Raw genomic sequence first — 72089 nt, 5'->3', positions numbered from 1 at the left:
CGATTGATGCAAAACAAGAGAAATTTCCCATTTGTTTTTCATTGCGAGCAACGAGAATTGGATCGAAAACAAATAATGACCATTACTATCCGCTAGATGCGTGCGTCCACCACCCTGGAACCCCCGTATTCCACGACGCCTACAAGGGTTGGTCCTGCTGCAACAAAAAGTGCACAGACTTCACCGAATTCCTGAACATCAGAGGATGCACGAAATCCTTCCATTCGAATGATAAACCCCCCGAGCCTGAGAAGCAGAAAGTCGACAAGTCGAAGGCCGACGAGGTCATTGAGTACCGTCCACCAGTGAATAATCATCCCACGTTGGAGAGGCCGGCCTTCGACGCACCCCAAGTGACATTGACGCCGACAGTCTCGCCGACTCTCCTCGATCAGATAAAAGGGCTCACTGCCAATGAATCTTCGTCGCAGGAGCATAAGAGGGTGCAGGTGGGGGAGAGCTGCAAGAATAAGGCGTGCAAGGCTAGTTACAGGGGCCCTGAGTCTGACGACGAAGCTTGTGTTCATCATCCTGGGGTCGCGATCTTCCATGAGGGACTGAAGTTCTGGTCTTGTTGCCAGAAGAGGACGACCGATTTCTCGGTGTTTCTGGCACAACCTGGGTGCACTCAGGGGAGTCATGTCTGGATTGCTAAGGTGTGTATTAGAGGGAAAGGGGGAATTTCATGAATGGATAAAACGAAATTTGAGCATTGTTTTTGGGAGAAATCTTCTTCGGAGTTTATAGAATAGACCGAGAGTATTTTTTAAGCGCAATATATAATATATTTAGTTTTCCAACATTTTTTAGAGAAAACCATTTAAAAAATGAAATTCAACACAGTGCGTCCATATGAGGTATCAAACATAAATGAAATAGATTGTCGAAATATTTATTAAATCAGAAATTGTATTTTAAAGGAATTCTATTTTCGATTTTGAAGTAGAATAAAAATGATTAACGGGATTTTTTCGAAATTGGACTTTATTTTATCTGAAATACATGAAGAAATTGGATTCAAGTCTCGTGTGGAAGTAGTTAATTTAGTTTTTTTAATATTCGCAAAACGATTAAGAATAGGAATCTTTATTGTTAAAAACAAAATTTCTCTACTTTCTATTCATTAAAATAAATAAATTGTTCAAGAGATAAATTCATAGTTAACAATGTTATTTTTTAGTGCTTTTATATCTTAGAATTCATTTTGAAAAACGTTTGAAAATTTCATTTAATTTGAAACGTGATATTTCAGTTGTTTTTTTTTCTTATGAAACAATTCTTTCACATTTATTCCTATCAACTTAGAAAATATTTACTATTTTGAAAGTTTATTCTACTTCATTCATTTCTACCTTCAAATTCATCTTGATTTTTTGGTTATACTTCCAGAACGAGGGTAAACAAATTGAATGTCGAATGGACTGGCACCAGACAGGATCCCACGTCGTAGTATCAATTTTCGCCAAGAAGTACAATCCAAATAAGTCGTCAGTTAAGCTGAATCCAATTCGACTAACTGCTAGTTTATTTTTCCCTGAAGAAAATTCGGATTATAATCTTGATGTGGAGCTTAGAGGGGTAAGAAATTCCTAATTATTAATTAATTAATTTGTTGTCCACCATTTAAATTATGATATGTTGTTTTCATCAACTTAACAACCAATTTATTTTATTTAAAGTGAGCCCGCACTGAAATTTAGAAATCACAGGTGCCGTCATCTATCGTGACGAGTTTATTAGTTCAGTTTTGATGTGAAAAAACTATTTAAAAATTAGGTTTTTTTTTTTATTGATCAGAAAAAGATTTTAGAGGATTAGAATCTTCAAGTGTCCTTATGACGCAATTCTCAACTGATTGATTCATATTTTGGTTCACACATGCACAATATGTACACAAACATAACTAAATGAGCACTTTTGAAAATTTGTATTTTTTGAGTTTTTTAAATGTTTTTCTCAAAATTGGCTAAGATGATAAATTCGAAAAATTAGTAATATTTAACTACACCATAAATCATTAAAGTAGAAATTTGTTCAGATTTTTCGAATCGAAAACCTAAAAGGACATTGACGATTCCATACATTAAAAAAAAAATCAAAACTATTTTCTTCTCATTTTTTTACATTGAAACTGAAGTATTAAACTCATTAACATGATAAATAAAAGCTACTACAATTTTGAAATTTCAGTGCGATCTCCCCTTAATTAATTAATTAATTAATCAATTTAAATTTTCCATTTTTTCTTCTGAACAGGTTGTCGATGTTGCAAACAGCTCTGTCAGCATGCTGCCCACTAAAGTAGAAATAAAAATGAAGAAAGCAGAGCCTGGCTCCTGGGCAAAACTCGATTTTCCCCGAGAAGTGACGAAAAAATTAGAAAAACCCCCTGAAAATGACGAGAGCATTGCAGAGCGAGTTGATGCAGTCGATCTCAGCGACCTTTGAGCTTAACTAAGTGAATAGCATCCTCATGCTGCACAGTGATATATTTCTAAAGACATTGGTGATTTTTTTTTATGAAAGAAAAAAACTTTGGGACTAGATAGATGATAGATGAATGCATTGAGTTACAATTTATCCATCATCTTCACGAAAAGAATGGAATCAATGGGAATTGAATACCACTCTTTTTATGAGGGTAGGCAATAAGGAACAGCAAATTGTTGGAAGAGCTTATTGAATCGAGAATAAAACTTTTCTGTGACCATGACCAATTTCGTGGAATTTTTTTCTTACATTTAGGGAGAATTCTACCTCGAATGATTCCAGTTGATCCTATCCGTCCTATGCACTTCATCCCAAGAGTTAGTATTATGTCAACTACTAAGTAAATATCACAATTCTTGCATGAAAGGAGTAGTCAAAATGTTGATCAAGGCAATTACGGGGTTCGTAAATTTTGCATCTTGTGAATTTTATCAAACGTTTTCCATTTTGTTACTGTAAACAATGTTCGATGTCTTGTAATCTACAATTAGTCAATTGTCGATAATTTAAATCATTTAAAATGTTGAAAGTAAAATGATCAATGCCTGAGAATGTTTCAAGAGTTTCAAAAACGAAAGAAAAAAATTGATTTATAATGAGGAAAAATACTTTAAATGTTTAAACTTTTCAACAAAGAGTTATTCCTTTGTGATTGACTGACCAAATTATGTGCACAGGTAATTTATTTAAAACAACTTAACCATTAAACAAATAAAAATTACGACTTCTTTTTCTTCTTTTTGAGTCCTTTCTGCACTTTTTCCTTAACTTCCTCAATGTTAACATCGTTTTTCCTCTTCTTTCCTTTGCTCTCCACTTTGGTCTCCTCCTCAGGCGGCACAAATGCCTCAGCCCTCTTCTCCTGCCTCTTCTTCTCGGCCTCCTCGTGTCTCGCATCCAGCTCCTTCTTCTGCTTCATCCTCTTCTGCTCCTTGCTCAGGAAATATTCACCACTAGCCAGTTGTTTATCCAGTTTACTCTCTTGCTGTGGCGGTGGGAACGGTGTGTACGGTTTCTTCTCCTTCTTGACCTTGGGCTGCTTTCTCTTGGAGATGTTCTTCGTGGCGAACTTGGGGAGGAATCTGTCCCAGTTCTGGTTCTTCAGTTTTGGATCTTTCGCTAATTCTCGTTTTATCATTAATGCTTTGATGTTGTAAATTGGGTGGATGTTCTTCATGGTGTCCTCTGCGATCCTTCTGACTTGTTGGAGACCCTTGTATGGACCTAGGGCAGCCACTGTCTGACCCTGGACCATAACGTAACATCCTGGGGAATAAAAAAATGAAAAAAGATGAATTTGTAGAATTTAGGGATATCCATGTACTTTTGGCTTTTATTCTCCAGTGAAATACTTTTGAATACTTTTAAATTTGAAATACTTTGCTACTTTTGTATTCGAACATCAGAGCTTTCATTTGAGCCCCATTTAAGGGGAAACGGAACTCCTGCGTTTATATGAATCTGTACAATTGTGTTTTCTCCTGCAATTATCATTTTTTATTCATTAAACTACTTCATTGACTCAGCAATGCGATAATCGAGTCGATGAAGTAATTTCATAGATAGAAATTAATAATTGTAGGAGAAAACAATTCTAAGATTGGATGTAGACAAAGAGGTTCCATCTCCCCTTAACCCTAATTTACGGGATATTTTAGAATGATTTTATTATTTAAACTTTGCAGGTTTGAATTTGAATGTCGATATTGAACTGTTGAAACGCATTTTAAAAATCTAAAAAAAATTAAAAATTTTACTTTTGGAGAAAGTCTGATGAAATAATTAAAAAATTGACAATTGTTGAAAATTACGAGTATTTTTGATAATTTTAAGGATCAGAGTAAGGATCACAAGGATCAGATTAAGGGTTACAAGGGTCAGAGTAAGGGTCCAAATAAGGGTCATGGGGGTTAAAACCCAAGGGTCAAAAACTAAGCGTCACCAAGGTCAAAATAAGGATCACGAGGGTTATGAGGGTCAGATTAAAGATCCAAATAAGGGTCACAAGGGTTAGATTAAAAATCAGAAACATCAGATTGAGGGTCCAAATAAGGATCTCTATATATCTTTTCTATATTATAATTATATATATTATAAAAATTCAAATTGATTTCTGATGATGAAAAATCGGTAGGGGAGGTTGGTGTAAAATGGACACTTTTGACGTTTTTTAAAATGTTAACGACGGGTTGAAATGTTGATAAAATTTCATAATTTTTCTTTCATAAGGGTCAGAAATGGAGGGTTAAAATAAAGAGTATAATGAGGGTCACGAGGGTCAGATTAAGGGTCACAAGTGTCAAAATAATCAGGATTATGGGGGTGTAGCCCCTAGTTCTAGAATAAAGCCAAACCTGTGAGTAGTTCAATGGACTTCAGTGTGCACCCATTGGGTCCAATCAACCTCTGTCTCCTCTTGATGAACTTCTCCTTGTTCCTGACGAAGGACGAGATCTTGATTATGTCAGCACTGACATCGTCCTTGAGCACACGAACAGCCTGTTCGAAGGGGACCTTTCGAGACATCAACTTGATCATGTCTCTGGCCTTTATGATTATGTAGGGGTCCCAGGTCTTCCTCGTCGTCCTCACTGTCATGCTCCCCTCGATCAGGTCGAGCTCAGCCTTTATTCCATGCTCTTGCAGGGCCTTCTGGACCAGGGGCCAGCACTCGTTCAGGTACTTCTCCTGGTACTTGGGGAAGAGCGTCGCGAACGAACTCTCCTCCAAGAGACGATTCGGATTGTCCTCTGGTCTGAATGGTGGGATTTTCAGGGACCAGGCGTCCTCCACAGGACCTGATGTACCAGGTGTTGCGTCTGAATCCGCGTCGCCCATTTTTCAAACTTCACTGACTTTTCTATCCAATTTATCGAACTTTCTAGAGGTTTCAATGCATATGGAGTCCATTTGAGGTTATAAACAATGGTTTTCCCATTGTTTTTTTACCGATAACAAAATGATGACGTTTTTTATAGACAGGAGCTGTGCTGGAGGTGATGCGAAGGTTCAAAGGATTTTGCTAAATTTTTATGAATTAGTTTTTTGAGGATTTCGAGGGGAGAGAAGCGACGATATTTGTATTATTGGAGTGTGAGGTTATGCTGTGCTATACGCAAATGTGGGGGGAGTAAGGTGATGTTGGCGATGCGGTGGGGAGGGGATACGACGGGTTACGAAGGTGGCCGAAGTGTTGCGGAACGATTTTTGAATTGAAAGTACACTGGAAGAAAAACAAGCAGTTGACCGCTCCTATATTGCAGAAGGCATGTGACTGTTATTTTATGTGTTATTTGTATTTTAATTTTTTATTTCTAACAACAAGATCTATGCGCGCGCTCTCGCGCGCGCTGATCTATTCATTTGTTGAAATAAAGAAATGGAATTCATTAAATTTCATTATCTCATGAATACCTTATAAATATTGATAATGAATCAAAGAGAATTCGACTAATGATTGAAGTAAATAGCGAAGTAGAGTAAAAGAATCTATAAAGAACTTTTCATTTTCAATTAATTATCTTCAATTTTTTAAAATAATCAGTCTCCATAAAGGGACAGAATTTATTAATTTCACCGATGATATATATACATGTGAAATATATATATTATATATATATGACGTGAAAATAGTACATTAGAGTACAAGGGCACAAATTTCGTTTTCAACGAATGTGTAGTTTACAGGTCGAGCCGAAGGCGAGGTCTGTACACACATTCGTTGAAAACGAAATTTATTACCGAGTGCTCTATAATATTTTATGTCAAGTCGTGCAGAAGTCGAGATTTGAGCAAGCTGCGCGAAGCGCAGCGTGCGATAAACTCGACTTATTGCACGGCGCGACATAAAACAATTTAGCACTGAAGAATTTGAAATTATGTCACTGAAAAATTTGAAAATGCCGCGTGTTTTTTTTTGTGAATAACTTTGTGTCACATATTGACCAATCAGAATTAAGGATTAGCGGTCAGGCAGTTTCGAGATATTTCGATATAAAACAACTTCACGTTTCTTTCATGTTTAGTATGAGGGATTCCATTGGTAGGAAGCTTTCGAATGGATCCATAGCAATTCCCTTTTTCAATTTACCTCCAACACTTTGTATAAACAAGTATTGGTCGGGAGCAAAATACGTATGGGAGCATTGAATAACGAAGAAGGTGTGCTAGAATAGTATATTACGTGCTAAGGCGGAGAAGTGCTGAAAATTTTTCGGCCGCCTTCGGCGGCCTCGTCTCCGACTCACGTGCCTCGTGCGCCTGTACTCCACCAGCGTTGAATTCAGTACTCGACGCCGAAGCGCGTATACTATTTTTTATTGCGAAAAGCCCGTCGGGGTTGGGGGTGGGGGCGTGGAGCGGGGTCCAGGGGGCGCAGCCCCCGGCGGGGGGGGTTGGGGGGGGCGGAGCCCCCCCCACTGAAGAAAAAACAAATTGCAAAAGAAAAAAAAAATCAAATGCATTTAAATTTCCCCGCCACAGCCGGGGAACAACAACTCCAAGAGAAGCCAACAAATCACCATCATCTCTCTGTAATCGTATTCCCCAACCTGTGATCAACGACATCTCACCAATTCCACTTCATGATGTCTCACCAGATCCTGCTCCAAATCTACAGTTGAATCAACTTCTACGTTCCCATCCAAATATCAATCTCAATTTTTACAATTGCTCAAATTTTAAAGTATTTGATAAAGAAAATAAGGAAAATAAGTGAATCTCGAGATCTTAGTTGAGATAGATGGGCATAACTGATTGTTTTGTTAGATTTTATTATTTAAACTATGAGTATTATTCTTGCGTTTACGTTGTAGTTTATTTCAGAGTTTCAATAAAAAATTTTCTATGAAATGATATTTCTAATATTATTATTATCAAAATTAAGATTTTTTAATAATTTATTTTTCATTTTAATTTTCAGGTGTATTTTCAAATTTAAAATTTAACAATTTTGAAGATAATGAAGGGGATTCACTGGCTGAATTTATCAGTTTTTATATGTAGTTTTATATTTTGGTACATTAACGCTGGGGTGGCGCCACACGTTTTTCAGTCCTAAGGAGTGCAATTCTCACTTTTTCACTCCTAAGTAGTGCATTTCTCACTTTTATACTGCTCAACGGTAAAAAGACCTACTTCTCATGCTTAACTACCGTCGGTAAAAGAGCCCTTTTTGGGCTTGAGCAATGAAATAGTATATTCCCTACCTAGGGATGGAAAAAAAAGAAGTCGTATCTACGTGCAGAATTACCACCCGAGCCGAAGGCGAGGGAATAGTATATTTCGTAACGAGTGCAAAAAAAATTTTTTCACGAGTTACGAACAATATTTTTCATCACATTGTGCCGGAAAGTGGACTTTTAGGCACGCGGAGCGTGTCGAAAAGTTCACTTTTTGTCACAGCGTGATGAAAATTACAATTTTTGCTTGCACAGCGGATAAAATTTTGTTGAAAAGATTAACTCTATTTTTGCAATAACAATTTTCAATCTCGACGCACGCTTCGCACAAAAAATCCTTTTTTGATCATTTTTGACAAACGATTTATTTGGCCCAAGCCTTGTTTGAAAACTTTACTGTTTTTCTCTCTGTGTACCAAGAGATTTCTGTTGCACCTTTTGAGTTGGCGCTGGTAAGTGCTGCCCTCGGTATTTTGTCATTCAACTGGGGTCTCTGCACGTGTGAGATCTGGAAAAGAAAAATTGTATGACAACCTCGTCATCTCCATCTGCGTTTCCAGAAATTCCGAAAGATGTAAACATGTGTATTGGCATATTTAACAAAAAAAAACGAAGAACAGTTATTCGCAAAATTCACTCAATCGTAATCATTCAAAAAATGAAATTTCATTGAAAAAGTACTATAGACACACTATTAAAATGTTCAATAGAAAAGTCAGTAGAATTCGATTTTTCTGTATAACTTTTTCTGTTGAGATATTTTGTGTAGAATTTCCTCGGCTCAAATTTTCTAAGTCTTTTCGTTCGATTTTCTTGATGGAAAGAAAATGAAAATTTGAGCCGAGGAAATTCTATAGAAAATATCTGAAGAAAATAACTTATATAGAAAAATTGAATTCTATTGCCTTTTTCTATTGAACATTTCAGTAGAATCGGCCAAAACCGAATAGAAAGTTCAATAGAAATCCAATAGAATTAAGGAATTCGCTAGGTGTTTCTATTGAATTTTTTTCGTGCGCGATGAGGCGAAATGTGTCATCATATAATTTTTTAGCTGAAAATTTCCTGGATTTCGAGTGGAGATATATTAATACAATGTTACTAGATTCTAGAACTCGATGAAAAATCATGACTGATGGGATAGTTAACGATTATTTAATGAATCATAAGAAATTACTGATGAATGCATTCTATCGAGTTTTGCATAATTATAAACTGAGAAAAAAGCCCCTGAACTTTGGATTAGTTATTAATTCACAGACTTTGCATGAACCTCTGCATCAACGTACAAAATGACGTGTTAATTTTTTAGCTGACGGAAAAGTGAATGTCGAAGTGAATCTCGGCGGCGCGAGTGCACGTGCACCAGGCAACGCGGTACACACTTTGTCCCGGTGCATCTGCGGAGCGATTAGCGATGACACAGCGTCCTACCCAACGATCGTAAAATTAATGACTCCTGGAAGCGAGGGGGGTTGTACAGCATGCCACGGCAATTCTTTTGTCCCCATGAATTAACGAAAACAAGTTTAACGGCAATTGTCCTCAATTCATCAATTGACTAAGCGAGAAACTTGCGAAAAAAATGCGAGGGCTGATGAAGGGACAGTGACCTCTCCCCCTCTTCACTCCTCTTTCTCCAGTGACCATCATCTCCTCTAGGGAAACTCGGTCAGGAGAGAACGATGGAGTGAAAGATGGATGATCCTGAATAATTACCCAAGCATCTCGCTAATGAGGGATTTTAGGGGAAAACAGAAAACGAAATTGTTTGATGATCACTGTGGGAAAACAAAATAGAAATGTCATGGGCAGTTGACTATAAAGGTACACGAGAAAAAAATGTAGTTGAATTGAGTATAAAATATACTCGATTCAAGTACATTGCAGTAGCGAAGTGGCAAAACGGTACAAGTCAATTTTAATTACTGACCAGTTTTCAATGAATATCTCGCAATCTAAGGGAAATGGCAAAATTTTTGTTATAACCTTTTTTGTAGAGCCGATTGAGAGCTACAACAAATGTAATTACGAAAATTTCGCTATCTCTCTTAGATTCGGAAATATTCTGCGAAAACTTGGATCAGCCCTCCTTCAGCCCCAAAATGATAAGCTCGTTTTAGGCTTAGTCCATAAGGCTTGAACAATGCTTGGCGCCAAAGTTTGCTCTAAGCCTTGAATTACAAAATTTTAAAGGCTCAATTGCACTTCTTCTAAAAAAATAATATTAATTTTTATGGATATGTGTTCAAATAATTTCTTATTGCTTCATAACCCCTTTTATGAATACAGAGCAACTTATGAAAAAGACTGACGGGACTATGTACAGTTCCTCGTGTAAAAAAATATTTTTATTTTTGCATTTCTGGGGTAAGTGAGGGTCTCAGTGGCATTAGGCGGGCCAGAAAATACAGAATCAGCGTTCACCCGGCGGAAAAATTCGATTTTGGCGAAAGTCGACTTTCCCCCCGAAAAAAGCCTAAATACGACACTTTTCTGGGGGTGAAAAAAATTTTTTTTTATTTCTGCGTTTTTGGGCCAAGTGAGGGTCTCAGTGGCATTAGGCGGGCCAGAAAATACAGAATCAGCGTTCACCCGGCGGAAAAATTCGATTTTGGCGAAAGTCGACTTTCCCCCCGAAAAAAGCCTAAATATGGCACTTTGGCTGCGGGTGAAAAAACAAATTTTTTATTTCTGCATTTCTGGGGCAAGTGAGAGGCGCAGTGGCATTAGGTAGTGGCATTAGTCGTTTGTTCGTCCTGAAAACACTACCATTACCTTGAATAATTACAATCTACCACTATTAACGAATCGTTAAATATAAAAATTACACAAAAAAACATTACTTATGATCAGCAGAAAAAGTAGGGGAGGATGGGGCAAAACGGCCCCCCTTCAATCGTCAATATTTTCCGATTTAATAATCCGATTGGGATGAGTTAGAGCTCGTTTTGAAGAATGAAAAATTATCTTCAAAATGAAGTTGAAACTGGGAATTTTCACAATGTCATTCACAAGTTATTGACAATTGAATGGGGGCCGTTTTGCCCCACCCTCCCCTACTTATACCCAGTACCAAGGGGTTTCTGGCGAAAAGCACATTTTTGTACTTCCTCGAAGTTACAAAACAACCTGATGCAAGTATCATGCGTCAAGTACCTGTGTACTGGTGAGAAGTACCTCAGTACTTGTCACAAGCATTTTGTTACTTGGAACAAGTAAAAAAAATTACTTATACTGGGTGCCTGGCTGGCTCTTTTCAAAAGTACCAAATAAACTCAATATAAGTTGAGTATAAGAACTCAAAAATGTTTTTCTACCTCTTCTAAAAACCGAATTTCGTCAAAAATTCAAACATCCAAACAATTCCCGTTTTGTGAGTAATAAAATTGAAAAGAAATTGAAAATAATTTTTCAAAGCCTTTTAAATGTCGATAACAACATAAAACATAAAAATCGCAACAAAATTGAAATTTTGTAGATTGGAAAGCATACTAATAATTCTCAAAAGCATCCATAAAAATCGCAATCTATTGATTTCTCCTACAAAATATCTTCTGCTGAACATTTCTATTTACAAAAATGCGTAAGAAAGCCCATTCTATCCGGTAATAATATTCCCTTTTTTCAATAAAGTAATCAATTGGAAGTACTGAAATTAAGTCCTAAAAGTACTTGAGATTAGTTGAAAAATTACTTTTCACTAGTACCTTTGGTACTTGTGATGCTCCTTCCTCCCAGTACGATTTCTACTCGATTGGCAGATGTGATACTTCACCCAAGGACGCAAAATATACTTGGGACAAGTATTTTTAGAACTTTTCAAGAGTGAACTTCCCCCAAGTACCGGTTTGTACTGGTGAGAAGTTTTTTTTTTGTGTAAGAAAAGTAATCGAAAGTAGCTTTCATTTTTGAAGCCTTGCAGAGGCTCGAATAAGCCTTGTCGTACTGACCCGTAATACTCAAAGCCTGGACTAGGCCTGAGTCACTGAGCCTCGCCAAACCTAGACTCGTACAGGCTTGTTCCCATCTTCAGCCGATATAATTCCTATCCGGGTAGTAGTCTCCCCTTAATGCGATGATAACACGATAAATGACACGCGCTACCAAAAGAAAAAACACGTTTGTCATTTCCTGTACTGACTTGAGAAATTGATATCGCAAGATAACAACAAAAAGTCCGCATAGTAATCATATTTTCCGGTGCCTGCATAATCCAGTGGCATACACTTACCTCCCCTCCACTGGATATCCGCGATTTTCTCGGTCACGACAATATTGTATCGACATCATTATCTTGGAATTACAGATACAATTCACGTCAGCGAAAAAAAATCACCAGCTCAAGCGGCAGATAAACATTGCAACATTGTAACTTTGATCAAAACACTTGAGAAGGATTCAAATGAGACATGGAAAACAAATCAGGGGATCAAGATATTTTTGTCAATTGAGTGATAAGATTAATGGGATTTGAGCACAAGGAAAGATCAAGGGGCGATAAATTTATTTCATTTTTCTCTTTCGAAAAAGAATTTCATACTTGCATAGACGATAGATTCGAAAAAATAATGGATACTCTAGATAATTTTCTACTTTAAGGTGATTGATCTAGTGATAATTCCAATATTCATTATTCAATATTCAAATCAATACTCCAATATTCAAACAAAGATGACATTTCGTGCGTGTACAGAGAATACCATTTTTTTCGAACTACTAAATCTACTTTTGGGACAAACATTTTTCATTCCGGCGCACTCTCTGCATGTTTGGCACAAAAAAATCCTGTTTTGATAATTTTCAAAAAACCATTTTCTTGGCGCAAGTAAGACTTGTTTGAGAACTTTGTCGTGTTCGCTTAGTGTACGTTGGAAATTTATAAGGTAGAATATTTCGCGAATACAAACATACTAGGCAAAAATAGATCAACGACAGAAAATGTTTCACCAAGTTTTTTTTATAGAGGAGCTTCATTGATAGTTTTCAGAGTAATGTCGCGGATTTTTGGGAATTTTGAACCAAACTTCAGTGATAAAAGTCCTTAATAATTCGGCGCAGTCAAGTTAATACCCCTTATCAAGAATAATTGGTGATAGGATTTTCTAAAAATCAATTACATGTTCCAGAAAATCAAAACTTCTTTTTCTCTGTGAAGACTCGCGTATTGACGGTTCTGGCACACGAATTATCGGACTTCCGGTTCGTGGGCCAGACCGGATGTGATGAGAGAACTTGTGAGTGCAGAAGGTTGCACTGGAGATGTAGATAGCAGTGGAATAAAGCATTTTCCAAATTACGTAGGAAGGAATTGTCGATGTTTGTTGCCATAATTTTCTTCCTTTGTTTGGTTTCCTCGTTGTCAATATTTTCTGTTTGCTCCACGTCATCCCGTTGCGATAAGGCAGCCTCCGTTTGATAAAATAAACGCGGAATTGTTCTTTGTTCTGTGAAACAGAAGTGAGAAGATAAACTTTGGTTCATTTTTTGGAATAATTTCAAAGACTGTTCTCATCAATTTTTTTTCTTCAATTTTCTGGAGGAATTACTGAGGATCAAGAGATCGTCCTCAATTTTTCAGCTGAAATCTCCTGGGTTGGGGCCACTAATAATTACCTGGGGTCACCTCAGACCCCAAAGAATCAAAGCTGCTTAAACGTGAAGAAGATAATTCCAAAATGATACCACACAATAATAAAATTATTGGGTTGTCCGTAACTTATGGCAATCGAAAGAATAAATGAAAATTGTCTAGATTGACAGTCAGGGAAGTTTCTTGGAAAACTTAACGTGCATTAGGAAGCAAAACGAGATTTTCAAAACAAAATCTTAAAACACTTGAAACATTGCGTATCCAGTGAACTACAATAATTAAAAAAATCATTGAACATTTTTTATTACTTTACCAATTACGAACGCGTCTAGATTGATACCCAGGGAAATTTCCGTTGAAAAACCCCAGTAACTTTGGAATAATTCCAAAGACAATTTCTCTTATCAGATTTTCTTGTTTAAACTGCTGATAGAAAAACTCAGTATAAAGCCGTCGTCATGCTGAGCTTCTCCGCCGAAATTTCCTTGGCTACCGACTGGGGTCACTCCTCACCCCAGTCGACAGACAATCAAATAATCCCAAATTGCGTAATCCACAAGAATTCAACATCTGACCTTTTTCTTCCCTGTCAAAGTTTGTTACGATAATATTTTTTGCGGTGGCGAAAGACCTTTCGTGGTATCGATTATCGAGTTAAAGCAGACTTAGAGCTACACAATAAAAGAAAAATAGAATGGAAATGTAAGAAAATAACGCAAGAATAGCCCAGCAAAACTCCCTGGGATTTCTCCCATTATGTTCCCCGCTGCATTTCTAAGGATAAAGGAAATATTTTCCCCACTTTTTGCTCATATTTTTATGGCACTCAAACCCGTTTCCAGTTCCTGGAACTCCATGATTCGGGCGAATAAAAACCACAAGCTGAATTCAATAAAGTTCACGAAAAGTCAATTAAAATGATCCCTCTCTTCTTCCCGTTTCGTGCAAGCGTTCATTAAAAATAAATAAATTTTGGAACCTATTTCATTTGATAGCCAGGAAAATTTCCAGCTCCAAACCCTACAATCTAACCCCTTTTGCCCCAGTACTTTTAGTACAACCGAGTACGCAAAATTTGGCTTCAATTGTCGAGTCTCTTATTAAAAGTTAGAGTAAAAAGAGTCTCTTATTACTCTGAAACTAATTCAATAGCGAAGCAGTAAAACGGTTTAAGTCGATTTTGACTATTGGTCAGTTTTCAATGAATATCTCGGAATCTAAGGCAGATAGCAAAATTTTTGTCATAAACTTTTTTATAGAGCGAATTGAGCGCTAGGGAGAAAGTCATTACAAAAATTTCGCTATCTCCCTTAGATTCGGAGATATTCCTGAAAAACTCAGCTAAGAGGTAAATCGACTGAACCGTTTTACTGCTTCGATACTGAATTGGGTAAGAAGAGTAGTCTATTGACTTTTTCTGCTTGAATTTCCTGAGCTATTGAGTCAACCCATCCCCACCCCACCCCCTTCGTTATTAATATTTTCTGAAACTCAAAAATTGGATGTTTCCTTGTAAAAATGAGATGCAAACCAGAAGTTGTCTAAAACTAGATGAAATCCAAGAGCCCTCGATTTTCCATTTTGGTCTTCTTATTGATTTTTTTTTGGCTGTAATTGCTCTAGCTATTGAATGCACCCTCCAGCCCACCTCCATTTTCAATATGTACAGAAACTCACAATTTGCATTTTTTTAAGATATGCAAACCGGAAGTTATTAGGGCGCATGAAATCCTAGAGCCATTTACGTTAAATTTTTTTCCTTATACTGATTTTTTTGGCTATAAGTTTCCCAGCTATTAATGAATCCACCCCCACCATCATTTCCAATACTAAAAAAACTCACAATTTGAATTTTGGTTTTTATGAGATGGAAACCGGAAATTAATTGGGATTATGAAATTCTAGAGCCCTGGACCTTTATTGTCATTTTTCATATTGGCTTTTTCGGCCAAAATTTGACCGCCTAGTGAATGAACCACTTCCCCACCTCCATTATCAATATTTACGAAAAATGGTAATTTTTATTTTTTGTTAGTTGCAAACCGGGAGTCATTTAGGATTATAAAATCCTACAGAGGCCTCGACTTTTCATTTTCATTTTTCATAATGATTTTTTCAGCCGAAATTTCATCACCTATTGAATGAACCCCCCTCCCCCCTGCCATTATCAATATTTCCAAGAACCCACTATTTGGATTTTTTATAAGACGAAAACCGGAAGTTATTTAAACCTCAGAGATTTCAAAGCCCTCGAGCTATCATTTTCATTTTTCATATTGACTTTTTCGGCCAAAATTTTCCCACCCATTAAAAATGAACCACCTCCCCGCCTCCATTATCAATATTTTTAAAAAATCAAAATTTTGATTTATCTTCCTTGAGCTGCAAATCGGAAGTTTAGAACTATGAAATCCTAGGCCCCTCGAACGTCTATTTTTTTCTCATATTGACTTTTTCGGCTACAATTTCTCACCTATTAAATAAACCCCCTCCCCCCCTTCATTACCAATGTTTTTAAAAAATGTAAAATTTCGATTGATCTTCTTTGAGTTCCAAACCCGATGGTATTTAGGCCTAAGAAATCCTGGGGCCCTCACAGTAAAAAAACCGGTGTGGATTTCTTGCGACACTGATTGGTGTTGAATTAACACCAGATTTTACATGCGATGTCAGGTGCGGTGTAATTTTAACACCAAATTTTTTACAGTGCTCGATTTTCGAATTTTTCTCATATTGCCTTTTTCGACCAAAATTTTTCTACCTATTGAATGAACCCCCCTCCCCCCTGCCATTATCAATATTTCCAAGAACCCACTATTTGGATTTTGTCAGAGATTTCAAAGCCCTCGACCTTTCATTTTCATTTTTCATATTGTCTTTTTCGACTAAAATTTCCCCACCTATTAAATAACCCCCCTCCGCACCCCATTACGCACATTAACGAAAGCTCAAAAAATAGAATTTTTGTTTCTGTCAAAAATTTGTTTTGTAAAAACTGGAAGGTATGTAGGACTATGAAATTCTAGAGTTCGCTCGACCTTCCATCGTTTTTTTTCTTAACATTGGGTGAGGCATAACGCCGTACCCCCTCGTCATCTCTCTCATCCCACTTCTCTCTCCTCCCCACTGTCTCCCCGAGTACAAGTGCACTTGCACTCGCAGAGTCCGAGAGTATCGACCCAGCGCATGCGGCAATGTACCCAACCTGCTTTCACATCGTTCCCTCCTTGTTTCATTTTATTCTAATGACGTTCTCACAGGGTCGCGCTGTCTCTATTCCACAGACCAAATGTTCGTAATCCCCTTCGCTGTTTCTTTCTTCTGCCTCAACACTGTATCTACTTGATACATTGAGACGATATTCGCTCGCACGTACACGCGATTTTGAGTCGAAAGGAGGAAGAAGGCTTTGTAGCATGCGCAGAGGCAGGGGCGTAGTGGGATTCCCCGGGTTCCCTAGAATGTTACGGATTTTCTGGGAAATTGAGAATAGGATTTTTCCACTTTTGAGAGGGATAATTCTCCCCATCCAAATTTCAGCCAACAGAATTCCACTATTCAATTGTTATTTTATATAGTCAACACGGCATTCAACTGATTAGTCTTCCCAATCGGATTTCGACTAATCAGAGCGCAGTATTTGATGCTACCCGACAGTTTTATTTTGGATATTTCCTCCTAGCTTTTGAATATTTCGCAGTAATTTTTCATTTTTTTTACCTGAATATTTCGCAGTAGTTTTTCATTTTTTTTACCTGAATATTTTGCAGTAGCTCTTCATTTTTTTGGCTCATTTCAGATAGAATCTTATATTTGACAGTCTATGAAAATCGGGTTATTCTATTAACATAATTTGTTCAAATCTTCCCCAATTCACTTCCTGATGTTGTCCACTGCATTCTGCTTGGCCAAAATCCGATTGGGAAAAATAATCCGACAAGTACCCCTTGAGATTCAAAATGAATCGGGTATTTCCCTCAATAGACGCTCAGTACATACCAAAATGAAATCCTGTATTTTGAGAATCGTCCGAAAAACAATCGTCGGAATTTCCTACACAAAATCTCACTATAAATTGCAGTCTGAAACCAATTCAATCGGCAGAATGAATTTTCCACCACGGCGGGCGCAAAGGCAGATTTGCCTCCTGCGAAGCGGGAAAATAACGTCCTGACTGCAGGAGGTAAATTAAAGGACCCTTACCCACGAGTTTACCGTCCTCGCCTTGGGCTCGGGTGATAATTCTTTACGTGGGAACGACTCCTTTATTTTCTTTCCCTAGGTAGGAAATATACTATTTTTTCTTCTCAGTGTAGTTGCACTAGATTTACTGAGATAAAATGGGTGAACAATTTTTTTCGTATACACAGAGTCTTATACGAGAGTTCCTATTCTAAAAAGATCATTTACTTAAAGTCGATGACTATCGATATGTCGGAAGTCTGTCACGCTTATTCCCCATCGGTTCCAGTCGTCTGAGGCGGCAAATTTAATTCATGATTAATTTAATTTTGAGATTTTCAATTATGATTGTTACAATTACAGCGCGCTGTACCGCGCGTTCGGTCTCATATTTTTAAATTGATAATTCACGTAATGGAAGAAACGGGAATTTTCGGGAAAAATTAATTTGTTTTTTCATCCATTTGGAGTTAATAATTTGACTTGGGACATTTCGAAAACAACATTTTCGAGATGAATTCCCTGGATCCTCTATTTTTTGGATTCTATAAAAAAAAATCTCAAGTTTTTGGAAAACGGCAAATGTTTTTTTTCTAAAGTGAACGCTGGTTTGAAGTTTTTTCGGAATTGCTTTGTTAGTAGAAAGAGCGGAAGATTTCTATAGAAAATGCTCCAGTTTTGATGGAAGCTACACGGACAATGGCAGGAATTGAGTGGTAATAAACACACTTGCTTGGTTGCCTTTCTCGTGCAATTTGCGCGGTAAAACCTTCGCAAATGCGTTCTGAGTTCTAGTTTCAGAATTTTTTTCGTCAATCCACTGGTATTTTTTCCCAGTGCCATTCTTTATGAGGATATCCACGTAGTAATTTTAATATAATTAATTCAGCAGCGAAGCGATAAAGCGGTTTAAGTCGACTTATCTCTCAGTTAAGTTTTTGAGGAATATTTCCGAATCTAAGGGAGATACCGAAATTTTCGTAATTACATTTGTTGTAGCTCTCAATCGACTCTACAAAAAAGGTTATAAAAAAATTTTTGCTATCTCCCTTAGATTCCGAGATATTCATTGAAAACTGGTCAATAGTCAAAGTTGACTTGTACCGTTTTACCACTTCGCTACTGAATTGGATTCGGCTGAAGGTATTCGGGCGATGGCCAGTTGCAAGGCCCTTGGAACTTGCAACAAATTCCGTTAAAAATAAAATAAACGAATAATTGGACAAAATTCTATTCACATTCGTATGTGCATGCGCAATCACACGCTCGACACGCGCGAAAAAATTTAATAGAAAAACCTATCGAATTCGTTAGAAAATTCTATTAAATTTCTATTAAACTTCCTATTAGTTTTTGGCCGATTCTATTTAAATGTTCAATAGAAATTATTCAGTAGAAAAAGTCAATAGAATTTAATTTTTCTATATAACTTATTCTATTGAGATATTTTCTATAGAATCGGCTCAAATTTTCTAAGTCTTTTCGTTTGATTTTCTTGATGAGAAGAAAAGAAAAATAGAATGAAAAAAACTTGGAAAATTAGAGTCGAGCAAATTCTATAGAAAATATATGAAAAGAATAAGTTACAAAGTAAAATCGAATTCTGTTAACTTGTTCTACTGAATTTTTTCTATTGAACATCTCAATAGAATCAGCAAAAAACTAATAGAAAGTTTAACAGAAATTCAGTAGAATTTTCTAACGAATTCGATAGGTTTTTCTATTAAATTTTTTCGGCCGTGCACACACCCACACAAATAAACGTCTTCAAAAACGTCAGAATCATTCCAGGGGTCCTGAAACGTCGACAAATCATGAAAATTCCACATTCGATTTCCGGGCGAATAAAAATAAATTCCTTTGAATCGGGACATTGATGACCAGAAAAATAGAAAACCAATAGCAACTCAGATTAAATGCGTCATTTGTCCGGACGTGCGGAATTTTCCACCAGCAGCCCACTCACACGGAGAGAAATTTTTGATAAAAATTATCCTATCGTTCTATAAAAGTGTATCATGAGTCATCCTTTCCTCACTTCTATCCCGAAATTTATTAAAAATTAATATATGATGATCAAATTTTATTCTACGTTAGAGAAATTTTATTCTGATAAAAATAAAAATTGCCGTGACGGCAGCGTAAAAATTACTGTATCGGTAGGTTACAACTTACCAACCGTTCTAGAATATTCGTTGTTATCTACATAAAAATTATTGGACTGGAAGGGTAAAATTTATTATGCGTCAGGATAAAATTTCTCAAACGTAGAATAAAATTTGATCATCATATATTAATTTTTACTAAATGTCGGGATAGAAATGAGGAAACGATGACTCATGATACACTTTTATAGAACGGTAGGGTAATTTTAATCAAAAATTTCTCTCCGTGCAGGCTTCCTACCAAAACCCCTGAATGGTTCATTACAATGTTCTCCCCGTAATTCCCAAACGATATTTGACATTCAAAAAATAGACTACCCCCTTCCAACGGCTTCCGTCCGAATGTTGACGAACGATGACGCATGAATGTTGTCTTCGGGTGAACGTACGTCCTTCCAATGAAGCCCCAGCATTTCCCCCGTGTCTCTACACTCCTGCGTTGGCCGACACGAGGCCAGCCGAGTGGTACCGCCACAGCCAGCTGATTTTGACGCTGGTGCCTCCTCGCCAGTAGCATAACGTGTGCGTCCACGACCCGCACGCAGGACTCACCCCGCGACTCCCCGTGATTACTCACCCCGAGTAAAAGTCACACGTCCGCACTGAGTGTTTCTTACCCCACAAAATCTCAACTAGACTTAACGAATTCGATCGAAAAACACTAGATACGTTGGGAATAGATGAAACAACTTGTGAATGAAAGTGCAGCTGCACTTGTGTCAAATCGACTGGCCTCCCCCACTCTCTGGTGTGGCTGGACAAAAGGCAGCAACTACTAAAATCCTTTGTGTCTAGTTCACTGATATATTGGACGATGCACACGGCCGCGAGTCACTCAACTGCCAGTTGATCGATGCGAGTAGTGACAGTAAGGCAGGATCAGACGAGGCCTGAAGTGATTGTTATCCTTTTATTTGTGAAGTTGGGGGTGTGGGGTTATGGTACGGCTCAACGGGCTACCCACCAACGTGCTGTGAGTTTGGTTTTTTTTTTTTCATTGTTGAAAGGCATTTTAAGGGCAGATTATCGATTTTTAATTTTTTTTAATCGAGAAAATTTGAGGTTCGGTTTTTTCAGTTTGTGTGGTTTCTGCGGTTTACGGGCGATTTTTTGAGGGGCTTGAGGGTTAGATCGGGGGGTGATGACGGGGAAGGGGAAGTGTGCAGTATTGATTAGTGTTGTTTGATAATAATTGAAGAATCATGAGTTTTTAGGGAATAATGGGGATATTCGGAGGCTTCGGTTTTTAGGGGGTTGTGGACAGCTGGGGGCGGCTGACAACAATTGTGGGGGTGAAGTCCATAGCGACATGTTGTAATTAATTATCTAGAGGATAAAAAATGAGGAAAAACCACATTTTCATTTTTTTCTATTTTTTGGAGTTTAATTTTTTCGTCGTAATAAAAATTTGGAAGATATTATTTTCGAGGTTTCCAGTGGTGGCATTTATTCCCTTCATTTTTTTCGGCAATTGTAGTTATGATAATCCAATATCAATGAATAATCATTGTCAATTAATTTTTTAATGAAGCAAAAATTTCGGTGAATTCAATTTTTAATTTTTAGAAAATTTTATTTGTTTGTCGGCTTTGTGTTATTTAAACAAACTTCATAATTATTATTAATAATAATATTATTGGGGTTGTAATTCGTGACGAAGGATACTATTTTTTCCCTTGCTATAAGTGAAGAAAATTAAATGATTGAATCAATTAAAGTAACAATTTGTGTTTTTTTTTGCGAATGTGCGATTTTACTCTTTTTGTTGTCCCCGTCGTGAATCCTGGGTAACGCCAAGTGCTGGTAGGGCTCGAATGTCAACGATATTTAATTTAATTAAAGCGAAATCGAGAGTGACAAGTTATAATTAATTTTTTGGAGAATAGAAAACGTCGTAAAAACTGAAATTTCGACATCTTTTTTGTATTTTCTCATGATTTAAACATTTTAAGCGCAACAAAAATTGCAAAAATGTTTTCGAGTTTTTCATTTAGTGATTTGCATTCCCTCAACATTTTGATGAATTGCAGTCGAGAAACTTCAATATTAATGAATAATTATTCATCATTAATTTTTTAACGTAACAAAAATTTCGATAGATTCATTTCTAATCATTTTTAAGAAAATTTATTAATTTCCCGTAATTTCGTGTTGTTTAAACAAAATTCATAATTATTGATCGTAATATAAATATTGCGGTTTCAATTTACAGTGAATAATATAATTTTTTTTTTGTTCCAAAAGTAGAAACTTCAATTATCAGATAAAATGAGAAAATCGTGCCGTTTTGAGGTGAATGTACGTTTTTACTCTTTTTGTTGTCAATTGGTGGATGTGGGTTGCCATGCGAGCATCGACACGACACCCCTTTTTATCACCACCAACTCCAATGCACCAAGTACACCAGAAAGAAAGTATTCCAGAACTTTAAACTGCATTTGCAAATGGTTTCGTTAACATTCACTCTTCGTCCTTGATCCATAAAAAAGTCACGTTGTTGATACTGTCTAATGGTGACTCCGGAATGATGATTCTCCCACATGGCGACTTTACACTTTGCCCTGTCCCATCATCGATTCCTGCGTGACGAATTCTCTTGGAAATGATTATTATCTTTTCTCTCGGTGATGTGAGTAATTGAGAGCATGCGGTGATCAATTAATTTTTAATTTTTATCGGGCATTCTACTGCCTCCAAGTGACACGCAATCGTCACGGATTTCGGGCATGGAGGAATTGTGAAAATTAAAATGGGTTAGTACAGTCTGAGGAGGCGGTCGGCTGATTGGCTTGTGATTTAAGGATATCCAAGTATCTTTCACAGTGTGGTAAAGACTACCGGGGATCCCCATCAATATTAAATTTCTGTAATATTCCAAGAATTTAACCCTTACATTAATGAAGGTTTAAGGGGAGACTACTGTGAGTTTTAAAAGTCGTGGGTTATTGGAGTAAGACTTTTCATACGTTGAAGATCGATTATATAGATCTGAAAACGAGTAATTAGTGCAAAAAAAAAATTTTTTGTTGTTCGTTTGCCCGAAAATGCTTAAAATGCTCAAAACAGTCCAGGACCTCCAATTTTCGAGCTACAAAAGATTTTTTTTTTCAAAATTTTCGGAAAAATGTGTGGAACAACAATTATGAGTCACTTTTTTGGAATTCGACTCTTACACAGCTGATTTCGGTTTTTTTATTTACAAAAAATTCACTATTTATGTAAAAAAATTCAAAAAAGCAAATTTAGCCACGTAAGAGGTGAATTTAAAAAAATAGCTCGTAATTGTTATTCCACATATTTTTCCGAAAATTTTGAAAAAAAAAATCATTTGTAGCTCAAAAATTGGAGGCCCTGGACTGTTTTTGGCAATTTAAGCGTTTTCGGGCAAACGAACAATAAAAAAAATTTTTTTTGCACTAATTATTCCTTTTCAGATCTATCTAAAGTCTCACTCCAATAACCCACGACTTTTAAAACTCATAGTAGTCTCCCCTTAAGTTGGTTTCTACTTGATAATTTTTATCAATTGATTTCAACATATAAAACATCCAGTTCACACCTGGGCAGCTAAGTATCGGAATAAATAAAAATAATCTACCAAACAATTTTGATCGAAAATTCGTCCAAAATATTTCACCAAAAATGTGGTGTATCGATGTATCATCACTATTTGCCAATGATACCGCTAAATATGACGTATTTGGTCGACATTAACGACCGAATGGCTGAATGAAAGCACTCTGAGACGAATTCCTAAAATTGTCTAGCTGTGGGAATAACTCTTGAAATTTCCAGTGAAAAATCTTGAAATTTTTGACAACGAATAATTTCCACGGAATTTCCATTGATCTTGTTATGAATAAATCAGGCAATTTTTTTTAATATTCAATGAAATTTGATTTCTCAGGTTCATGCGACAATGAAAATTACTGAAGATCGTGAAAATTCAGGCAACTTTTCTTCAGAATTTTCAATCTGTTGAAAATTCAACTGAATGTATCGCTTAATTTTCACGATAGGTTTGAAAATCCAAATTGTCCTTGAAAATTCAATGATCATGAAGAAATTAATTTGATTGCATTTCCAAGATGAATCAAGAATTCTATTAGCAATTTAGTTTGAAATTGAATTCAAGTTCAGAATATTGAGAATTCAACTGCATCTGTTACTTAAATTTCAAAGAATTTCTAACAGTGCTGTCAAATTTATTCTGACGATTTATTTGATTAACGATGTACTACACCCATTCGGCCAAAATTCACGTTTTTTTCATTTTTCTGGCAAATTATTGATCGGATTGACGTGAAAAAATATACCGTTTTTGCGTTTTATCATTGTTGACTGACTCACAAAGTTTCATAGTAGACAATCATTTTCTTGCATTTTTTCTAAAGTTTTGTGAATTTCCGACAAGTTTTAGAAAAAACGCAGGAAAGTGATTGCACGTTCATGAAATTTCGTGAGTCATTAAGTAATGATAAAGCGCAAAATGGTATATTTTTTCAATTTACCAGAAAAATTTAAAAAACGTGAATTTTGGCGAACAGGGTGTAATATGTACATCCTTAACAGGGCTTGGAACAACCGGTCCTCAACCTACTAGTTTCCAAGATATTCGCAGAATAATCTGAACGCGATGTGCACTTCATAGTGGACTTTAACATCTTTATTAACTTTTTTCTACTTGATAATTTTTATCAATTGATTTCAAGTGACAGAACACCGAATTCACACCTGGGCATCTCCAGATAACATTCTTAAGATCATGGCCTGGTCTTAATTAATTGCCCGTAGGAAAGATGAGAAAAGTTCTTCAAGCGTAATTTTTACACTCATTCATGATAATTTTTCCTTTCTTCTGGATATTTATTATCCTTTTTTCACGTGTGAATCATGCGACACAACAGCTGCGGAACGATTCGTAATTCTTACGTACGGCGCGATATTGAATTTCTTTAATCGAAGCTAAATGCTGGCCGTTGCACCTCGGTGTAACTAAATGCCATTGGTTATCATGTAAGACGGATTCCATATCGATTTAAATTATTGCGGTGGGAGTGGGTACTCCTGGGGGATATTTAATACTCTATTTTGTAATCGAATACTCTTCATTATTTACTCCATGGGAAATGATTGAGAATGAAAAAAAGATGTTCATTATTTTTTTATTTCAAGGATGATTTTACGAACTATTCTTGAAAAATTCGATATGAGGACATCTTTATCTCCAGTAGTTTTGGAGGAATCCCACAGACAATCAATTTTTTCGAATGTTATCATTTCTTTTTTTAAGGGGATGTGCGCGGGGATGCCCTGGCGTTGCGCGCTCGGGATTTTAATCTGCAAAACTGATCCCTCTCGTTGCTATGCAACAAAACATTCGGGAAATATCCGATAATTTTGAAGGTCTTGGGGTATTATGACTGAAATTTTTTAACAGTGTAGTGTACTAGAGACAAAAAGTTTCCCTGGAGTCGCTCAAAGCCCCAGAAAATCAAATCCCCTCGAAAATAACAAGACCAATCCTAAGGACTCTCCCCTCAATTCCATGCAAAAATCGATAATTCATGTTCAAGGGTCATTCATGGCCCTTTTAATTCCGAAAAAAAATCATGAGAAAAATCCGCCGTTTCCTTGGCCACATGCCAGAGGAACGGTGACTATCCTGCCGCCGATCAGTCTGCCGGAACGGCGCATTGCACGATTTGCGCCAACTGCCTGCCTCACCACTCGCATGATTTTTTTCCGCGATTTCACATCTCTCGAATGCTATAAAATATTCGCGTTAAGGGTGCCAAGTGAATTTTAAAAAACATTCAAAAAACATTTTTTCTTTTCCTCCATCATTGGAGAAATATTTATTCATCCATCCGACGAAATTTCAAACCCGCAACCGGAACTAGACATCGAGAAAATAAATGCGGAAAATCCTCTATTTCGCGTGACGAACCTCGAGAAATCATGGGATCAAATGGGTACGGCGGGTTGAAATATCTCTCTTATTCACCCCGGTACCCCATTGTTTTTTGTCGCCATCACATTGAACACATCATTCCCCATATCTTGAAATTTTTTCAAATTTTTCTTGAGTTCCTAGGGGGTTGAAACGTTCAATTTAATCAAAACTCCATAAGAGCCCGTGTATAAGACTGATTTTGTTTATTTAATTTCTCGATATCCATAAGTTCTAAAATTTTAAAATTGTCACCGATGTTCACCATCTGTCTAATACTATTAATTAAAAAAATTATAACTTTGTTGGTGAATGTCAATTTTCAAGGCCATCACCAAATTCACTTGGCACCCTTAAGTTGACCGATTTTTTTCGCTCGTGTTGTTCAACTCTTTTCCCTGGTTCTTCAAGTTTAAGGGGAAACGGAACCCCTGCGTTTATATGAATCTTTAGAATTGTGTTTTCTTCTGTAATTATTATTTTTTATTCATTAAACTACTTCATTGACTTAACACTGCGATAATCGAGTCGATAAAGTAATTTCATGGATAGAAATTAATAATTGTAGGAGAAAACACAATTCTAAGATTTGATGTAGACAAAGGGGTTCCGTGTCCCCTTAAGGGTATTATGGCGGGATCTGTAGCTGGAAAAAAAGCAGAGAATTCAATGAAAATTGCTGAATACATTATTCAATCCATTTGAAAGCCATGTACAAAATGTCAAGACCCCCACCTGAATAATAACAATGGGAATAATTTTTGAAGTTGCTACTTATACACGCAGTTGAACGGGGCATCGGTAATTTTTGTGAATTTCCTGCGTTATCGATAGATCAGTAACGTAGGAAAAGCACTAAAATTACCGATGCCCCATTCAACCGCGTGTCTAAGCAGCAACTTCAAAAATTATTCCCATTATTATTGTTTAGGTAGGGGTCTTGACATTTTGCACACGGCTTTCAAATGGATCGAATAATCTGTTCAGCAATTTTCATTGAATTCTCTGCCTTTTTTTTCCAGCTATGGACCCCGCCATAATACCCTTAATTCGTTCGGGGGGAGCATGGACGGACGAGAGTGCTGGAGTTATTTGACTCAGCGAGTGAGTCACTCTCGATGGGATTATTGCACTGAATGCTTCGAGGCGTTCACGACAAAGTATTCAAGAATTATTGGCTTTTTTATCCCGATTTTATTGAGCGAGTTTTTTATTACAATAATTCAGAGAACTAAATTTAATGAGAGAAATTGTGTTCTAGATTATTTTGAAACTGCATGAAGGTAAGGAGGCCATCGGGACTTTTTTTGCGTTGCAATCAGTTTTCAACACGATTTATTGGTTTTTGTATTGAATGAAGAATTAAATCCTAGGAATTATCCACTTTATTAGTTTTACTTCGTGAAACAAACGCTTCGGTTTCTTTTCATGTCGGTCACTGTTAAAAATCATCTACTGAAATTTCCGGTAAGAGTCTTGGAAATTTTTAACAAGTGACTTAAATGATTAATCACTTAAAGTGATTAATACTTAAATTGCAAGGAATTTTGATACTGAAAAGTCATAATGTCGTGGGAAAATGCGTGGGAGTTTTTCAGTTTAATCATTGCGGAAAAATTAATGGTAAGGATGTGAAATTCCTTCAATATTCCTAGAATTTCAAGAATTTTAAAGTTGTGTATTGTTTATAATTACGTGAGTTGTAGTTCCACTTGAAAATTCCTATAGATTGTGGAATTTCCGTCTGCCTGCCGCTAAAAATTTGGGACTTTACTTGAATTTTCAGAGAAACTTGAAATTCCATTGAATTTTTCCCCTTAAATTGAATTCAAAGTCTTTTTCCAGAAAATTCAGGTGAATTTTTTCAACAGTGTTTTGGGACGTTTTTTCGGGTCATTTTTGGACATTTTTTCACTAGTTTTTGTCAATTAAATTGCGCGAGAAAAATTTGGAAAACATTATGAATATTTAGCGTTATTCAAATTACATTTTGCACAGAATTATTTTTTTTTTTAACATTTGATGTTCATGAATAAATAATTGCAATTGCTTGAACTATTTTTTTAGGCCTGAAATCGATTTCTGGTAAAATTATAAACATGAATCAATTTGTTACGATCCCGAACAAATGATTTTTGTGGTAGAAAATTGATTGTTTATAAATTATTTATTGAAAATACTCGTAATTTTCAGAAATTGCAATTTTTTAATTATTTCATCAGTTTTTATCTAAAAGTAAACTTTCTAATTTTTTCGGATATTTCAAATGTTTTCCATCGGTTCAATATCGAGATTTAAATTCAGACCAGCAAAATTGAAATAATAAAATCATTGTAAAATGTCTGGAAACTTACACGGAGAAAATTATTTGGTGAATTTCAACAACTAGTTGAAATTCACCAACTAGTTGTTGAAAAAAAGAAATTATCAACCAGTTGATGAATTTCAACGACTAGTTGCTGAAATTCACAAAATAATTTTCTCCGTGTAGGGACAACTGGGGCGCGCCCCAGTTGCGCTGATGTTCGTCTACAAAAGTAGAAAAGCATTTCACTGGAGAAAAAATTTCCAAAGTACTTGGAAATCCTAAAGTTGCATAGAAACACATCAATTTGCTCAAAAAAGAATAGAATCGGATCGTTCACTCCAGAGGAATCGTTGAACAAAAAATTGATAGCAAGTTTCTAGAGGTCATGAAACGCGAAGATATCATGATATTGTCAGTTTCAACTTTCGGATTATTACAATAACTGCCGGATATAAATCCGGAAGTTAAAAAGGAAATAAAGAAGAAAAAAGACTTAATGACAATTGCAATCACGCAAAATTTTTCCAAATAAATTTCTCCGAGGCAAAAAATTCCCGAGAATTTCAAAAAATTCTGCTCATCTAAAGTTACAATTGCCCAGTGACAGCAGTCATCTCCCACGTGTCTCTCCCCCACTCCGGAAATTATTATTCATCCCGCAATATCTTCCCCACACGACCACTGCAACAAACTCAATTCTATTCCCTTCCAAAGAACAAATCACGCGCATCGACGGCACGTGTTAACGCCAGCCTCCGAATGTGTATTCAGTTTATCAGACAGAAATTGTTTTCTCGCGCTGCGATCATGCCAATTTGCCCTCGTTATTCATACCAAATGCTCTGGAAGTATAAACACGAGCCAAACCCGCCGATGCATCAGATTAAACGCGAAATTTTCGTTCCCTCATTCATGAAATTCGTGAATATCAATTTTTCACCTCTGATTTCCAGGGAAAGATAAGGGTAACGGAGAATGGGTGACATGAAGAATCTCACACTGGGCAGTGCATCGAGGTACAATGGTGAAGAGCAAGTACAGTTCATTGCTGAGGGGGCGCACCAGGTGACAATCAGATCACCACCTCCAGCACTTCATCTGGAGAATCTGAATAATGCAGTTCTCAGGTAAAAAAAAGTCATCACATTCACTAAACCGTCATTACCTCGGCGAGTGTGAGGGCACAGCGAACATATTCTTTCTAAAAACGAGAACGATTTTTTATTCGTGGATATACACGGAGAGAAATGTTCAGTAAAAATTACGGACATCACTCAGCGACTCACTCTGACTCTCACTCTGACTTCACTCACCGATTACGGAATGGACTCAGAAAATTTAAGTGACGGTATCGTATTTTTTCACCGGAGATTCAGATAAAAATTACGGAACGCTCCGGAAAAATTCCATGACAGTTCCGTAAAATTTCCTACAACCACATTTCGCTCCGGAATTACGGAAAAGATACGTAATTTTTATTGAATATTTCTTTCCGTGTACCACGAATAAAATATTACTTCTCACCAGTACAAACCGGTAGGTTTCCCCCTACTTGGGGGAAGTTCACTTTTGAAAAGTTCTAAAAATACTCATCCCAAGTACATTTTGCGCCCTTGGGTGAAGTACCACATCTGCCGATCGAGTAGAAATGGTACTGGGAGGAAGTAGTATCACTACTTACTGCCAGTACTTTTAGTAATTTTTCAACTTCTCTCAAGTACTTTTAGGACTTAATTTCAGTACTTCCAATTGATTACTCTATTGAAAAAAGTGAATATTATTACCGGATAGAATGGGCTTACGCATTTTTGTAAATAGAAATGTTCAGCAGAAGATATTCTGTAGGAAAAAATTAATAGATTGCGATTTTTATGAATGCTTTCGAAAATTATTGGTATGTTTTCCAATCTACAAAATTTCAATTTTGTTGAGATTTTTGTCTTATATTGTTATCAACATTTAAAAGGCTTCGAAAAATTATTTTCAATTTCGTTTCAATTTTATTACTCACAAAACGGGAATTATTTGGGTTTTTGAATTTTTGACGAAATTCGGTTTTTAGAAGAGGTAGAAAAACATTTTTGAGTTCTTATAGTCAACTTATATTGAGTTTATTTGGTACTTTTGAGACGAACCAGCCAGATACTCAGTACAAGTAATTTTGTTACTTGTCCCAAGTAACAAAATGCTTGTGACAAGTACTGAGGTACTTCTCATCAGTAGACAGGTACTTGACGCATGAACTTGCAGAAAGTTGTTTTGTAACTTCGAGGAAGTACAAAAATGTGCCTTTTCCCCAGAAACCCCTTGGTACTGGGTACAAGTACTATTGCTACTGATCAAAAGTAATTTTTTTTTGGGTGTAAGCCTACCCACCACCGCAGTGCGCTAGTCCCGCAGGGTAACTTGAATATATTTCAAATTATATTTTATCCAGCTCCAATCGCAATGACTGGAGCTGGATAAAAAATGTCCCGACACAAAGAATTTCATTGATCAAGTCACAGCGATGCGTTTTAGAAACTGATCCTTACTTCCGCGTTGATCTGACGTAAATCTTATCCTAGAAGAGGGAATTGTCGTGATTCAAGTCTTTTATCTCGCACGAAAGTGATTACTGGAGGGGCCTTGGCGCCGTTAAGGAGTCAATTGGAAGTGGGAAAGGGAATCGCAGTTGTTTGAACTCCTTTATTCATTCTCAATCATTCGTTTTATTCTTTGTGATCAATTTTGTCATACTTGAGCTATTGGAGCCGGTTGGGAGCCCAGGTGATAGCCGGAAAAATTTCAGGTAGAAATTCTCAGAGAGAAAGAAAAGAGATTTTGATATTCAAGAACATGTCAGTGATTTTCGAGAATTTATCTCAAATTATTGGGGATTTGCGATTGTGAAATTCAGTGAGTGCAAAAATTTGGAATTGAGTGATTTTGTCACCAATTTTCAGTGACATCGTCACTGATTTTTAGGAACATCATCACTAATTTTCAGAGCTATGTCACTCATTTTCATAAACCCATCTTGAATTTTGAGGAATCTCTCACCAAATTTCAGTGACGAAAATAATTCTGTAGCGAAGTGGTCAAATGGTTCAAATCAATTTAGTCTTTAGGTGAGTCTTTCAGAAATATTTCCGAATTGAAGAGAGATAGCGCAATTTTCATAATAACCTTTTTTGTAGAGCGAATTGAGTGCTACTAAAAAGATTGGGAGAAAAATTTTGCTATCTTCCTTAGATTTCGAGATATTCATTGAAAACTGGCCAATAGCCAAAATCGACTTGAACCGTTTGACCACTTCGCTACTGAATTGATAATCGGCTTCAATTAATGATTCCGTAAATTTTAGTTAATTATCCCTGTGAAATTAATGAAAAATCAGGAAAATTGAGTGATCTCTTCTTGAACTCCAGATTGCTCTGAATTTTCAGGGAATTCCTTTAATATTCTTGGAATTCCCGGAATGAGAATTCAATGGAATTCTGCAGTAAATATTCAGTTTCAATTGAAAACGCATGTAAATTGTGGAATTTCCATCTTCCTGTCAAAAAAAATGTGAGTTTACTTGAATTTTCAAAGAAACTTGAAAATCCATTGACTTTTTCCACTTAAATCGAAATCAGTGTAATTGTAAAATTCAACGAATGCAAAATTCTGGGCTTTGATAATTTAGTCATTAGTTTTTGGTGAATTTATGATCAATTTCCAGTGACATTCTCGCTAATTTTCAGGGAAAATGTTACTGATTTTCAGGGACCTGTCTCCAATTTTTAAGAATCTATCGCCAAATTATTCTATTTGTGAAGTGATCAACCGGTTTAAGTCAATTTCCTCTTGAATTTTCCAGAAATATTTCCGAATTGAAGGGAGATTTTCATAATAACCTTTTTTGTAGAGCGAATTGAGTGCTACTAAAAAGATTTGGAGAAAAATTTTGCTATCTTCCTTAGATTTCGAGATATTCTTTGAAAACTGGCCAATAGTCAAAATCGACTTGAACCGTTTGACCAGTTCGCTACTGAATTGGTGACAGATTTCTAAAAAGCGGCGGCAGATCCCTAGAAATCAGTAACATGTTCCAGAAAAATTTTTTTTTTCTTCTGTGAACATCACAGGATGACGACTTCCGTATCATATTTCAAGTCTCGTATCCGATTCATATCAATTTTATAGGGCTTAAATATTTTTCACATATGTTACAAATAGTTCCCACATGCATGTTTTTTCATGGGAGACGGGCTTGAATTTTTTTCAACAATCTTGAGAATGGAAATTGAATGATTGCATTCGAGAGTTATCAGTCGATCAAAGTGGAAGAGGCGAGGCTGTCGACGTACTATATTATTCATTCCCAGCCACTTTTAGTCATTCTGAGGAGATTTTTGTTGCCTTCACTTCGCCTTCTATCTCACTTTTGTATTCAACCGGTGATAAGAGATCTGGGTGATGTAAATTGTTGAGTGTTTGTGGCGAGTTGAAATTCCGAGGTTGAGGGAATTTAAAGATAGACCTTCGGGGTGATATTTCGGAGGCTGACCTTTAGACAGTGACCATCAGGTAGCAGTCCATTCTCAGGATGATTCACTATTGTGAGAATTTAGTTTTCCTTTGCTTTTGAATGGAAACTTTGTACGCTCAGAAAAATTATTCATTCTAATGAAATAAAGTTGATTTGGGTCAAATAAATAAATAGTCCGAGTTCAAATAGTCCGAAATCACGTTTTTATTCAAGTTGAGAGAATTTCTTTATTTGAATTTAATCAATTTTTCCTTAAACTTGATCAAATTTATTTATTTCTAATGATTTAAAAATTATAGGGAATAGCAATCACTGCATGGAGAGAAAAATTCAATAAAAATTACCAGAAAAAAAATGTAAAAATTACGTTTCGAAACGTAATCGGCGAGCGAAGTAAAATTCAATAAAAAATGTGAGTCGGAAGTGAAATTGTACGAATGGCCACGTAAATTGTACGAATTGTTCCGTAAAAATTAACCATCCGTCTGATGACTCACCGCTCTGGGGACAACAAGTCGTTCCGTGATTTTTCCCCAACGATTGAGAAATTTTACGGAACGAAACGGAGGAGTAACTGACCAACTTCATAAAAATTGTTGAACGTTCAAGAATTTTTGATTTTGGAGGCATAATAAATCGGCAAGTTTCTGTAAAATTTTACTTCTTTACTTCGGGGAAGCTATTCCCCATTGCGGATTACGTGAATTGTTCCGTAATTTTTACTGAATATTTGCCTCCATTCGCCATGAGTTCTACTGTAAAATCTTCCATGAAATTTCAAAAAAAAATCCAACAGTGTATTTTATGATAGCTCCGTTGCAAACAAATGGAGGTGTCAACAGCAAAGAAATATCTGCAAAACTTGGCACCTGAGATGAACTTCCTCAATAATTCAGTAGTGAAGTGGTCAATCGGTTTAAGTTGACTTAGGTCCGAGTTGAGTTTTTGTCGAATACCTCGGAATTTAAGAAAGATTTCTTTACAAAAAAGGTTTTTAGGAAAATTTTACTTACTCCTTTAGAATTTGAGATATTCATCGAGAGCTGGCACTAGAATGGAATTGACTTAAACCGTTTGACCAGTTCACTACTGAATTATCAACATTAAAAAATTTATTTAAATTCTTTCCTCTACAAAATAAGAATTTAGAAAATATGAATAATCATTGGAGTTCAGCAGCAAAGTGGTAAAAGAAGATAACTGCATTAAAAAATAATTTTTGGATGAATCACACTGAAATATTAATTTTCAAATGGTAATAATAATATTACGAATTTCGAAAAAAATGCACTCATTTCTTTTTTACTACTTCACTACTGAGTTCATCCAAAGTTAATGTGCAACATAGTCATCCTCTAGAGCAACGATATTGTCATAATTGAAACCTAATCAGGCTCGCCTGGGTTGTTTTTCTCTAGGTCAATTCTCCCTGGTTATCGACCCCAGAAAATGATTAAACTCAAACTGAAAATCCCGAAAAAATCCATTCACAATATGTTATCAGCGCTCAGGCTGGACTCGATGAGTCTTCACGTGTGGCCTTTGGAAGAAAAATATCTCAGAAAACTCAAGTGCCCCATCTCCGATTGATATCGCTGACGAAAATTGACATCAATCCGAGATAAAAATAAGATCTCAGTCAAATTTCATTGATAAAATTCATCTTATCGCCAACTATCCCCTTGGATTTCCAATAATTCCAATTATGATTAACACATTTTCTGTCACTTTCTGTACTGGACTCACTTCATCAATTAGTTCTCGCTGATATTCCCAACGATACTGACGAAAAGAATTGATAAGTTATCTAAATTTGATTGGAATTACCACTTGAACTAGTTAGTGACTACAACTGGCATCGATCGCCCTCCGAAATACTTCTGTACTTTGTCCCTTTGCGTCACCCGCAACCTTGTCTCGTCCTTGTATGGGGCCATCGATTTTCCGTGAAATTATCGCTATGAAGAATAACGATAATAAAATGTATACATTCATGAGTTACCTATTAATCAATTGGATGGAAGCAGTGAAATTTTCGAGGATTATTTTTCCCAATCGGATTTCGACCAATCAGAGCGCAGTATCTGAGGCTACCCGACAGTTTTATTTCGGATATTTCCTTATAGCTTTTGAATATTTCGCAGTAGTTCTTCATTTTTTTTACCTGATTATTTTTCTCACTCGGATTTCCGCCAATCAGAGCGCAGTATTTGAGGCTGTCAAACAGTTTTATTTCGGAAATTTCTAAAAAATTTCCGACGGAAATTCACTAGTAGCTTTTCAAATGTTTTTCATCTTTCAACGCATTTCATGTTTAAATGTTCAGTAAAAATGACAGAACTCACAGTTTCGGTAATTTTTACCACTTCACTACTGAGTTCATCCAAAGTTAATGTGCAACATAGTCATTCTCTAGAGCAACGAGATTGTCATAATTGAAACCTAATCAGGCTCACCTGGGTTGTTTTAATTCAGGTAATCAGGTAAAAAAAATGAAGAACTACTGCGAAATATTCAAAAGCTATAAGGAAATATCCGAAATAAAACTGTCGGGTAGCCTCAGATACTGCGCTCTGATTGGTCGAAATCCGAAACTGTGAGTTCTGTAATTTTTACTGAACATTTCTCTCCGTACATGTTTTTTATAATACCTGCCGAGTTCACTTTTCAGAGGTGCAGTGAGGGTAAACAGGACTTTAGAGTTTTCCACTGAAATTTCCAAGAAGAGTCTTGGAAATTTCAAGCAAGTAACATTTCCACTGAAATTTCAAGGAATTTTGTCATTGAAAATTTATAATTTCACGGAACAAATCTGTGGGAACTGTAAATTTCAGTTAAATTATCCCGGGAAAATTAATGAAAAATCAGGAATTCAGGGAAATCTCCCCTTGAAGTACAAACGCTCATGAAATTCCCAGAATCTAAAGAAATTCTTTATTTGTCCAAAATTTCAAGGGACACTCCTTGCAGACAATTCTTTTCATGACGAAGACAATTACACGATTAATCAAGTCGTCATATTCACAATAATCATAAAATTACCTAAAGAATAAATGATTTTTGTGAAGAAATACTTGAAATAAATGTTTGATTTTATTCATTTTCAGAGCAAATATTGTTGAAAAGAATGAAAAGTGGAGGGTTTTATTTCATTCAAGAGGAGGGTACAGTCCTTTTTTCATGTACAAGTATTTAATAGGAAATTCCGGCAAATATTTTTCAATTTCTTCTTTATATAAAAAAAAAAGAAATTGGATAAAAAATTCACGATTACATGATTAATCAAGTCGTCATATTTACAGCAATCATACAATTACCTAAAGAATAAATGATTTTTGTGAAGAAATACTGAAAAGTCTTTTTTCACGCGACAAAGGCCATAAATATCCAAGTTATTTTATAACTTATCAGGGATAGGCAATAATATTAGATTTTGACAACATTAAAAAGGATTATCTCCTTATATTGTTCAAAGTTTAACTATATTTAACAAATTAAAAATTTATAGAATTTATTAGCTAGATTTCCCGATTGGTGGTGAATAAAATATTTGATAGTACTGAAATCTAATTTTTTAGTTAACAAGCTAATTCTAACTTTAGGTACTTGATTTTCGATGATCCAAAATAATCGTCAATCATCCTACCTAAATTATTGGTTGATAGAATATTTCGAAATTTAAATGTTCAAACTGATGGTCACTTTAATATTTAAAATTTTTAAGATTTCTGTTAAAATTTGACAACTTCACAATTTAACGGTAATTATGATTGATTGATATTCCTATCACTGGAACTTATTCACTCTCAAAATATTTTTGATTTGTGCATTGACAATATTTAATTGTTTCCCTCATACAGAGGTCCGGAAAGCTGATGGATAGCATATAGTACATCTTAAAAACATCTAAGGTTGATCGAGTAGATAGCCCTCAGGATAATATAGAAAATATTCACTCATAATTTTTATCCAGCATGAACTATACCAAATAATTACCGTAAATAATTATCGCCATCATTATCATTCATTCGCGGTGAAACAAAAACCGTTTCATCCAAAAGGAACGACTTTTATTCTCGAATAGTTCAAGTCCTAGCCAAATGAATTCGCTGGGCCAGATTTTGGCATGGTTTCATTTCACTCAGATCTACAGATTCTATTACTAGAATATTCTATCAGCTATTTCAACTAGTATCACATCCACTCAAAAGCACTAAAGTAAATGAACCCCTCACCCCGCGCCCAGAGAAATGGTTTATTCGAATTAAATAAATTTTCTTTCTTTCAAATAAGCAGTTGATTCAATTTTCGTACAGGATCCATTTAAAATAAATGAATATTTCATTTGATGAAGAGTTTATTTTATTTTTATTTTTATTATTATTTTTTTATTTATAAGAGGGAAATGTTTGAAAAAATATCAATATTTTGCGAAAGTTAATTTAGATAATACTGACGGGGTATGAATTTCAAATTTTTCCATCCAATTTAGTTGAAAAATTTAAAAACTGAAAATATCCAAAAGTACAGCCTAGTCCGGCCGAAGGGTAGAGCCTACTTTAAAAAAAGTGGTGTCACCCCCCTTAAGTGTGTCATTTCTTGAGGTCTACAAAAAAAAAAATTCTGTAAAAGTAATGTGTTCAATTGTTCAAAGTTCCCCATAAATTCCACTGTAATAAAAATATTTTCCCATTCTATTTCCAGCGGTTCCCAAAATAACCTTCACTGCAGCTGTAACGGCACAGCATCGTCTAATGGCAATGCAACTGGCTGTGCTACGGGTGGTTTAGCCCGTAAAGTACAGAATCACACGGGCATTAGTCCTGGCCAGGTGAATAAGAAGCCGGTGGTGGCACTGACACACTTGCCAAGGAGACCGCCAGTCGACATAGAGTTCAAAGACTTGGCCTATAGCGTTTCAGAGGGCAGGCAAAGAGGTACAGAATTTCCTACTCAGTGAACTTACTTGTCTACGTAATTTATTCATTCATTTTTTACTCTATTATTTTATTTATTCATTTTATTTCTCAATAAAAGTTTAATGTTTGAGCATTCTATCGATGCCGTGGTCAGAACGCACCCCCTAAAGGCAAATACAAGATTATTACATCAGTAGCGAAGTGTTAAAGAGTTTTTGAGGAATATTTCCGAATCTAAGGGAGATAGCGAAATTTTTGTAATTTCATTTGTTGTAGCACTCAATCGGCTCTACAAAAAAGGTTATAACAATAATTTCGTTATCTCCCTTAGATTCCGGGATATTCATCGAAAACTGGTCAATAGTCAAAATTGACTTATACCGGTTTACCACTTCGCTACTGACATGATATAAATGAAAAAAAACATAAGGCAGATAAAAAAAGTAATATTAAATTGTTTGAATTTACGTAAAAAATATTCGTGATTAGTCGACAATTCAATAGGGTTACTAAGTACTCAATCACTATGAATTAATCATAAAAGATTAGAGCGGGTAACACCAGTTGTTTGGCAATCGACGGCACGCAGTCAACAAAAAATAAATAAATAAGAAGTTCAATATTTTATGAGAATGAATTCTCAGTTAGAGAATTTATTGAGATTTCTCATTTTATTGAGAAAATTTCTATAGAAGTTTCTTGGCCTAAATTCAATATTTTTGCAATAAATGATTAATCAAAACTACCTTTCACATTAACAGAGAGAATAGAAAATCCTGATGCATTCACTATTAAAATTCAGGAAATTTTTGTTTCTATCAAATGGAAAAATATTTGATAGCAACAAAACAATTTTTGTTTATTTTTTATAAAACGATGATTAACAAAATTTTTTTTATGTAAAAATTCTTTGGTTTGCATCTCAAAAATTGTTATTTTTCAATTTTCAATAGGAAATTGAAGTGTAACAGTTGAAAAACTCGGACAAAATTTTCAATCTCTCGTAGAAATTGGGTTCGGATGAAGTGAAAATTTTATTTACAGTCCTTTTCCATTTATTTCAGGGTATAAAACTATATTGAAATGCGTGACTGGAAAGGTCAGGTCGGGCGAGTTGACGGCGATAATGGGACCCTCGGGGGCTGGAAAGAGTACTCTCATGAATGTCCTCGCAGGATACAAGTGAGTTAATCAAATAGATTGGAAGCCCAGGTGAATGCAAGGTTTTTGGTTATTCAGGGATTTGGATTTCCTTCAAAAGGTTCTCTCCATTGGATCGTAGACCACCTCTACACGAGTTAATTCCTTGATTAACCCTCTGGAATGAAGCAAGTGTGACAATCTTCGATCATTACGTATTCATCTCAATAGAGTGTCCATTTCACGGGAAATGTCAACCGATTTTTTGTACATAATTTTTATTGAAGAAAACTTTTGACTTCTTTCTAGAATAATTTCCCAACTAGTTAGTTTCGTAACTAAAATCCTGAGATTTGATTCATTTTCTGTAGATAATTTCATTTCTGATAAAAAAAAGAATTTCGACTTTATTCCTTCCGAACCTAGTACTTCTAGTGATAATTTGTTTTATCTACACCCAGAGAAATAGTTCATTGGAATCAAATAAATGGAGGTATTTAAAAAAAACTCGTGAGAAAGCTTTTGTTTGCATCGAACAAATCATCTTTCAAATATAAAGGAACTTTTGCTCAAATCAAATATGTCTTATCAGATTATAACAGCAGATTCTTTGAAGTAAATGGATCAATTGTATTCAAATAAATATATATGTTGTCTAATTTTATTTATTTATTAATTTACTAGGGAGTTACGCCCTCTACTCACTCCGCTCGCTAACCCCTCATATGATCCCCATATGACCCCCATGATCCTTATTCTGACCCTCATGACCCTTATTTTGACCCTTAATTTTGGAGTCTTAGTTTCGAGCACCAAATTTTCATCACCAGAAGTCGAATTGACTCTTGTGGCCCATATTCCGACCCGTGTGGCTCTTATTCTGACCCTCATGACCCTTATTTTGACCTTTAATTTTGGAGTCTTAGTTTCGAGCACCAAATTTTCATCACCAGAAATCGATTTGACCCTTGTGATCCTTAATCTGACTCTTGTGACCCATATTCCGACCCGTGTGGCTCTTATTCTGACCCTCATGACCCTCGTAATCCTTATTTTGACCTTTAATTTCGAGTACCAAATTTCCATCACCAGAAGTCGATTTGGATTTTTATAATATAGGGAGATAGAGAGATTTATTTATTGAAACACGAATCCAACAGCAGAAGCCAATAATAGGATTCAAAACATAGAGATATATACATCCATGGCAAAAATAAACAATTAAAGAATAGCAGTATTCACATAAGAAGTCAGTTAATCCAAGATGGCATATGGTGAACATATTTTTAGAAAACACATTCTGAGTAACGCTTTCACAACATCACAGGCCCTATCAGAAATCAATGAGAATGATGTGGAAAATGATTGAAAAATTGCAAACAAAAAGTTCCAAGTCATGAATTTTTTTTCCCGAGAATTAAATTACCTAGGAAAAAAACTTCTGATGTTGTCACCGCAAAACCCCTCATTATCAAAATGACTCAACAGTTATCAAGCTGCCGCAAATGGCAAAAGCCACAACTCATTAACTCTGACCCGTGAAAATCCCCGTGGCCCCCATGTAAACTTCTGAATCTTCCCCAGGACCTCCAACCTCAACGGCTCGATCCTGATAAACGGGAAGGAGCGCAATCTCCGTCACTTCCGGAAGACCTCCTGCTACATAATGCAGGACGACCGGCTGCTGCCGCACCTGACGGTCCACGAGGCGATGACAGTCTCGGCGAATCTCAAGCTGGGGAAGGACATCGACGCAGCGGGGAAGAAGGTCCTCATCGAGGAGATCATCGACACCCTGGGGCTCTCGGACGCCAGCAACACCCAGACCCAGTCGTTGAGTGGTGGCCAACGGAAGCGGTTGTCAATAGCCCTGGAGTTGGTCAACAATCCCCCAGTCATGTTCTTTGACGAGCCGACTTCAGGCCTGGACAGCTCCTCCTGCTTCCAGTGCCTCAGCCTCCTGAAGTCTCTTTGCAGAGGTGTGTGACGGGGTTTTTGATCAATTTTATTGAAATGCAGAGAAAGAGGCAGTCGTCAGAAAACATGTGACAGATTACATGAGACCGTTACTTCATGCGTTATTAGTCTTTCTCTCCTCTTCATTTCTACCAATTATATCGGTAGTAAGCTTTCGAATGGATCGAAGTTGTTCTTTTAAACCAAGAGGGGTTCGAGCCTACGCGACAGAAGGCATGTGATCGTTACTGTTTGCCTTATTAGTCTTTTTCTTTTTTTGTTTCTACCAATTCCATTAATAGTAAGGTTTGAAATGGATCCGCTGCAATTCCTTGTCCCTGCGACAGGCACACAACTGCAACCACATTCTACAGTGTATCTACAAGGAGACATTTAACCTTTTGATGAAATAGATTTTTACAAAAGGTTAAATATCCCCGAAATCGCTTGGCCGATTGCGCTCATCCAAAAAACTAATCTTTAACCTATTTTAACCTATTTCTTCTCAAGTTATTTTACGTACGAAAATGAAAAACAAATCCGATAGAACACAGGTGACTATTACTTTCTGCCTTATTGGTCTTTTTTTATTTCTACTGATTGCATTCGTAGTAAGCTTCCGGATGGATCGGTATCAATTCCCTGTCATATTCTACAAGGAAATAGTTAACCTTTTGATGAAGCAGGTTTTGATTAATACAAAAAATGAAGTATCTCCGAAACCGCTTGTCCGATTATGTTCATACAAAATACCAACCTTTGCTATTATGAGAGTTATCATCTTACCAAATTTCAAATTGATACCTCCTTTTTTGTGCAAGTAATCGTTGCTTAAACTGATATACATATTTTCGTAGATCTAGATAAAGACTACCATGCCGAGTATTTTAAAAAGGAAAAATTAAAATCGGTTGAGTACTTTGAGAGATCTCTCAGAAAAGATATATGAATATGTGAATCAAATAGTAGAAGCCAATTCCTCGGTTGAAGAAAGTACAGTTCAAAAAACGAGTTCATTACCAATGTTTCATCAACTAAAATTGAAATTATGCGTCAATTTAAAGAATTATTAAATTAACTTATCATTAACTGATTCTTTAACTTATCATCGCAGGTGGAAGGACCATTATCTGCACGATCCACCAGCCCAGTGCGAGACTTTTCGAGATGTTCGACAATCTGTATCTGCTCGCTGAAGGCCAGTGTATTTATCAAGGAAATGTTCACGGTCTAGTGCCATTTCTATCGTCAATGGGCCTCGATTGCCCCAGCTATCACAATCCAGCTGATTTTGTGATGGAAGTGGCATCGGGAGAGCACGGAGAGTGCGTGGAGAAGCTGGTGACTGCCGTTAATAATGGAAAATGCAATAATTACCAGAATTATCAGACGAATTTTTTGACACACGCGGTATCGAATGATATCGCCAAACAGTCACCTCCGGATGAGGTGAAAGAGGGAAAGGCTGAGAGCCTGATACCCAATGGAGTTTCCAAGGGGCCACCTGGGACAGTCCTGAATATGCCAGTGTCGTGTACCACTTCCTTGTTGGATAGTGCTGAGAGCATTGAACAGAAGGTCGGCTTTCCAACTAATGGCTGGACGCAGTTCTGGATTTTGTTGAAGAGAACTTTTTTGTCGCAGATGAGGGATATGGTAAGTTGCATTCATGGGGTTTTTGGGGAATTTTGAATGCTATTTTGCATCACAGAGAAAACCAGTGAGAAATTGCTTTCCTCACAACATGGTCTATACACTGTTAAAAATTATTGTCTGAAATTTCTGGCACACTTTATGGAAATTTTCATCGAATTTAATGACCACTGAAATTTCAAGGAATTTCGTCATTGAAAATTTAGAATTTCGTGGAAAAATCAAACTGAACTGTAAATTTCCATTTCATTTTTTCATGAAAATGAGTAGAAAACCAGAAAATTTCGGTAAATATATTCTTGAATTTTCAGGAGAGAGAGAAAAGTATTTATTTGATATCCTGGGGTGTACAGCACCTCCTAAGGACAACAGCAAGATTAAATACAAGGTGTACAAGAGATATCCAAATTACAAATCCAATAAATTATAGAATAGAGTAAAAAAAGAAAAACCAAATAACTTGTCGACCACCCAAAAGTAGATAGGCGATAGCCTGAATATCGAAGTACTAGTTCAGAAAATACTATCATGAATTTATTTAAAATAATTGAGATCACAATGTTTTCATAGAATTAAGCCCGATGCAGAGCAGTGACACTGAAAGTGATTTAGGGGGAAACAAATTATGAAATTTCAGATTTCATTGAAAATTCAATGTAATTTGGCAATGAATATTCATATTAGATTGGAAATTTAAATAAATCGAGGAATTCTCGTCTTTATGCTGCTTAAAATTCTGGGATTTTACTGAATGTTCAGTGAAACCTCAAATTTCATGATTTTCCCCCCCTAAATCGCATTCAGTGTCACTGTCCTGAAAATTAGTAGTCAATTGTCCATGAAATTTCATTTTTTTTCCAACAGTGTACGTAATCCAAGCCGTTTTCGTGTAACCTATTACTTATTAAAGTATTCTTGAGATTTTACTAGTCACGAATGTTCTTCGATTAATCAATTGAACTCAAGAACTTCTCCCGACCAGAATTAACCATCGCAATAATTGATGGTCGAGCATAATTGAATTATAATGATCGATAAAGAACTATTTTTATTCTGAACAATGATCAATGGCCCCCTTGACTGTTGCGAAATTCGATTCATTGACCGTAATTGAGAGTAAGACCCATTGACACTAGTAAAAATATCAGATACAGCGTTGCGATTCATCAGTTGGCAGAGTTCACACGCACACACCCACGGAATTCCCTAGCGGTGCTCTGTTTCGTTGAACTCAGAGGGATGATTGAATCAATCGTGAAGAAGCGCTGATTATTCCACGGATATTCGGCTTTTCCCTCAAAACTCGATTATTTCCTCCGTGAAATAATCCAGGTTTGCGGGAAAAGCCGAAAGATATTGTAAAATATAAACGCCCGTTTATAAATAATATTTTTTTTTGAATAGGTTTTTTATTGAATATTTCTCTCCGTGTGTTAAATCGAATTCAACCTGTTTTCCGGAAAATATCAAGAAACTTTTTGTGGATAATTCCTTTCCCTAAAAAAAAGTTGAATAAAATGTATTTATCAAACCTCTTAGATTCTGTGATTTCTCCATAATTATTTGAACGGTTTGGAATTCAGTAGTGAAGTGGTAAATGGAGATAAATCGACTTATCTCCCAGTTGAATTTTTGAGGAATATTTCCGAATCTAAGGGAGATAGCAAAATTTTCGTAATTACATTTATTGTAGTACTCAATCCACACCACAAAAAAGGTTATAACCAAAATTTTGCTATCTCCCGTAGATTCCGAGATATTGATTGAAAACTGGCCAATAGTAAAAATTGACTTATTTCCTTTTACCGCTTCGCTACTGAATTGTCTGAAGAGTTCCTATAAAAATGGGGTTTCCGCCGGTAAATCCTTATGAAGATGATAAATTTCTAGGTGAACCCAATAACAGATGCCGATATTTGATGAATTTTCAGACATTAACGCGGGTGAGATTGATATCTCACATAATCGTTGGATTTCTCATTGGTGCTCTGTACTACGACATCGGTAATGAAGGTGCTGAGGTCTACAGCAATGCTGGCTGTGTCTTCTTCACTGTCATGTTCTTGATGTTCACCGCCATGATGCCAACAATTCTCACGTGTAAGCAATTTTTTATCATCCGAATTTATCTAGCTCGTCATGATAATTCCGCGCATGTAGTTGGTTTATTAATTTTATTCCTTCTCTGCAGTTCCTATGGAGATGTCTGTGTTCGTGAGGGAGCATTTGAATTACTGGTACTCGCTGAAATCGTTCTACCTCGCAAGAACAATTTCTGATCTACCATTCCAAGTAAATAATTCATGACGTTAACTATCATAATCATTAAAACAAGTGGGAAATTGCTCTTGCATTGCATTTAGTCAAGTTATTTTTGCTGATAAATTAGCAATATGCTCCCGAATGTTTGTTTTGCATATCATTTCCTTCTGTCATGTATAATTCATTGTTTATTTCATTTTATCAAATTGAATAACATTTATTTTTAACTAATTTCATCAGATTTTCAACTCAGTTGGATGTTATTATCATTATTATTTTTATTATCCTTTCCTTCTTTACAACGAAGTGTCAACCGATTTTCGAAATATTTGAAAATTGAAAAAAATTATCGATAAATTAAATTTTAATTAATGGCGATGGATAGGGCTCAATAATACTGATATTTGAAAGAAAAATATTCAATTCCATCCATTCATTGGCGAAATTTAACCGATTTCAAAGCTTCCATTCGGAAGCTCATATACTCAATGCTTCAATTTCTCCACGTGATTATTCCTTTTTCGATAATTTACCGTGTTAATTATTTTTCTAGACTGTGTTCTCGATAGCCTACGTCATGATTGTTTACTTCATGACATCTCAACCATTGGAAACATACAGATTCTTAATGTACCTCAATATTTGCGTACTGACAGCACTCGTCTCACAATCCATTGGATTGTTGATTGGGGCTTCAATGAGTGTTGAGGTGAGTGCAATATTTTATTGAATAAACTAATCCTACTGGAGATTTTTTAATTGGGCCTTTATATGGACTCGAATGAATAAACTTTATTGAAGTCATCCGCAGCTCATCCGCGCGTTCTTTCAACGCTCAATGCAAAATTCTTCATCGAAACAATCAAAAGAATTCGCTTTTCCTATACAGTTTATTCTCCTGAGAGAATATCTTATTTTATTGAGATTCCTAGAAATCAGCCACATTTACCTGGAAATCAGGAACCTGAAAAAAAATTTTCAATATTTTTTTTCTGTGATAGATAAAAAAAGAACAAAGAAAAACCACAAGTGGATGATTTTCACGATAGAAATGTTTCATTAGAACACACGAAAGTGTTATTCAATGCAAAACTTGCTATTGAAACAATTAACAGAATTCTATTTTTCTATACGACTTATTCTATTGAGATATTCTCTATAGAAATTGTTCTGCTCAAATTTTTCAGGTTTTTTTGATTGATTTCTTCTTGTTTGAAAAAAATTGAGTGAATAAAACTTTGAAAATTCACGTTGAGGAATTCCTCATAAGAATCGACCAAAAACTAATACAATTGTCAGTAGAGGTTCAATAGAAATTCAACAGGTTTTTCTACAAAATATTTTCGAGCATGTAGATGGTAATGATCGCTAAAGAACTATTTTTACTCCAAAGAATAATCCATAGCCCTCTGAATTGTTGCCAAATTCGATTTATTAACCCCAATTGATAACATGAAATTATTGATTAAATTTTAAAATCAATTTGCAGAGTGGAGTATTCATCGGTCCAGTATCAACAGTTCCCATAATCCTCTTCTCCGGATTTTTCATAAAATACACCGCAATGCCATCGTACTTGAGCTGGTTGTCCTATCTATCCTTCATTCGTTACGGTTTTGAGGGAGCAATGCTAACAGTCTTTGGATACAACAGACCACGATTGAAATGCCGCGAGGCTTACTGCCACTACAGAGAGCCAAAGAAATTCCTCGAGGAAATGGCAATGGACAAATCAGCTTACTGGCTCGACGCTGTTGCCCTCCTTGCCATGCTCATTGTCCTAAGGTTTTCCACGTATTTTGTACTCAAACTGAAGATAAGATCACTGCGCTAGGGAGAACATTTGCCATGCATATAGGATAATCAAATTAAATAGGCGATGAAGTGGTAAAATTGAATGGGACCAAATTTGTTTCCATTATTCTCCGAATATCTCGGAAATTATTGAGTTGAGAGAAAAAGTTGACTGAACATTTTTTGTAAATAATTAAATTTGCTATAGAAAAAGATTGCTGAAGTTTTTGTCTAAACCCAACGGTTTCTGAGATATTTACGAAATAGTGGGAACAGACATTTTGAGCGTGTGAGTCAAAATGTTTCAGGTTTTTTGTTGACATCTCGGAAACAATTTGGGTTAAAGAGAAATGTCAGAGGAACTTTTTTGTAGATGATAAAGTATGGAAAAATGTGAATAAGAAAATCTATTGCACTCTTGCACAAATTTTCTTGGATTTCTAGTGGAATTCTGTTAAAATTTCCTGCAGAATTACAATAGAATTCCACTATTGAACTATTTCTACTAGACTAGAGATAATGCAACTTTGTCATGCCAATAGATTTTTATTTTTCTGTATGAATTTTCCTCTTGAATTTTATCCCTTATAAATTCTTGGTTAAAAATTTTTTACCTTTTTTCCGTTTTATTTTTTCCTCTTTCAGAATACTCATTCTGTTCAGAATCCAATAAAATAAAACGTAAAACAAAGCCCATGAATTCAGGAGCGAAGCGGTAAAACTTAACGTCGTTTTTTTACTATTGTCAGTTTTCAATGAATATCTCGGAATCTAAGGCAGATAGCAAAATTTTTGTTATAATCTTTTTTATAGAGCGAACTAAGAACTACGAAAAAGGTCATTACGAAAATTTCGCTATCTCCCTTAGATTCGGAGATATTCCTCGAAAGCCAAAAGTTATGCAGAAAAATTCACGTCAATTGACTTTTTTCATGCAAAAATGTATAAAAAAACGAAAGAGAATTGCATAATTTCTCTGTTATTTTTCCACCCATGAAGCAGTTGAATCAAAAATATTGAGACTATTGTCTAAATATCTCAGGAACTATTTGGTTTAAACCTCGATCACTCGCGCTCGGCTGCCTGCCTGTATCCGGCGCACGGTTAGCGCAGGGCCGCTGTTGCCACATTGGCGCTTACCACTATGCGCGCATTCCAAGTGTGACAGTGAATGTAGCAACACTGTCGCTCGAGGGGTCGACAGAGACTCGCTCGCACCGCCCGGTGCGGCGCCGTTTTTCTGTCCGTTCGACGTTTCTTTTCTTTTTTTAGCTAAACAAATTGCCCGAGAAAAAAACGGACAACGCCAACGCTTAATAAAAGGATTGAACTAAGAACTCTAATTTTTTCAGAATTTTTAAGCGTCGAGAAACACGTTAAAATATAAAAAAACGAAAACGGGTGGCGCTGCGCTCATTGAGCGAGTGATCGAGGGTTAAAAGAAAAAATTATAGCCTTTGACATTTTCACCTGAACCTAGTGGTTTCTGCTACTCCAAAATAGGCTTGGTTCTATCAATTTCACTACTTCATTATAAAAATGAATGACGGAGCAGACAATAAGGTCCGTAGACGTCAATCAGCCAAACAGTGCGTTTTGATCGATCAAATTACAATCGAGAAACATGGAAAATATAAAATCGAAGAACAGATTAAGACTGAAAAATTAATTATGGATATGAAAAAAAATTCCGAATGAACCGAGGAACAATTGAAATCATTAAAAAAATTATAGCAAATTGTAATAATAGGGAACAGAGTGGTGAGATAGTTACGTTGGTTTTGTTAATTCATATGACGAAGTAGCTTTAATAATATAACGACACTCTAATTATTACCAAGATGATGGATTTTATGGTTCACTGAGGTTCAATAGCATATGGATACACAATTTGGGGATGGGGGTCACTAGTTAGGCGATTATCTCGGTAATTATGAACTTGGGGAGAAGATGTCTTACATTTTCTCCTGAGCACAATATTTCAGTAGCGAAGTGGTAAAATACATGAGTCGACTTAAGGTGTTTCGTGTGCAAATCACCGGGGGATGAAATGGAAGGGGGTCTTATTGTTCTCGAGACCTGATTCAATCGCTGAGCACGAAATTTTCCAAATTTCAAGTAACTATTTAAGTGTGCATTTGAACATTTTTTGAATATTGATTTTATTTATCAGATTGACTGATTTTTCTCTCATCACCTACGGGTGTCAAATAATTTTTATTGGATGTTTTTCTATTTATTGAAATAATATTAAAATGCCTCTTGAGTTGGTAAACCTGTCGAGTGTTTTCTCTCTCTCTCAGTTCCATGGTCCAACCCATACCTTTCCCATGATGCTCACTGACATTCGAATCACGCGCCTGCGCGTGAGGGCATAATTGCTCCGAAATTCATAATTTTCGAATCATTTGTTCAAATAACTTTCTTATGAAATCTGAAAAAAATTTGAAACTTATACGTGTTCTCAAGAAAAATTTGATTCATCACCCACAAGTTTTTCCTGAATAGTTCATTATTTTTTTGGGTGCCATGGAAATTTTCGTAATTGAGAGTGGGGTAACCTCGGAGGTTATAGCTGGAGGGGTTACAAAAATATCCAATTTTCATTTTTTTTTTCTTGAAACTGAGATTTGAAAGAAATGTGCGAAAATTCTTAATGATGCAGCATACTTAGGCATTTCTTCCATGAATTTTCCATTTTTTTTTGCATTATTTTGACTTTTTACACAAAACACCTTTACGCTTAGTAAAATTCAAGGAATATCTCCGAATCTCACAGAGATATCGAAATTTTCGTAATAACCTTTTCTGTAGAGCAAATTGCTGGCTGCCAAAAAGGTCATGACAACAATTTTGATATCTTCCTTAGATTTCGAGATATTCATCGAAAATCGGCCAATAGTGAAAATCGATTTGAACCGCTTCGTTACTGAAATATCAAAAGACATTTTTCGCATTTTCTCCTCAAGGCGATAATTAACGAGATTATTACGTAATTACGAGCATTTCGTTTTCCTTTCTCCACGAAATTGGATTTTTATTTTTATTAGAAATTGGAATTGGATTTTCAATTAACTCGAGCGTTCCAAAGTAATTGATACTATCGGACTTTTCCCTCCAAATCAATCGCAATTGATCGATAATTACCAGAGACGTAGACACATCATGATAATAAAAGTAAAATAAATTCTAAAAAAGAAGAGAAAAAAATTGAAAAAAAAATTGTTTTAGCATCGCTTGCTTTGCAACTGCGTCTGGGGATGAATTTTCTCACATTTTCATGGTTGATCATCAAATAACGTCAACTCATATCGTAAGGGTCATTATACCGTTTAAATTCACCCGTTGCATTCATTGAAGGGTTTTTAAAGAGATTTACCTTGTAAAAATAATTAATAAGCAAAAAATTAAATTATTAAGAGCCAACACTTGACCAATCACTGGCTGCCTGGATGTTTTGCTTCTTAATTTCGAGGATAATGAGTTCACGATGGGAAAAATTGATGTTGACTCCTGCAGTGAAGTGATGAAAGACGAGTTAGAAATTTTCTTCGCACATATTTCTCAAATGTAACTTCGAAAATGTGGGGTTTAAAGGAAAATGTCAAAAAAGATTTTTTACGAGAAGTCAAATCATCTACAAAATGTGTTTTTTACATTTTTCGTAAAAATTACGGAACAATTCACGTAATCCGCAATGGGGAATCGTTTTCCGACAATTTTTATAGGAATGGAAGAGAAGAAATCTGAAACGTTCAATGAATTCTCAGGTTCATTAACGAATAAAGTACGAAATTGTCACGTAATTTTTCCCGAAAAAGTAGAATCTTACAGAAACTTGCCGACTTATTATGCCTCCAAATAAAAAAATTCTTGAGCGTTCAACAATTTTTATGAAGCTGGTGAGTTAGTTCTACGTTCCGTTCCGTAAAATTTCTCAATCGTTGGGGTAAAATTACGGAACGACTTTTTGTTTCCACAGCGGTGAGTCATCAGACGGGTGGTTAATTTTTACGGAACAAATCGTAGAATTTACGTGGCGATTCGTACAATTTTAGTTCCGGCTCACACTTTTTATTGAATTTTATTTAACTCGCGGATTACGTTTCGAAACGTAATTTTTACATTTTTTCTGGCAATTTTTATTGAACTTTTTTCTCTCCGTATAGTATTTCTTGAAATATTTTTGAAATAGTCTGGACATTCATGTTCAGCAGAGGATTTCCAAAATTCCGCATTTTCAGTTTTTTTAGGAATATCTTGAAAACTATGAGGTTTAGAGAAAAATTGCAAAGTGTCTTTTCTGTGGGGAATTAAATTTCCTACACAAAATTTTTTGTGACATTTTCTTCTTAAAGTATCACCTCTTGAGATATTTTCGAAAATGTCTGAACATTCGTTTCACGTTGAAAAAATGTTTGAAGAAACATTAGAGAAATTCGTAAAATAATCAGCACCCCTTTACCACTGATTCAATTATCCTCGTGAACTTAAGGAAACAAAAACATAACTAGGAAATTCCGTGTGTGTGCGTGTAAAAATTGTTAAGTGATGAGTTAAAACATTGTATCGAATGTTTCTAATAGTGCAAATGGGTATTTCAAGAGGCCTATGTTCATCGGACCCTCGGCAGGATCTCATTTAGGGTCAATTAATCGAATTTTACAACAATTAAGGGGATCGATCGATGAAGTAGCACTTGATCATTATTGTTTAGAGTTAAAAACGTTTATTATCCTCCAATTAGGCTTAATCGTAGATGATTTAATTAGTTAATTTCACTGAGGAGAATTTTGAGTTCCATTGAGTTTAGAAATTTTCCTTTGAGCATCGAGAAATTTAAAATTAAGGTCCGCCTGTATTATCTTCCAAACGAGGAATTGTAAATGGATAAAGTAACCATTTACAATTTCCTCTCTATCAGACTTATTTCCTAATCTTCATTAAGAACGCTCTTTGAAAATGTTCAGTTTTTCCTACTTTTTTGATTATACAATCATAATCTTTAAGGACTCCTGCGTTGTGTAAAATTCAATGGAAATTATGATACATTTTAAATTATGAAAATGGAAAAACAAGTCAGATAAGGTTCGAAAGATAATCCGGGCCTTAAATTAAATTTTAAATTAATCTTAATTTTTTTTTGTTAACCTTGTCGGAAAATACAGCACGTATTTTTTATGCTTCGATAGAGATCGGGAGGAGGAGTGGAATAATTGCAAGCTTGAGAAAAGTGCGGATCACATCACCTTTCTGCTGATATTAATTTTATCAAGGCGAATAGTTTTTTTATTGTTGTTCTATTTCTTTAAAATATTTCCAAGGTGGCTAGATCGGTAGACAGAGGAGTGTTCGATGGAAAAGGCAATTTGGCGAACATTTAACTAGATGAATTTTTTTTGTGAAATTTAGATTTTGGAATTCGAGATTTTTTTAAAGCTTAAACTAAAAAAGATCAGGAAACATTTGTATTTTCCACCTGGAATTTCCCTGTCTATCGACTGGGGTCACCGCCGACCCCGAGTCAGGCAGTTCATCATTCTCAATATGACAAGAAAATATAAAAATTCCACGACCCTATCATTTTAGAATTCAGCGATGAGGATTTTTTTTACAATTTTGGAAGCATTTGAATTTGTAAATATTCGCTATTGAAATTGTATTTACCGATGGGTCAGTTAGTTACTTCAGATTATAGTATTTTTTTATTGCATTACGTTTTAAGAACATGACACTATTTACTATTAATTAAATGTTATATTGTTTTAGTATTAAGTCATTGTTTATGTGGATTAATATTTGTTTATCAAAGTGCAAGGTTCATGAGAGTTGAAATAAATGAATGATAATTGAAAAGCAGAGAGAATTATCTAAATGATTGATGCCGATCCCTGCCAGGAACTGAGATTCATACAAAAATCTCTTCTTGTATCATCTAACGTGACACCCAAAAAAAATTACTTCTCACCAGTACAAACCGGTACTTGGGGGAAGTTCACTTTTGAAAAGTTCTAAAAATATTCGACCCGAGTACATTTTGTGTCCTTGGGTGAAGTACCACATCTGCCAATTGAGTAGAAATGGTACTGGGAGGGAGTAGTATCACTACTTACTGCCAGTACTTTTAGTACTTTTCACAAGTACCGAAGGTACTAGTGAAAAGTAATTTTTCAACTTCTCTCACGTTCTTTTAGGACTTAATTTCAGTACTTCCAATTGATTACTTTATTGAAAAAAGGGAATATTATTACCGGATAGAATGGGCTTTCTTTCGCATTTTTGTAAATAGAAATGTTCAGCAGAAGATATTTTGTGGAAAAAATCAATAGATTGCGATTTTTATGGATGCTTACGAGAATTATTGGTATGCTTTCCAATCTACAAAATTTCAATTTTGTTGAGATTTTTGTTTTATGTTGTTATCAACATTTAAAAGGCTTTGAAAAATTATTTTCAATTTCTTTTCAATTTTATTACTCACAAAACGGGAATTATTTGGATTTTTGAATTTTTTACGAAATTCGGTTTTTAGAAGGGGTAGAAAAACATTTTTGAGTTCTTATACTCAACTTATATTGAATTTATTCTGCAATATAAAGAAAATTCTTCGGTTTCGCAAATAATTCAGGAAAAATCTTTGAAGATCTACGGTTATCTGGAAAACTGAAATTTTCCGAAGAATTCAAGACATTTTTTCAGTTTTCTAGGAAATCAATTAATAACCTTCCCCTCATTTTTCAACAATTACAGATTTTAATCAGATTATTTTGAAAAGTAAAAAAAAATGAATCGAAAATTAAAAATTATTCATTGATGTTTCACTCTTCATTCTCTTCATTCTCTCAATTCTCTTTAAGTCATTATCAATATTTATAAAACATCTATGAGTATATGAAGTTTACTAAATTCGATTCCTTCATTTCACGGTTCCAGGATTGTTTTCCCTCGAAAAAAATTCCCCGGAAAAAATTTTCCCGGAAAAAAATTCTTCCGGAACAAATTCCCCCCAGAATAAATTTCCCCGGAATCATTTCCCCCGGAATGATTGCCCCTTACCGCTGAACAGGAAGGTTACACATACACGTATTACTCCTTCAAAATCAGTCCATTCTTATTACATCGATGTAACGTCAACGGCATTGTCTGCAGAAGAAACAATTACCTCACTTGTTGCCATCACAAAACCTCAAGGCACACTGAATACTCTCACTCACGTAAATACATCAAATTCACGGCATTCCATCGACCCTTCCCCCAACAATTTCACTTGTCTTATAGCAAGATTTACTTGTACGTGTATATTTTTGTTTTAAAATGAACGGAGTGGATATCTGTGTTCGTATATTCATGAAGACAACAACCTAATTCCTCCAAAATGACAATTTCTTCTACATCTAGTATTCCATTAATTTCCAACAATGAAATAAATTCATTCATTCATTTTTCATGTCCAGAAAAACAAAATTCAGGGGAAAAAAATCCGGGGAAATAATTAGACGGAGAAATTTTTTCCATGGGAAAAATTTTCCGGGGAAATTTCGACGGGGAAATAATTTCCGGGAAATCTTTCCGGGGGAAAACAATCCGGTCACCCATTTTCACAACAAAAAGATAAGTGCGCGCACAGATCTAGTTTAGAGAAAAATGTCAAGGAACATTTTTGTGCGAGATAAAATTCAAATTTGTCGATAAATTACTGGAAACCTTCATTACCTGCAGTCGCCAACAACAACCGCAATCCTCGGATCATTATTTCCTCATTGTTGCAGACGCATATCAAGTCGCCATACTTGTTTAGTATTTCAAGGTGACGATTAGACAACTGACAGCTCCAGTCCGAGACCACGTCCGGAGTGTAATTAATAATGAGAGAAACAAATTTCTGAGAATAACAGCAGATAGTTGAACTCTCTAAACGATAATGAGTCCAGCAATTCGCGAGTGCTCGTCGTGACCAGTGTCTCGTGTATCGGCGTTATTTCTATTTCTCATGGCACAATGCGACAATAGCTAGATAACGACAGTCAAAATTGTGAAATGATACCCAGTGATTAGTGTTGGACGTGAATTCGTGACGACTTGTTAATCTTTTGTACTCCGTGTTGTCATTCACGTGGATGGACAGAGCTGCGGCCAGGGGCTTCCTTCGACAGGCAAGTGAGGGGTTATTGACATTGTTTTGGAGCACTCGAGAGGTCCCTGACCACTGGCAAGAATGTCCTTCGGGCTTTCATGTCACGAGAAATAAAATTCGCGGTTTTCAGCAATTTTAACAATCAAAAATGAAATCAACTATGAATTACCACTAATTTTCCAAGGTTTCAAGTGGGACATCCACTCCTCATCAGGGCAATTTATTAAATTTCCATGTATTCAAAAAAAAAAAACATTTTGATTTTAAAATTCTACAGCAAATTTAAGGAAACTGAATAATAATAAAAAAAAATTAAGTAATGCCAAAAACAAATCAGTAGCGAAGTGGTAAACCGGTTCAAGTCAATGTTGACTATTGGCCAGTTATCAATGAATATCTCCGAATCTAAGGGAGATAGCAAAATTTTTGTTATAACCTTTTTCATAGAGCCAATTGAGAGCTCCAACAAATGTAATTACGAAAATTTCGCTATCTCCCTTAGATTCGGAAATATTCCTGAAAAACTCAACGGCGAGATAAAGTCGACTTGAACCGTTTTACCACTTCGCTACTGATATTAATCTAGCCGCCATCCTAACAGGAACTCGGAGCAAATGAAAACCTCCCATTAAACTGCTACTATTAAAATTTATAATATGCAATTACATTTTAAAAATTTCTTTCAAGTCCATACAACCTAACATGGCAAACACAACACTAATAATCATAATAGTCAGTCTGACCAATTATTAGTGTGGTGTTTTTCACGTTAGGTTGTATTGGCTTTAGGGAAATTTTAAAAATGTAATTAAATATTGTACATTTTAATAGTAGCAGTTTGATGGGAGGTTTTTGTTTGCTCCAAGTCGATGTTAGAATGACGACAAGATTCATTTATTTTTGACATTTCTTGAATTTGTTCGGGAATTTTGCAGTCAAAATGTTTTTCTTTAAATACATGGCAACTTAATAAATTGCCCTGATGAGGAGTAGATGTAACACTTGAAACGTTATTGTTGATAAAAAAAGTCATTTTACCCGTTCCTACTCTGATTCAAATGTCACTTTGATTACATCGTGTGGAAAAAATATAAAAATGTTCATGTTTCATCAGCATCACACTTGGTACATTCAGTAAAATAAATTTCTATGCCTTCGGAAACTTCATTATTTGAGTGAGGTTGATGACATTGTTTTGGAGCGCTCGAGGGGTCTTCGGCCACTGGCACGAATTTCCTCCGGATTTTGATTTCCCGATGAATTGAAAATGTCGGTGTTTTTGGGACAGGGGGAGATGAGATAAAATGCACTTTGTTAAATCCTCAATATCTCCAGACTGAATGAGATGATTTGGATAAATCGGGTGTTATTTTTAAGTTTGAAAAAATTCATTTGAAATGAAAAAAAATCATTGATTTTACCCGAGTCGAATATTAGGACCTGAATTCCCCCTTGAACACCTATCAGGAGTAGGAGAACCAGGATGAAGTTGGGGTGTATTTACATTCAGAAAGACCCCCTGATTTCCGCCTGAACGTACGAGTTATTTCCAAATTCCGAGGGTTCAGGAGGAAAACAGGAGGTGTTAAACCTATTTATTGCCTGCACCCCCTAAAATGTTTTCCACTCCATCCCTCCTGGAAAGAACCTACAAACCCTTTCGAGGTATAGGTAAATAGTGAGCTATTCAATCATCCTGGCTAATAGGGTTAATTCAGGGGATTTATGATTCCTTTTCATTCGACAGGAGGAGAAGGGGGAAAAAAGTATCAGTTGAGAAGAGTTTTTATGCCTTTAGGATGAGGCAGGATCATATAAGGAGTTATTCAGGATGTATAAGATGAAGAAAGGAGGAAAAAATATCTCAAGGAGGTAATAGGGGGGAATAAGGTCCAGATATTCGACTTGGGTTATTCTATTTATCTCTAATTATTGTTGATAAAAACAGGAGTCATTTTATCCTAATTCAAGTATCACTTTGATTAGATCGGGTCGTAGATCGGCATCAATCATTAATTTAGTAATACTATGAGAAGTTGTACCTCGCAATAATTAAGATTTACTTATCTTCATTGAAATTTGAAAAATAATATAATTGGTAATTCAATTTCTCAATTATTGGTTGATAAAATAATTCAGAATTTGAATATTTAAATTGATGGTTATTTTAATAATTGCAAAAATGGTGAGTTATATTGACTTATTAACAATTGACTTATTCAAAATTTAACTGCAATTCAAAATTATGAGTATGCCGATGTCTGGATCGGGTGAGAAACATATAAATGTTCATATTCTATCAGCATCACTCAGCTTATTTTTTCCAACATAAACAACTAATGCAACAGTCCAATTCATTTCTAGGAAGAAATAAAAATTATACCGACTTCACTTCTCGTTTTCCTTTCCCCGCGAAAGTCAAGATCAGCTTACTTCAGCTTCAGTGATGACCTCCCCCCCTTCGTCTCAGCCGTCCTTTCACTGACTGAAGGTGTCAGTACCAGTGTAAAAAAAATCATTAAACTCTTTCCCTTTTCTGCATTGACTTCTTGTCGCTGTCGTGATGAAGGACAAGAGGAAATGAGTAGAATTTTTTTATCTTTCGGTTTCCTTATCAGGTGTAGCAATGACCGACAGACGACGACTTTGAGACATTGGGGTATGGCGAGGAATAATTAATTAGATTGATGAAAGATTTCTTCATTTATTCATTGGACTATGATCGGGTGCATGAAATTCACGAAATGATTCCGTCGGTGACAGAACATTCATAGGTTTTTTTTCTGATTAGCGTTTTTGCTCTCCACACTGTCAGAAATTTTTCGAAATTTCATGGAAAATAGGGTAGTAATTCTCATGAGAGTGACATTGAATCCGATTCAAAGTAGCTCTACCCTTACGGTAAATTCAAAGATTATTGAAAACTGCAAAAAATTGCAGAAAACTTGATTAGATTCGGGATTCTAATTTTTTTCTCAATTTAATTATCGTTTTGGTTTTTCAAAGAAGAAATGTTTAAAAATCAGGATTTAACCCAGTGTTATATGTGAAAATCAACATTTGCATTGTAATTAAAGATTAAAATCTGAATTTTTATTCATTAGATGTGAAAAAATCAAAAATTTTGTTGACACCTCATACAAAATAATCCACCGTTGTGCAAACAAGTTTTATTATTTATTTATAAGAGGGAAATGTTTGAACAAATATCACTATTTTGCGAGATTTAATTTAGATAATACTGCCTAGGTAGGAATTTTTTCAAATTTTTTCCATGCAATTCAGTTGAAAAATTTAAAAACTGAAAATATCCAAAAGTACAGAGGTATAGAGCTACTTTAAGGGGAAAATGGTTATGAAATTTAAAAATTTAGGTAGAATTCAAGAAAATTCATGAGTTTTTAGTGGCAGCGAGACGCAAATTTCACAACTTGATTGAATTTTGAATGAAACATGAATATTCAAAAACAAAATGACATGAATTTTAAATTTTCTCAAAATTTTTCTGATTTTTCCGAATTTTCGCGAATAATACACGGTAGGAGGAAATGGTGTCCAAAATATTCGGAAGCATATTGCCAATTTATTAGCAAAAATAACAATACTATATGCAATACAAGAGCAATTTCCCACTTGACTTTTAAATTTCAACATACCCAGATAATTGAAAAAATCGGTGTCTGGCAAATAGTCTATTTAAATTGGAAATATTTAAATCACTGGTGGAAAGGATTCGCCTACAATTTTTCATTTAATCACAATTGAATAATGATTTCATTTTTCTCTCCTACTTTTTCGAAAAAATCAAAAACTGATTTTTCTTTGACAATTTTGTTCTTTGAAATTGTCTTGGAAATTAATTGAGCGAAATGAATCATTTTATTGTAAACATTCTGTGCAAATTTTGTCAGATGAATTTAAAAAATTATGAGAAATTTACACGTTCACGTTGAATGACGATTGACATTCATTATCTCTCCAGCGAAATAAATTCTGACCTTCCTGGGGTAAAATGCGGGTTTCACCGAAGGATGGCAACATGTTTATCATCTTGTGGATTAATGTGAGTGTTTAAAAATACTGGAGATTGATGAAATTCTGATCGGGTATCAGTGGAGAACTTTGAGTCTGTTTATGTGGTTTCATAACAGTTTTTTTTTTATAAGAAAGAGGAAGAGCTTCGCTCTCTTATTGACGGCTAGAATGTCAGAACAAAATCCACTTATTTTTAATAATAAAAAAAATGGGAATTTGGGATTTTTGAAGATGCAATTTTTTAAATTGAATAACGTGAGAAGTTTATTCTCAATGTCGCAGAACTAATTTTTTTCTCGCAATGGACATTAGCGTGGACGGAGAGAAATATTCAATAAAAATTTCGTATCTTTTCCGCAATTCCGGAGCGAATTGTGAGTTCCGTAATTTTTACTGAACATTTCTCTCTGTGTGATTGAGGAAATGATTGTAAAGATGATTTCGGAGAGTTTAAATCACTTCATCATAATAATTTTTAATAGATAAAAGAGGTGGACGCAAAAAGGATCGGTTCAAATTGTAGAAATTCAGCTGAGTTGTTGGTCGCTCGCTTCGCTCGCTCCCATTCCGGGTGGGTTGAAGTGGGTGTGACCCATTGCGGGTCGAACCACTAACTTCCCGACTAATTCCCATTTTTCTGTTTATTAGAAAGAAAAAATTTGAAGTTTCCATCTGGATTACAAGAAAACAGTTGAGATGATTTTGCTCAGAATCCAATCGAAATCGAATTACACGTAGATGCATCGACCATACTAAAGAAAATCAAAACCAAAAATGAAAAAAAAAATTATTATTCTCGGTAAAATTGTTGAATTTTCAAAGAAAACTTATTTTCTTTTTAGATTTGTTCACAAGTGTTATACCAATTACTAAACAACCGCTGAGACGATCGTCTTAATAAATTAATCAGTTCTCTAATCATATCTTCTTAATAAACTAATCAGTTCCCTAATCATATCTTCCCTGAAATTTCAAAAAATTCCCAACAGTGCAGAGTGGCGCCATGACCTCAGGCGGCGTGAATAGCCCCTCGCAAGATCATAATTTCAAATATTGGGGACTCCAAAATAATTTTATTCAGATAATCACTGCCTCAATAAAGATCGCCTTGACCAGTACTTCCGCAGCATCACATCACGACCATGACGTCAAGATTCCACAAAAATTCGAAAGAGAGTAACAGAGTTTCCATTTAATAAAAATGGAACAAAGCACAATAGAACGCGGTTTATCATCGCTCCACGGGTGCATCATCAATCTCTCCTGGACTTTGCACTTCGATTCGCTGCAGCCTCACCATCCTCCATTATTTTTTTCCTTTTTTATATTCAAGATACAAGATAATGTATGAGAATCTGAATATATCTGGGAAGTCGTTCTTTTTTATTCATTTTTTTTCCAAACGGTTTTTCTCACCTTTTTGCAGTGGAAAATTTCGAATTGAGGTTCAAGGTCTTGGGTTGGATGTAGCTCTCATTCTCGAAAGGACAAAATTGGTTTCAGTGGTAAATTATTGGCGAACGCGTGCGGTTATCCGAGGATTTGTATGCTGAAGACGCAGTGTGTGACGCCGGTGGAGACAATACGTGACGCCAATTGATTTCGTCATTGTCCCTTGTGTTCGGAGTGGGGGATTGTGAATTATCACTAGCTGTGTTGGAAAATTATTTGGTTTTCCGGTTTAAAAAAAGAAAAAAACAAGGGATTTGCGTGGTGGCAAATATCTCGAGAATCACTTGATTTAGAGGACAATGTCATAAAACCTTTTTTGTAGAGAATTTCGTGGCCTACAGGAACGCATTCTGACATTTTTCTGTAACCCTGATGGTTCACGAGATATTCTCGAAATAATCGCTGTGGGTCTGGAAACTTCGGTTCAAACGGTGAATTCTTAAAGTATTTGATACACTGTTGGAAAAAAAAAGAAATTTCATCGACAGTTGACTACTAATTTCCAGGACTATGACACTGAATGAGATTTAGGGGGAAAAAATCGTGTAATTTCAGGTTTCAGCGAAAATTCAGTAATATTCCAGAATTTTAAGCAGCATAAAGACGAGAATTCCTCAATTTATTTGAATTTACAATCTAGTATGAATGTGAAATCTCAAATTTCATGATTTTTTCCCCCCAAATCCCCTTCAGTGTCACTGTCCTGAAAATTCAAGACTATATTTAACAGAATTTTCTCGTTTTCTAGTTATTTTCAGAGGAAACTAAAACTGAAATTGACCGTTCTCTTCGATTTTTCCACGAAATTTTCTGAAATGTAACTAGTCATTAAATTCGATAAAAATTTCCAAAAAGTGTGTCGAAAATTTCAGACAAAAATTTCTAAGTGTATTAGGAATCTTCATTTTTCTGGTTAAATTCTCTTCGTACCAAACATTTAAGCATTTTGATATTTGAATTCTTCTCATGTCGATCACTCCTCGATTTTATTCATTCATATTTCTTTTCTGGTTAAACTATGATTAACGAAATTGCTCCTGATGACGTGAAAAAATCTTGAAATTTCAAATTTCACTGAAAATTCTGTAAAATTCCAGAATTCTAAGCGGCATAAAGACGAGAATTCCTTAATTTATTTGAATTACCAATCTAATATGAATATTCAGTGCCAAATTACATAGAATTTCCAGTAAAATCTGAAATTTCATTATTTTTGCCCCCTAAATCGCATTCAGTATCACTGCCCTGAAAATTCCAGAACATATTTGCCGGAATTTTCTGGTTTTCCATTTATTTTCTGCGAAAAATGGAATTGAAATAGACAGTTCTCTTCGATTTTTTCACGAAATTCTGAATTTTCAACGACAAAATTTCCTGAAATTTCAGTGGTAATTAAATTCGATAAAAATTTCCAAAAAGTGTATCGGAAATTTCAGACAAAAATTTCTAAGTGTATTAGGAATATTCATTTTTCTGGTTAAATTCCCTTCTTACCAAACATTTGAGCATTTTGAGATTTCAATTCTTGTCATGTCGATCACTCCTCGATTTTATTCATTCATATTTCTTTCCTGGTTAAACTATAATTAACAAAATTGTTTCTGATCGCGTGAAATGCCCAACTCACTGTCATACCACGCACGTTTCATGCATACACACGCCTGATTTCTTCAGCATAATAATACACCGTTGAAGACTGTTGCTGTCATTATCCAGACTTCAAGGTTCAGAACTTTGTTCTGTATTCGTTTCCTTCGTCAGAGTAATGCAGGGACAGCCATATAGGGAAGACCGGGGCAGAGCGGGGTAGCTACGACAAAGAGGCGGGTGTCAGAGCTTCTATCATGCTTATATTGCTTTTTGGTATTACAGTTGGGGGCACAGTGGAGTAGTGTCCAAAAACTTTAAAATAATTATAAATGTTGTTTCTTTGTTTTTCACCTTCGAATCTCCAAAAAACGACAGAAAAATTCTGAAATCGATAGGGTTTTAATCAAAATACCTAATATGGCGGCTCATCCCAGTGTTTGAAAGAATTGAAAGAATTTGAGTAGTTTCATTTGAAAACCAGAGTTGAAGACCAGAGTTTGTAGCAGAGATGTCAGACAAGATACGAGTGTTTTTTTGGGCTCAAATGAAAGAGCGGCTCGAGAAATGGCGTGCTGATGCCTCTAAAGATGGTTTTGAACCAGGGGAGACTCCTAGACCCCAATGTTCTATACATACTCCTAGACCCCATTGTCCTCCTAGACAATGTTGTCACAACTCTGCTTTTCAATTGAAAACAGACATCATCTTTGGAGACATTTGTCATGTTTAGAGGCACTAGCACGCCATTTCTCGACCCGCTCTTTCATTTGAGCCCAAAAAAACATTCATATCTTGTCTGACATCTCTGCTGCAAACTCTGGTCTTCAACTCTGGTTTTCAATTGAAACCCTTCGGCCGGGCTACGCTGTACTTTTAAATATTTTCAGTTTTTCAATTTTTCAATTAAATTGCATGGAAAAAATTTGAAAAAATTCATACCCAGTCAGTATTATCTAAATTAAATTTCGCAAAATATTGATATTTTTTCAAACACTTCCCCCTTATAAATAAATAATAAAACTTGTTTCCAAAACGGTGGATTTTTTTAAATGAGGTGTCAAATATTCTTGATTTTTTCACATCTAATGAAAAAAATTCAGATTTTAATCTTTGATTACAATGGAAATTTTGATTTTCACATAAGACACTGGGTTGAATCCGAATTTTTAAACATTTCTTCTTTGAAATACCAACACGATAATTGAATTGATAAAAAAATTTGAATTCCGAATCTGATCGAGTTTCTTGCAATTTTTTTGCAGTTTTCAATAATCTTTGAATTTACCGTAACGGTAGAGCTACTTTAAACCGTTTTATCACTTCGCTACTGAATTGTACTAAATTCACCTTTGATAGACTCTTGGGACCGTCAAAATAATTAAAATGTGATAACGCACGATATCTGAATGAGCATAAAGACAGACATAAGTACAGGTACATTTACCTTAGCGAGAAGAAAATTATCTCACACTAACATCCCACTGATGTCGAATTGGGTAGGTGTTAGAAAAAATTATCTCTTCACAGGTCTCAACTGCGTCCTCGGGCCTATCAAGCCCTTGACATTCCACCAACACCGGGCACGTCAAGGTCAGGGACCATAAAAGAGTTGGATATAAAATCTTTGAGTTCAAGGGAATGCATAAAAAAGAATTATGGTATTACTTCACGAGAAATTTCAATTGCCTGATTAACGTGGTGAAGAAACACAAAAAACGTTAATGGCACTGGAGTTGACGAATGAGAAATAAAACAATGAATGATAATCATCAAATACTCGATCTGGATTGATGACTTCCACTTATCAATTATTATGAATTCATTATTTGAATGTTAATCATTAAATACTAATGTCGATGATTGATTGATAGTGAATTTTTGGGCAGCAACGACGATACACTAGTATTGCATTAATCAATAATTCATTAGTTATCATTGATTATTGCAAATGATTGATTATCTTTTGTTATGTGTATTTTTTTCGTCATTTTCAGTTTAGAGAAAATCTGAAACGACTTCTAATATCTAGAAATTCTAAGAATGTCTCCCCATTAGTCACCAAAAATCGCTCATCAAAAATCATTGATGCAACTGAATTATTTTTCTTTATTTCTCATTTTTACAAACTGAACAAAAGAGTCTTTTCACCGAAAGTGTTGAAGAATAATAAAAAATATATTATTCATGATTTTCTTGAATAATAGTTTATAATTAATTGATAACTATTATTATGAATCATCGATCATTTTTTAGCCCCATTTTTTATAATCTTTTGTTTTAAAAAATCAACAAAAAATCCTTTCGAGGACGGATCATTCCGAGAATGTCTCACGTAATCATCGAACATCGCTGATTACCAGTTGTTGATTCAATTAATTAATTTTTCATTAATTTTCGTGTTAAAAAAATTAATTTATATTTTATTTCTGCTTTATAATAATAAACAATAATCAACAATAACAATTATGATTAATATCAATAATTACTAATAGTTACAATTATTAGTTTATTAATTGATCACGTTTTCCCAATTACTTTCATCTCAGATTTTTATTCTTTGCTATTTTTTTATGTATTCTATCAAAATGTGGGGCTAGAAATTGAATTGATGGGTATTCTTTCATTATTTGAAAAAATATGTCAATTACAAAACTTTCCGGAGACATTGAAAAGTCGAAATTTTTATTTTCTTGCTGATCACGTATCTCTGTTCTTCTTTTCACTTTTTTTTATTGAAATTAGATCATAGAAAGGGAACATATTGATATTTTTTCGTCATTTAAAAAAAAAATCAGTTTTGAAATTTTTCAGAAAAATAAAAAATTATTTTCTTTTATTTTCTTGCTGATCATCTCTCCCTGCATTTTTCTCATTTCTTCTCAATGTAATCAGATCATGAAAACGAAAAATTTCATTTTCATGATCTGATTTCATTGAGAGGAATTATTATATTATACTGATATTATTGAACATAAATATCTCTTCATTTAAAAATGAGAAAAACTGTTCCCACAATTTCTATACTGCAATGGAAATTGAATCTAATAAATTTAATTTAATCTAACCACAAAGAAAAATTGGAAAGAAAACAATAAAATAAATTAATATAATATAATATAATATAATTAGTCAACAATTAATCATGTCTTCCCAATTATTTTCATAACTCTTTGCTTGAAACATGAAAAAAATCCCCTCTGCAGTGAAAAATCCCAAGAATATCTTAATTAGTTATAAAAAATCACTCCTGAGGAGTCACTGATCCAATAAATTAATTTTTCATTAATTTTCGTCTTTGAAAATCCAACAAAAAAATTCTGTTGACAATGGAAAAATCTCTCTTACCCATGCAGACTTTGCTCCTCAGTCCCCTGTGTTTCGTTCCCATTCTCTTTCCATTCTTATTATTTTTCCATTCGACTAAAATTCCCCCCTTCGTAAACTAACGACGGTCAACGGTGACGGCCGTTGACGCACTGTCGTTCTTTTCCTCGATTCAGTCCGTGTCCAGTCGCGGTGGCACGTGTATCGCAGGCATCGAGCGGTTCGTCGCGTCGCCTGCTTTTTAAAAGTTTCAATCAACGCGAATCGAACTAAATAATCTGACATCCCGCAAATATTTGTTTCCTCTCGGGCGGAAGTTGCATAATCGTAAATAAAAAATTGATGAAAAAATAATTTCAGTTTTTCGAGGTGTTCAACATTTTCGTGCATCACGGATAATACTTGTACACTAGTTGCATTCTTCGAATGTTTTTTGACATTTGGATAACGCAAGGGACTGAATATAATGTGAGTAAGAATTTTTTTCCGGAGGTGAAAATTTTTTTCGTTCGAAAAATTGCGATTTTTGGGGGAATTTTTGATGAATTAATTCAGCCAGAGAAATTTCAGATAGAAAAATCGGTATGACCTTTGTTCTATTTCCGCTTGTTTATTTATTTATTTATTTATCCCTTTATTCATTTATTTATTTATTTATTTATTTATTTATTTATATATTTATTTATTTATTTATTTATTTATTTATTTATTTATTTATTTATTAAGCATTAGAAACCGATTTACAAAGTTTATTAGCTACAAATGGAACATAATTTGCATGAATGCAGATAATTAGACCGCATTCATAAGATTTTTCGTTCACATTCTGTGAAAGATTTATCAATAGCATCAATTAGCAGTTTTCGAATAAATCTAGGCGAAAGTATGGAAATGAAAATTTCCTAAATTGTGAGGGGAGCGATGGAGATAAGGAGGTCGTTATACTGTATTTTCCAGCTGATATTTCCCTGGCTATCGACTTCGGTCACTCATGACCCCAATTCCTCTTGAATGAAAAACTGAATTCTGATGTTATTCGCGCAAAATGGCTCATTTCCAAAGTAGATGATTTTTGCATTAGCGATATGTTTGTTTGAACGATTGCAGAGGTGGTATGAAAAATTTTAGGCAAAAAGCTCAAAATGATGAGCCATTTGTGCGGAACATTTTTGCAGAACATTGAAAAAAAAAATTCTCTTCCGAATTCGAATGTAATAATATTTCGACGAAATTACTGGAGATGAAATGATCGTAATATTGTACTTTCTGATTGACTAGGGTCACTCATAACCCCAATTCCTATTATAATAGAAACTGCATTTTAACTTTTTTACGTTTTGAAATGGGAATTTCTAAAATAGTTAATTTTTTCGTTTCCGACTTTGATTAATTGTTTTATGATTGTTTTGTGAAGAAACAAAAAGTGGATTACTGTGTGTGAATGAAATGAGGTGTCTGATTGTGAGTCGATAGCCAGAGAAATCTTATTTTGAGAACTCACTATCATCTTTTATAGTTTCGGAGAAAATCTAAAAAAAAATTGATTGTTGCAATTCGAGGGAAGTTACTGGAGATAAAAATCCTGTCGAGCTTTCCAAGTGACATTTCTCTGACTTCTGCATGGGGTCACTCACAACCCCAATTCCCGTTGAAAACATAAACTCCATTCAGACTTTTTAGACTCCAATAACCCACGACTTTTAAAACTCATAGTAGTCTCCCCTTAATTCATGTTTGAAATTCGGACAAATTTGCATTTTATTCAACAGTTTTTTAATTGTCTGAAAAATGTCTACAAAAGGTGTGCGAAATTTAGACAGTCGTTTTAACTGTGCATCTATTGGGGTCACCCTCAGTCCCAAAAACTCACATTAAAAATAAAATCCACCCAAAAAAAAATCGCGAATTTTCCCATTTTCGCCCAAAAACAAGACGATTTCTATCCACAATTCGGTAAATCCACCCGTGACCTTAACAATCGATATTGAACCCTGTTTTCCATCGACAAATGTGTTATGCAATGAGGCCAAAGGTTCCCAAACGCTTTAATCATGGATTGTTCTTAAGCTAACGTTTTATCGATGATCAGATGACGCTTAATTGAAAATACCGACGACAAAAAATTGGATAACTATTTGCAAGAATTAACGTTCAGGGAATTAATTTTTTTATCCACAATAACCGTGATTTTTTTAATTACCAATGGTTTTTTCACGGATTGTGGAAGCCTGAGAGATTTTTCATCTGGCTTCCTCATTTCTGTGTGCGTGAGGAAATGTGTGAGAGATACGAAGGTTTCCAGAACTTCGTCATATTCAGCACGAGTAATGATTCCACAGTGGATGCGGTGGAGCAATGAGTTGAAAAGAATTGACTGAAGACAAGTAAAAAATAATGGAAGTTATGAGTAGAAATGGCTTCAATTTTTTTAAATCAAAATGACACTTGATGGTTATTCTTTAATGAATTTCACATGAATTTTTTGCACTTCAGGGATTTTTTTACTACCCTGATGGTGATGACTTTTAATGGGAGGAATAATTCATCATGACTTTTAAATGTACTTTTAAATGATTGATTATACTGAGAGAAAAAATTTGCTCTGCCGAAAAACTAGAAGTTCTACGTGAGAATATTTGATGGAGAGGAACAGATTTACGTGATGGGAATTAAGGATAATCGGGCGAGCTGGGAGGGTTGGAAAAAAATCAGTCATTTTTTTCGTTTTTTTTAACGTATTCTTTAAATGATGGAAAAGGCGTGTGCGAAGTTTCATACTGTTGGGGAGCATGGTTAATTTATTATGAATTTTTGAAAAAGTGGTCATTTAACCCGTGATCTTATGGAAATCACCAAAAAACTGCAAAATCCAAGGAAAAAATGCAGCCAATGTCATGAAACTTTAGACACATTTAGAACATGTGATCAATGATTTTTTGAGTGAAAAAGATTGTCGCCTAGGAGTATTGTTTATTAATAATAGCGAAAAAAGTACTGAAAAATGAAATTTCTGCGCACGCAGCCCAAACGAGCAGCAACGTCCCAAGTACCGATCGGGTGGGGGTAGCGCGGTCAATTTAAACGTCTCTTGAGAGAGAGTGATGAAGCGTTGTGATTGGAGCTCCCTCGAGCCAGTGGTACCAGCTCCTGGTGAAAATAAACTACCGACGATGTTGCCACTTTTTCGCATGGATTAATATTTTTTCATTTATTTTAAAAAAAAAACAATCTGAACACCATTCAATGCGTGGAACAGATACAAATAAATTTGATTAGCTCCAAAAATAATTTTTAACCGGAGATACTCTCTAATATTGCTTGAATTTTGAATCCGAATGGGAAAAATTTTTTTGTTCAGCGATTGGTTTTCTGCAGGAAAACAATAGAAACCCCTCCGCCTCACCTCCTACATTTCCTCCTCGCCCGATTATCCTTAACCAACTTGATAGAAGGAAATTTAATATCTTTCACAAAAATTAAATTTCAGTAGCGAAGTGGTAAAACGGTATACGTCAATTTTGACTATTGACCAGTTTTCAATGAATATCTCGGAATCTAAGGGACATAGCAAAATTTTTGTTATAACTTTTTTTGTGGAGACGATTGAGTGCTACAACAAATGTAATTACGAAAATCTCGCTATCTCCCTTAGATGCGGAAATATTCCTCCAAAACTCAACTGCGAGATAAGTCGACTTGAACCCTTTTACCATTTCGGTACTGATTTGATCTGAGAGAACTTCATGGGTTAATACTATAGAAATAGTACATGAAAGAGGAAAGAATATTTTTTCAAAAAAAAAAATCGTCCCCTCGAAATTATTTTGTTTTGCCATTAACACAGTTTTTGGGAAGAAAATTGAAAGGGAGACCGAGGCAAAAGGAGACCCTTCTGTTTTTTTTTGTTTTCCAATGAGACAAATGAGTCTAGTTTTTTTTGCGATATAACGTCGTTAAATAGATCACATAAGTAGGAAAATAAATTTTCAAATCAAAAGAAGGAACTTTTATTTAAGACAATCTCTAATCGTCGTTTTGAGTAATATTCTAATTTTTACGGGAATGAGAAAATTTCTTGTCTCGCAGATATTTCATCTTATAGTTATGAATTTTTGTAAGTTCATCATGACTCGATTTTTTTGTACATCTGAACATTTTTTGGCTGTAAATTTCCGATACATTTTCAGGGAATTTTCATCACATTTTAGTTCCACTAAAATTTCAAGGAATTTCGTCATTGAAAATTCAGAATCTAATGGGAAAATCAATGAGATCCGTAAATATAAGTTTAATTATTCCCTGAAATATAATTGTGAATTTTCAATTCATTGGAAATTCAGTGTTATTTAACACTAAATATTCATTTTTCGTAGAAAATTCGAATAAGTTGAGAAATTCTTGTCTTAATGCTGTTTAAAAATTTAGAATTTTATGTGAAATCTGAAATTTTATCATTTTGTTCTCCCTAAATCGCATTCAAAATTTATCTTCTGAAAATTACTAGTCGACTGTCTATCAAATTTTGAAGACAAGGGCCGATTGATCATAAACCGAGTGAAATAATTGAGAGTTTCTAAGAGTTTCCAATTAAAAGAACAATTTCTGCTACGAAAATTATCACGTTTTGGTGAAAACTCTCTTTTTTTTGTCCACAAGTAAACTGACGTGACAAAAGATCTCTGTAGGAGAACATATAATTTTTCGGCAGAACTAATCTTTTCTTTCAGTATATTTTATGACTTTTTTGTGAAGAAAAAAAACTCAATTGTTCTTTGTAAATGGAATAAGGCGCCTGGGTCGATAGCCAGGAGAATTTCAGCAGAAAATGTCAATATGATGAGCTTCAAAATTGAGAAAAAGCGTTTTTTAAAATGAATTTTTCGTTCTGAAATTCTGAAGAGACTAAAGAAGATTAATGAAGTCGTCATATCGTGCTTTTCAGCTACAATTTCCGGCTATCGACTGAAACCGATTCCATCGTCGAATAATTTATTTTTAATTGCTTTGGCAATTGGAAATTTGATTTTGGCGTTTGAGATTTTTTTTCATCAGAAACGATTCGTCAACATTTGATAAATAATAAATATTCAATTCCGCATTGTGTTTTTGTCTTATCATCAGGCGGTGAACGACGCAGAATTAAAATTAAGTTGTCCGTGAATAGCGTGTGTTACGTCATCGGAAATAGTGAAATTTATATCGACAATTTGAGACATTGAAGTAGACAAGAAAAATGAAGCTCGAGGGAAATAGTTCGAGGGACGACGATGCCAATGGAATTCTCCTGCAGCCGAGGAAGGGCTCGGTGGTGAGAGTTCAGATTGTTCCTGTTCAACCCAAGACCATTACACATTTGCCGAAGAGACCGCCTGTGGATCTTGCATTCACAGATCTGACTTACACTGTTCGAGAAGGCCGAAAAGGAAGTGAGTGATAAAATTTATTTTTATTCTAAAATTAATTCAGCAGCGAAATGGCAAAACGGTTTAAGTCGATTTTCACTGTTGGCCATATTTTAGTGAATAACTCGGAATCTAAGGGAGAAAGCTAAATTTTTATTGAGACCTTTTTTGTAGCACTCAATTTGCTCTAGAAAAAAGGTTATTACGAAAATTCCATTATCTCCTTTAGATTCGGAGATATTTTTCAAAAACTCAATGAAGAAATAAGTCGACTTGAATCGTTTTACTACTTTGCTACTGAATTGATCAATGATCAGTTTGTCATATCGACTTTTGCAGAATTGAAAACAATTCATCGATTAATTTTTTCATAATTCATTTCTATAGATACTGGAGAAGTCAATTTGACAAAAAATTTATTGACCTCGATTTAAGGTGTTTCGTGTAAAAAGGCAAAATAATGAAAAAAATTGGAAAATTCAATGGAGAAATTTCGGAGTGTGCTGCATCATTGAAAATTTTTGCACATTTTTTTCAGGTCTCAGCCTCAAGAAAAAAAAAATTAAATTTGGATGTTTTTGTAACCGCTCCAGCTATAACCTCCGAGGTTACCTCACTCTCAATTAATGAAATTTCCATGGCACCCGAAAAAATAATGAATTATTGAGGAAAAACTAGTGGGTGATAAATCAAATCTTCCTTGAGAACACGTATAAGTTTCAGATTTTTTTCAGATTTCATAATAAAGTTATTTGAACAAATTATCCGAAAAATTATGAGTTTTGGGACAATTACGCCCTTACGCGCAGGCGCGTGATTCTAATGTCGGTGAGCATCATGGGAAAGGTATGGGTTGGACCATGGAACTGAGAGAGAGAAAACACTCGACAGGTTTACCAACTCGAGACGCATTTTAATATTATTTCAGTAATTAGAAAAATATCCAATAAAAATTATTTGACACCCGCAGGTGATGAGAAAAAAATCAATCAATCTGATAAATAAAATCAATATTCGAAAAATGCTCAAATGCACACTTTTTCAACAGTTCCTTGAAAATTGGAAAATTTCGTGCTCAGCGATTGAATCAGGGCTTGAGAACAATAAGTCTCCCTTTCCGTTGCAAATCCCCGGTGATCTACACACGAAATATCTTAATTTGGTTACCCACTTTGAAGTCTTGGAAAATATCTAAAAAACTCTGAAATCGAATCAAAACGTCTGTTTTAACACATTTATGAGAGAGAAAGTTGAAAAAAAAAATTTGTTTGCCAAATGTGAGTGAAATTCTATTAAAAGTCTATGAAAAAGTCTTTAGAAGCCCAAAAAATCTATCGCGCAACAAAATCACGCACTCGAATGAAGTAATTATTTTTTTTATTAGAAAAATAAATTCACATTGTCTTGTACGTAATATTTTTTATCGTACTTCAATGGTTGCAATGATATACTCACTGGCTACAGTGTCGTTGCCTCACGTAGACCGGTCACACTGAGTTCACCTCGTTTCTACTGACCACATGAATGAACATAATTCACCATTTACAGAGCCCGAAATTATTATTACCCAATAATTCGGTCTCTATTTCCCTAATGCCCTCGATAATTCATGCTGGAATCTAATTCGTGGGTTTTTTTAACCTAGTCATTGAGTCGATTCACTGAGGATTTCGCAATGAGAATAGTTACGAGACGGAGAGGGAGAGCATGAGTTTTGCCTTTCATTTTTTTTCATCGTTGAGTTGTTTTTTCTATTCACGAGTCCAGAGGTAAATATGCTCGACGATTTTTCATTCAGAAAATTTCTAGAACGATCAGAGACGGATTATTAGGAGGGAAACGATGAGGTAAACAATTTGGTGAAGCAGGGGAATTTATTATTCGGAGCAATTAGTGATATTTGCTACAGGTCCACCCCGCCATAAATACCTTAAATAATTATTTTAATGCAATTTTTCATAATAATTTAAGAAAATGAAAACCTCTTGGACGTCAACGGTTCAGGCACAAGTACACCGAGAGAAAAACAAACACGTTGTCA

The 72089-nt window shown here is 35.1% G+C and overlaps 4 protein-coding genes across 4 annotated transcripts in view; 3 read left to right on the top strand and 1 right to left on the bottom strand.

Annotated features, from left to right (window-relative positions):
* LOC107035858 (cysteine and histidine-rich domain-containing protein) overlaps positions 1-2717 on the top strand; it is a 4204-nt gene extending 1487 nt beyond the window's left edge. Inside the window, exons 2-4 of the mRNA XM_015253463.1 lie at positions 97-656; positions 1390-1578; positions 2257-2717. Coding sequence (XP_015108949.1) covers positions 97-656; positions 1390-1578; positions 2257-2448 — 941 coding nt within the window. The 3' untranslated portion in view covers positions 2449-2717. The remainder of the gene's footprint in view (positions 1-96; positions 657-1389; positions 1579-2256) is intronic.
* Positions 2718-3083: 366 nt separating this feature from the next.
* On the bottom strand, positions 3084-5608 carry LOC107035857 (KRR1 small subunit processome component homolog). The gene is made up of 2 exons (XM_015253462.1): positions 4845-5608; positions 3084-3756 (listed from the first exon to the last, which is right to left on the bottom strand). The coding sequence occupies exons 1-2, from the start codon at positions 5326-5328 to the stop codon at positions 3209-3211; spliced, it is 1032 nt and encodes a 343-aa protein (XP_015108948.1). The 5' UTR covers positions 5329-5608; the 3' UTR covers positions 3084-3208.
* A 14528-nt stretch (positions 5609-20136) lies between these two features.
* On the top strand, positions 20137-46865 carry LOC107035866 (ATP-binding cassette sub-family G member 4). Its single transcript, XM_015253476.2, has 10 exons — positions 20137-20583; positions 28825-28998; positions 37092-37324; positions 38371-38488; positions 40031-40425; positions 41517-42058; positions 43987-44155; positions 44247-44347; positions 44871-45026; positions 45807-46865. Exons 2-10 carry the CDS (start codon positions 28847-28849, stop codon positions 46149-46151), a joined length of 2211 nt encoding a protein of 736 aa, XP_015108962.1. The 5' UTR covers positions 20137-20583; positions 28825-28846; the 3' UTR covers positions 46152-46865.
* Positions 46866-64838: 17973 nt separating this feature from the next.
* LOC107035865 (ATP-binding cassette sub-family G member 4) overlaps positions 64839-72089 on the top strand; it is a 44226-nt gene continuing 36975 nt past the window's right edge. Inside the window, exons 1-2 of the mRNA XM_015253475.1 lie at positions 64839-65114; positions 69768-70072. Of these exons, the coding sequence (XP_015108961.1) occupies positions 69880-70072 (193 nt within the window). The 5' untranslated portion in view covers positions 64839-65114; positions 69768-69879. The remainder of the gene's footprint in view (positions 65115-69767; positions 70073-72089) is intronic.

Source organism: Diachasma alloeum, unplaced genomic scaffold, assembly GCF_001412515.2.
Source record: "Diachasma alloeum isolate Michigan unplaced genomic scaffold, Dall2.0 Dall_scaffold_00201, whole genome shotgun sequence".
Classification (NCBI taxonomy): Eukaryota; Metazoa; Arthropoda; class Insecta; order Hymenoptera; family Braconidae; genus Diachasma; species Diachasma alloeum.
The sequence above is the reverse complement of the archived record's forward strand: the minus strand, read 5'-3'. Positions and strand labels throughout refer to the sequence as shown.

Bases quoted from the DNA above. Each gene is read 5' to 3' on its own strand.
- LOC107035857 (XM_015253462.1), bottom strand. From the start codon at position 5,328: ATGGGCGACGCGGATTCAGACGCAACACCTGGTACATCAGGTCCTGTG. The intron at 3,757-4,844 runs GTTTGGCTTTAT...TTTATTCCCCAG, and splicing joins GTCCATTGAACTACTCACAG to GATGTTACGTTATGGTCCAG.
- LOC107035866 (XM_015253476.2), top strand. From the start codon at position 28,847: ATGGGTGACATGAAGAATCTCACACTGGGCAGTGCATCGAGGTACAAT. The intron at 42,059-43,986 runs GTAAGTTGCATT...ATGAATTTTCAG, and splicing joins TGTCGCAGATGAGGGATATG to ACATTAACGCGGGTGAGATT. The intron at 44,348-44,870 runs GTAAATAATTCA...TTATTTTTCTAG, and splicing joins TTTCTGATCTACCATTCCAA to ACTGTGTTCTCGATAGCCTA.